This window comes from Carassius carassius, chromosome 9, assembly GCF_963082965.1.
Source record: "Carassius carassius chromosome 9, fCarCar2.1, whole genome shotgun sequence".
In the NCBI taxonomy this organism is placed as follows: domain Eukaryota; kingdom Metazoa; phylum Chordata; class Actinopteri; order Cypriniformes; family Cyprinidae; genus Carassius; species Carassius carassius.
This window is the reverse complement of record NC_081763.1, coordinates 26,919,709-26,990,071: the sequence shown is the minus strand read 5'-3', so window position 1 is coordinate 26,990,071 and position 70,363 is coordinate 26,919,709. Positions and strand designations below refer to the sequence as shown.

The 70,363-nt window shown below is 39.5% G+C and overlaps 6 protein-coding genes across 13 annotated transcripts in view; 2 read left to right on the top strand and 4 right to left on the bottom strand.

Moving 5' to 3' along the window:
* The window catches only part of LOC132149456 (calmodulin-regulated spectrin-associated protein 3-like), a 34,531-nt gene extending 30,025 nt beyond the window's left edge, over positions 1-4,506 (top strand). For 5 of the 6 annotated variants that reach the window (XM_059558710.1, XM_059558709.1, XM_059558707.1 and 2 more), the window contains 7 exons: positions 1-206; positions 287-411; positions 898-1,181; positions 1,271-1,364; positions 1,448-1,560; positions 1,986-2,104; positions 2,246-4,506. The exon at positions 1-206 is cut by the window's left edge. In XM_059558710.1, the coding sequence (XP_059414693.1) occupies positions 1-206; positions 287-411; positions 898-1,181; positions 1,271-1,364; positions 1,448-1,560; positions 1,986-2,104; positions 2,246-2,548 (1,244 nt within the window). In that variant the 3' untranslated portion in view covers positions 2,549-4,506. The remainder of the gene's footprint in view (positions 207-286; positions 412-897; positions 1,182-1,270; positions 1,365-1,447; positions 1,561-1,985; positions 2,105-2,245) is intronic. The other variant, XM_059558706.1, reaches the window with a different exon arrangement.
* A 541-nt stretch (positions 4,507-5,047) lies between these two features.
* LOC132149453 (nuclear receptor subfamily 5 group A member 2-like) lies at positions 5,048-10,568 on the bottom strand. The gene is made up of 7 exons (XM_059558701.1): positions 9,170-10,568; positions 8,432-8,547; positions 8,178-8,319; positions 6,800-7,551; positions 5,799-5,918; positions 5,380-5,527; positions 5,048-5,295 (listed from the first exon to the last, which is right to left on the bottom strand). Exons 1-7 carry the CDS (start codon positions 9,267-9,269, stop codon positions 5,048-5,050), a joined length of 1,626 nt encoding a protein of 541 aa, XP_059414684.1. The 5' UTR covers positions 9,270-10,568.
* Positions 10,569-10,732: 164 nt separating this feature from the next.
* On the bottom strand, positions 10,733-14,334 carry LOC132149455 (heme-binding protein 2-like). The gene is made up of 8 exons (XM_059558704.1): positions 14,269-14,334; positions 14,091-14,150; positions 13,777-13,858; positions 12,890-13,010; positions 11,557-11,696; positions 11,313-11,476; positions 11,097-11,196; positions 10,733-10,984 (listed from the first exon to the last, which is right to left on the bottom strand). Coding segments are annotated over exons 1-7 (648 nt in total). The 5' UTR covers positions 14,271-14,334; the 3' UTR covers positions 10,733-10,984; positions 11,097-11,117.
* Positions 14,335-15,811: 1,477 nt separating this feature from the next.
* On the bottom strand, positions 15,812-21,441 carry LOC132149454 (shiftless antiviral inhibitor of ribosomal frameshifting protein homolog). Of its 2 annotated transcripts, none has more exons than XM_059558702.1 (10): positions 21,303-21,441; positions 20,868-21,009; positions 20,658-20,707; positions 20,344-20,382; positions 20,155-20,212; positions 20,023-20,060; positions 19,750-19,905; positions 19,548-19,651; positions 19,252-19,409; positions 15,812-16,391 (listed from the first exon to the last, which is right to left on the bottom strand). In XM_059558702.1, exons 1-10 carry the CDS (start codon positions 21,327-21,329, stop codon positions 16,180-16,182), a joined length of 984 nt encoding a protein of 327 aa, XP_059414685.1. In that variant the 5' UTR covers positions 21,330-21,441; the 3' UTR covers positions 15,812-16,179. The 2 variants fall into 2 exon arrangements, with proteins under 2 accessions (XP_059414685.1, XP_059414686.1); XM_059558703.1 differs by having other exon boundaries at positions 20,023-20,064; positions 20,159-20,212; positions 21,303-21,434.
* Positions 21,442-22,051: 610 nt separating this feature from the next.
* Positions 22,052-28,316, top strand: LOC132149452 (retinol dehydrogenase 8-like). 2 transcript variants are annotated; one of them, XM_059558698.1, is made up of 7 exons: positions 22,052-22,140; positions 22,813-22,942; positions 24,262-24,423; positions 25,338-25,517; positions 25,630-25,723; positions 26,385-26,568; positions 26,655-28,316. In XM_059558698.1, the coding sequence occupies exons 2-7, from the start codon at positions 22,837-22,839 to the stop codon at positions 26,868-26,870; spliced, it is 942 nt and encodes a 313-aa protein (XP_059414681.1). In that variant the 5' UTR covers positions 22,052-22,140; positions 22,813-22,836; the 3' UTR covers positions 26,871-28,316. The 2 variants fall into 2 exon arrangements, with proteins under 2 accessions (XP_059414681.1, XP_059414682.1); XM_059558699.1 differs by having other exon boundaries at positions 24,258-24,423.
* Positions 28,317-31,225: 2,909 nt separating this feature from the next.
* LOC132149451 (neurogenic locus notch homolog protein 2-like) lies at positions 31,226-62,633 on the bottom strand. The gene is made up of 33 exons (XM_059558697.1): positions 62,281-62,633; positions 60,977-61,043; positions 47,500-47,642; positions 47,077-47,412; positions 46,348-46,470; positions 46,037-46,270; positions 45,802-45,957; positions 45,498-45,683; positions 43,071-43,184; positions 41,755-41,868; positions 40,237-40,470; positions 40,046-40,156; positions 39,741-39,933; positions 39,506-39,651; positions 39,036-39,269; positions 38,795-38,947; positions 38,455-38,683; positions 38,172-38,373; positions 37,852-38,008; positions 37,570-37,754; positions 37,319-37,451; positions 36,533-36,787; positions 36,328-36,440; positions 35,782-36,209; positions 35,371-35,697; positions 35,041-35,189; positions 34,729-34,951; positions 34,532-34,622; positions 34,279-34,447; positions 33,487-33,791; positions 33,247-33,394; positions 33,066-33,163; positions 31,226-32,983 (listed from the first exon to the last, which is right to left on the bottom strand). The coding sequence occupies exons 1-33, from the start codon at positions 62,339-62,341 to the stop codon at positions 31,493-31,495; spliced, it is 7,308 nt and encodes a 2,435-aa protein (XP_059414680.1). The 5' UTR covers positions 62,342-62,633; the 3' UTR covers positions 31,226-31,492.
* Between the last annotated feature and the right edge of the window lie 7,730 nt (positions 62,634-70,363).

The following is a 70,363-nucleotide window of genomic DNA, read 5'->3' as shown; positions in this document are numbered from 1 at the left end:
CAGGAGCTCCTTCCGAGTGGTCCTTTGAGAGTCACCTTCCTGCAGCAGGTTTCAATGGCAAGCACAAAAGCCTTATCGAGATCTCACTGTCCTCCCTCAAAGCATTGGAGGGTGAAGAAACCGATCAGAGCCAGGATAACTTCTCAGATTCAATGAGTGACCAAACAGAGCCAGAAATTAGTGGTGGAGTTGGATTCTTCTTCAAGGTTAGGGGAGAATCACGTTAAATTTGGAGACATTTAGCCTTAAAGTTGTTGCCTTTATTTAACTGTCTGAAACTCTTTAGCAGGATGAAGCTCGACCTGAGGATGAGATGGAGAGGAGAAGAGCAGCATTACTTGAGAAACAACAAAAGAGAGCAGAGGAGATCAAGAGACGAAGACAGGAGCAAGAAAGAGAGAGTGAGCCAAAGTAAGGCTTACCAACAAAGCTGTGGAAAGTGACAGCTATGTGTAGAAATAATGAGGCCTTAAATATTTAGGATTAGTGAGAAGATGTTTAATTTTACTTTCTTAGAAGATAGTCTTTCATTGAGGGACGGGCCTGAGCCATATGTTATCACAGTGTAATAAACTTGGTTATAATGCTATTAAGAGTATTACCACTAAGTGTTTTCTTATAAGGGTTTTGTTGAAACTAATGGCTGAATATCATTTAGACTTGGTTGTGGTGTCTTTTTAACTTTGTGCAGTTACTAGCTAGCAACCACCCGCCTCTTGCAACTGTATAGTAACACATGAAAAACCACTCAGAACACCTTGGCAACTGCATAGAAGTTTCCTAACTGTAGGTTTTGGCAAGTTTTTTTTATATGCCATCTAATGCACTCAAACTCAATGTGTTAATCCCGGTATGACCATTTGTGACCTTTATCAATGCTGTCTATAAATGTAACAGTAGGTCATCTTCAATGGATGAGTCTCGCAGAGGAGAGGAGAGACCCCGAACTCCTTCTACCCCTCCGCCTCCACGCACCCCTCCACCAGAGGGCACTCCTCAGCGGCGTGGAGACTTCACACGCCAGGAGTATGAACGGCGACATCAGCTAAAAATAATGGAGGATTTAGATAAAGTACTCCGCCAGAAACCCACTACAGTGAGAGGCGTCAAGAAGCAGAGGCCCAAAACTGTGTTCAGAGATGACTCTGACCTCTCCCGCAGCCCAGCCAAAGGGTTTATGGGTAAGTTATTGATCATCAGGAAGCTTGTTTCCTTTCCATTGGTAATCACAGTTGGAAAGACATATGTGATGTCAACTCTTCTTTCTCAGGTTCTAGACTTAATAAAGTTTACTCCCATTCAACAACGAATCTGTCCTCCATGGCCAATGACAATGGGACGCTAACTGTCAGAAAATCTCCAAGGTAAATCTAATCTTTATATGTTTGTCTGGTAAAACACCTGCTCCTTATTGTGACCATCTCTGAACATTTATTCCTTCCCACAGTCGTTCTCATTCACCATCCAGACTGCTGTCTCCAGGCCGTCTTGCTGCACAGAATGGGGACTGGGAAAATGAATCTACTATTTCATCCCCAGCCTCCATCCCAGAATATACTGGTAATCTATAAAATTACAAGATTTGTAGTTTGGTTAGTGGTGCTTAGTGTAAAGCGTTTTCTCATTTTTGGGGTTAGGCATTTCAACAACTTCGTGTTAAATTTGGTGAACTACTTATTGGACACAGTTTGGTGATAAGTGACACAGCAAATCCTGTGACTTTTTGAGGAGACTAAGTCTCATAGACTTTCATAAACTCGAGCCATATCTCAATACCACAATATATATACTTGGGCTCTTGTTATTAGGGACAGTAAACAACCTAGTAACCATCTAGCAATGTCTTGGCATAGTGGATTGCAAGTTTTGCATGAGCAAGTACCATTTGAGTTTTAAGATAATTTACATTAGTTCATGTGATCAAAAACTTACTTTGACCTGTTGTGTTTTAAACAATGGCATGCATTTTTGCACTTCTGTTTTAGGACCGAAACTCTACAAGGAGCCAAGCTTCAAGTCCAATAAGTTCATTATCCATAATGCCATCTCTCGCTGTTGTTTGGCAGGCAAGGTCAACGAACCACAGAAAAACAAAATTGTAGAGGTGAGTGACCTATCAGTCTTTAGTACACTCTGGGATCTCATGACTCACTGCAGACACCCAACACATATTTGCATGGGGCATTTGAATGCATGACGTAATGGTCTGCTCTGTTCATTTGTATTTCCTTCTTGACTGCAAAAGGAAATGGAGAAAAGCCCTGCCAACCATTTCCTCATTCTGTTTCGGGACGCCAGCTGTCAATTCCGGGCAGTTTACACCATGAACCCTGAGACAGAGGAGATGGTTCGACTCGTAGGTGTCGGGCCTCGTGTTATCAATCCCACTATGGTGGAATCGATTTACAAGTACAGCTCTGACCGCAAGCAGTTTACAGCTATCCCTTCCAAGACCATGTCCATGAGTGTGGATGCCTTTACCATTCCCGGCCACCTATGGGAGCGCAAGCGCCCGGGAACCCCAAAGAAGCTCGGGACCCCAAAATAAATCCTGCTGGAAATGCCAACTGCCTGAGCTAGCCACATCACCTTTGGTTTCTGTCCTCACTCCGGCAGAATAGCGGGACACCAGTGGAGTGCATGACAGGAGAAAGAGTGGGATAACAAAAAAGAATTCCTAAAAAATAAAAGTAAAGTCATCAGAAGTTCATAGGTGGTGACTGCAAAACTCCTTTGTGTAACTACTTGTCAAGTTACAAAGATCTATTCAGAAATCTCCATTGCCATCTTCTTAAAGGAAACTGAAGTGAACTCACGTCATATTTAGAAGAAAAGGGCCTGATTGGTTTTCTAAGATTGTACAAAATGTGTCCTTTAATGTTAAAACTTTAAATGCAACTTTCCAGTCTCATCTTTAAAGTAAAATGAATGTCCTCCAGAAAAAGATCCTCAGAAATGTTTCAGCTCCTTCCCTCCTTTACTCACTGAACTGGATCTGTTGGCATGTAAAGGATGCTCCAGATGAAATCGGATCTTTGGTCTTTGATGAATGTAGGGCACAAACCAGCACAGGCCTTCTTATCATCTGTTTATCGTCATCAGCTTCTCAGTCTTAAGGGACTGAATGTAGAGCTGTATTACAAGGGGCGCAGCCACTCTCCTTTAAGTCACGTCAAGTGAAAAAATCCCATGCTGCTGTCCATTTTGAATCTGTCTTGCTCCCTAATCAAACCACTCTGTCTTTTGGCCTTCCTAAAGTCAGTCTAGACATCTGGATGTTTGTTTTCTTAATGACCTAATCTAACTGGATGACTCAAGCTTTTGGACCTCAGGAGAGCATGTTAAAGACTCAAATATTTTTACTTCCCATTTGCTTTAGTTAAGAATGAATGAAAAAGTGAAAAGATGTCAGAACACGCTGTTGATTTCCATTAATGATACTCAAAAAATGAAGGAAAGTCTTTTTACTCTGTTTAGCCGTAACTGGAAAAATAATGTAAGAAAAAAAATCAAGGCTGATTTAATATACTGTATATCTGAATGATGTTCATTGCTGATTCTTACATTTTTGACAATGATTTGTATATTGTGGAGATTTGTAAGCAATGAATAAGCTACCCTGCTGCTTCGCTTTTAGAGCTGGATGTGCTGGTGTGAATGAGTGTGTGAGCAGGGGACCGGGGACCAGAATGAAGTGATGGTGAGAAACCGTGAACACAAATCTGATATTAACTCTATGTACCCAGAGCTGAGTGAACAAGTTGTCCTCTTTGGTGTCCCAACATGCAGCAGTACATAGTGATATTCCAATAGTGAACACCAACAGAAAGTGATATAAAAACAAACATTAAAAGAAAGTGATAAAAGGCAGATGAGCAGCCATGGTGTCTATTATGTTGTTTCAATTACTATGATCTATGAATAGTCTCAAAGCTGTCTAACTTGGCCTTATCTGATTCGTGGATGGCTTAAAGTTGTCTTTTTGTATAAAAGGGGCATTTAGTCTGTTTCTCTTCATGAAAGCACTAAAACAACTGATTCAATCAGGCCACCCTTTCCTGTCTTGGTAGAATCAGATTTGCCATAAAGATGTACATATTTTTGAAAAGAGCAAAAAAAAATTTTTTTGAAATAGTTGAATGCTATGTTTCTGTGTCAAATGAATGGGAGATGTGTTGGCTGCTTGTGTTTGTCTGTTGGGTAAAACATGATGGTTTAATGTATCTGGATTCTGTGCAATTCTGTAGAATGTTGGGTCACCTAAGGTGTATTTATTGGGTAAGGAGGAGCTAGAGTTTTCGGTTTTGTGTCAGATTTTATTATTTATGTTCTTGCAAATGTGGTGATTCACTCATTCATTTCAGAAAGCACATTAATGTTTAGTATTTTCCTTTTAATGTTTCCATGTCCATGTTGGTAGTTTTTGTTTTCTCCCAAATTCTTTGATTATGGATCAATCCCATGTAACAGGATTAGAAAAATAAAACCATTTTTAAATAATCCCAATTATTTCTCATCATCGCTGATTTTACTTAAGTTCTATGTGTTATATACATTGTATCCGCTTTTCTTGCCATTTCATTTTTATTTTTTTGAAATATGACTTGATAATGATCTTGATTGGCTTCATGATCTTCAACCTTCTATAGCTGCATAGACACGGGACACAGGATATCATCAGACCATAGCAATAAATGCAGACACTTTTATTGGAAGCTCAATCTTGTAAACAATTAGAAAGATTTATGACGAGCCTCTGTGTCTGTGATAGAGATTGCAGTCATATTTTTATACAAATGACAGTGTTTGAACACTTGCATTTTTGACTGGATGTGATCCATAACTGTAGTTGAGTAGTAAAAAGAATGTGTAGATGTGCTTTACATCTCATAACACCTGAAACTAGTTTTTGTTCCTATTGTTTGTTTGTTCTATTTTTAACTAGTACAACCAGCTAATGATGACATCTGGACTTGTTCAAAGCTCACAATTATTAGATACCAAATATATGAAAGCATTTCCAAAAACAAACTTTATTTTGATTGTCTCATGTGTGCTTAGCATGAAGCATTTCAGTCAGCAATGAGTTGCATGGCAAATCTCCCAGCAGGTGGCGCTGATACAGGTATTCCTCCACCTGTAGGCTGATGCTGCGCACCTCTGGTAGACGGAGCAACAGTTGTCCAAACTTGTCAGGGTGACCTGGGTGGGTTTGCATAGTGTGGTCCATCAAAGCCTTGTTTACACGCTCTTGAGTTTGTTCTACCTGCCTTTGATCCAGTACTGATTTAATGTCTGCATTAAAAACACATGACCCTTACAACTCTGGTCTAACAGGAATCATTTAGATTAAAAATTTAAGAAGGAAATAAAACCCACCTGGATTGAAGAGAACCAGATATTTGAGACACACAAACTCCTCTCTGTCTAGCTGTAGTGATCTAAGCTTGGAGACAAGGTCCTGGGTTCTGGACACCAAACTACTAAGAGTTGCTCCAGCCTGACCGAGGATGGTTGATACTTCAATCTGGTACAATAAAAATCAGTCAAAGAAAATGCAAAGACTAACAGTCACTAAACTGTAACTAAGGCAAAATGCAGGGTTTCCCAGTCCCGTTAATGGAGGCACACCAATAGTACAAATTTTCCAACTCTTCCAAATTCGTATCACCTGATTAAACTAATCAGCATATTAGTAGAGATGGGTCAGATATGGGAGATATCCAAAATGTGACCTTTTGGTGTGCCTCCAGGAAAGGAGTAGGGAAACAATGGCTTAGTGATTGTGGTGTTCTTACCTGTTGTCCAGTAATCAGACAGATGCTGCCACCTCTCCCATAAGCCACCTGCCTACATAAGTAATCCAGAACAAGAAGCTCACTCCAGCAGCTCTGCAGTAACACCATTTGATCCTCCACCTACAAGAGATCAAGTACTCTATTTATGCAGCAGTAGCCACTTGGAAAACTTATACCGGGGTTCTCAACTCTGGTATTTGAGGTCCACTTTTTTTTCTGTGGAGCTTACCTCCAACCTTAATCAAACTCAATTGTCAGTAACTTTCTAGTAATCCTCAAGACCTGAATGAGCTTGTTCATGTGTGTTTGATTAGGGTTGGAGTTAAACTGGACAGAGTTGAGAACCACTGACTTGGGCAATTGGTACTTGAAAATACCACAATTGGGTACCTCAAATGTCAACCCTATCTCTGCTGATAACATAAGCATGTATGTTGTTATACACCCTAGGCCCAAGCATGGGATGCTGGCGTCTAAAACAGTGCCTTCTAAAACAGTGAGATTTCTTGTTTCTAGTTTGCAACTTTCACCTACAAGTTTTGCTGGTGGACAGTATGACCATGGTGCTCCGCTCCACTACTTAAGACCTGGATCTGACCAGCACTTACTTAAACTAGGCAGGTACAATAACCAAGATTTTGCCAAATAGGACATGTCTCTGGATCAGATTCCTAACAATCAAATTTTAGGGATATGCAAAGGGGTAGAGTTAGAATTAGGGTTGGTTTTAGAGCCATTCTCCATTCTTATCAACCAACATTTTCCCTGTGATTTTACAGGGGTTATGGTATGGTTAGGGGCAGTGTTTGTTCCTTTGAAAGCAATGATGTTGTAAGACCAACAAAAAATGTTAATCCAGGAATTGCATGGATGGTTTATAGTGACTAGCTCAGAGCAGAAGACACATTGATACTGGTCTTTTCAGCAGTGACATTGAAGATGACACTAACACATAACACAATGCATCCAGTGTATGTACAATCATGTGCAAACTCTTCTACCTTGAGCTCCTTGAACAGTGTGCTGTTTCTTGCCCACTCCACCAGTCCAAACAAAGTCTGGTCAGCCATTTTGCACATGATGCTGAAGGTGTTGAGGCGGTCATGTTTTCCGCGGCAGGCCTGTTCTTTTTGGAGGCTTGCTAACACCCGCATGCAGAGCTGCTTCTCATCTGGCTCAGCCTGTAGGAGCTCTTTTAGGAAGCATGAACTAGGGGTTGGCGTTGAACTGGGTATCAGGTTCTGTGCTGGAGTTGGAGTGGAGCTTGGAGTTGAGGTTGGCGTGAGTGTAGCAGTGGGTGTAGGTGCAGGTGTGGAGAGAACAGTAGGAGAGATTGGAGCAGGGGGTGTCACAGAAGCAGAGCTATAGCTAAAGGGGAGCTCTCTTTTCTCAGGAGGATATCCTTGGAAGCCTGGATAGCACAGTGTATGGAAAGGTAGGGATGGATCAGACAGTGTCCGGTCTCTGGGCATGGTACAGTCCAACAGCATGGGAAACTCGGACTGGCTCATGCTGGGATAAAAGGGCTGAGGTGGGTGGTAATGGTCAGAGCCAAGAGACGGAGGGGAGGGGTTGAGGACATGAAAATCATGAGGCGTGGCAGGTACCAGTGCTTGTGGTCCCTCAAATTTGACCCTGTAGGGGGCAGTGTTCGTCTGGTAGTAGGTCCCCCTTTGCTGTTTCAGATGCCTGTCCCGTCGGTATAGAGGTCCAAACTTGTTTCGGCCACCTCTCATTCTGTCCGCACGTACAGCTGTGACAAGTAATTTTACAATTAACTAAACCCATATTGTGATGTTCAAAAGAGCATGGTCAATTCTCACAGTCCTAAATTATTGTTTCTCAACCCAGTTCCTGGAGGCACACCAACATTAAACATTTTTTAACTTTTCCCAATCAAACACCTTCAGCTCTTTAGAGACTCCAAGACCAGAAGTGGATGGGTAAAATAAGGGAGACATCCAAAATGTGCAGTGGTAGGCACTCTCCAAGATAGGTTTGAGAATCATTACTCTAAATAATCAAACTAGCACTGTAGAAATAATAATAATAATAAAAAAACTGTAAGAAAATATTAACATTATTGTTAAAATTGAAATATTAACTATTAAAGTTACGTAATTAAATAGTTTTTGCTTGTGTGCACATTACATTTTTTGCCTTACTGGGTCATCAAAGATTGCTATTGCAATGGTTTATGGTTTCAAAGATAAGTGGAAACTGGATCAAAGATATCATGGATTGCTAACTGTGAATATCTTTCCATATCTCAGAGACAATAACCTCATTTTCCCTTGCACATATCTTTTTTTAAAGAACTGAAGGAATATCTAACAAACTTAATGATCATGGATTTATTGTTTGAGTTTGCAGGCTTACCTTCTTTCTTCATGCCAACAGCTAGACATTTCTGAAAGCGGCAGTAAGGGCATCGTTTCCTCTGGGCTGGGTCCATGGGGCAGCACTGTGCATCTGCACATGAATAGCGCTTGTTGTTCTGTACAGAACGCTTAAAAAAGCCCTGGTGAGAATATTTGTCTTAAGTGCTTAAGAATGATCAGGATGTAGATTTTATTTTTTAAATGAAAGCTACTAATGTGTTCTTGTTACTGTCTGCCTGGTTGTACACGTACCTTACAGCTCTCACAGGTGAGAAGACCGTAGTGATATCCCGACACCCTGTCACCACACACGGGACAGCCCTCTTCTTGAATTGCCTTACCGTCTGGGTCTGGCTTTAACTCCTGAGCTGTGAGATATTAAATTCATTCAGTTGTGAAGTGTTAATGTTCCCTTTGTCAACTTTCTTTCTTAAAATAACTCTTTCTTGTCACCTTTAGGAAACCCAAAATAAAAATCAAGGAGCCTACCGTAAGATAATTGTCTAGGAGAGGGGTGTATGGTTGAACCATTTTGTGGCAAGTCTTTCTGATAAATCATCACGGCAGTCTATGATATCTCAAATAGGCTTAGTCTCTTATCACCCGATTGATTAAACACCGAGATATAAGACTTGCATAATCCTTACAGTTTGATGTTTTCAGCAGTCAAAAGACAAGATAAATAAACTGACTTCTGAAAAGTACTCTTTTTTTTTTTTATATAGATTTGCTGAAGCAATTATCTATTGAATGAAATCATAACATATCTTTTCTCAGTATGCGTACTAAACATGAACGAACTGTTCAGCACAATCATATCATTTAACAAGATTATTAGTATACCTCAACATTCTAAATAAAATCTTTATTAGTCAGAGACTAAAAGTTTACTATTGCCAAATTTATTGCATTAGCAATTAGTGCTATTGCTAAAGCACTGTTTACACAAGCTGTTTACACACTGTTTCTCAGAGCTGAAGCTCTACTTACATGTCGATGGTCCCTCTTGTGACACAAGGTCCTGTATGTACTCGGCAGAGTGGTGGGCTGTGGGCTGGGAGTGATCCAGGGGGTAGTCTGAGATGTTCATTGTCCATAGGAGAGGGGTGTCCTGGGTCTTTGTAAGCTCTCATTCATAACTGTACAGGCCTCCAGGACTCAGAGCAGGACAGGGAGGAAAACAGACGCAGGCTGTCCCACAGATGGTGCCATGTAAAGGCCCTTAGTCGGACTTTGCTCGATGCTGAGGGTAATAAATCTGAGTCTGTCACACCTTCCCAACAAGCAAGACCTCATTCATCCAAGGTGCATGATCATTGCAGGAGCAGAATATATGCAGGGTGGCACTCACCATAAGAAAAATAAACACAATAAGATCTGATGCAATCCATTCATGAATCTTCCAAATGAGACTTTTATAATTCGTGTTGATTAGACCAATCCAACTACAGAACCTGTGTGATTCCCAGTGTTGAGTAAACTCCAAGAAGCAGAACATAAATTTTCATTACAGTCCTCCCTCTTTCTATTCTTCCATATTTCTGTACATTTAAATCTGATTACTCTATTGCTCAAATGTGTGCATCAACACACATAATATATACTGTGTATACTTGCTAACTAATGTAGCTTTTTATCAATAAGTGAGGTTCCAGCACCTTTGGAATCAATTGCAAAACAGTGAGTCTAGTTATGATGAAGGCAGCAGGTAAGTAGAGTGAAGTGGGGTCTGACGTCAAAGGCCATAAAACAGTTCAAGGGTGATAGATTAACCTGAGTAATGAAAAAGACACATTGTGTCAAGTTAAATGAGGTATTGTTTGGACTCTTAATGAAACCAAAATGTGTGCAACGGCTAAGGCTGTTCTTTTAAATACAAATAGTTGGTTGATGACGAATTTTAGCTATCTAAATAATCTATTATATGTGAAATGTAGAATCATTGTTCTTGCATTGTTGAGCAAAAATGACATTTCAAAACTGAAAATATGGAAAAACTTTGTTCACTAAGAATCCAAAAAAGCTGCTTGGGCATCATTTTTTATTTTATTTTTTTCTCAGTCTGTAAAATTGTGAAGTGTAGTGAATGCCAAGCCTGGAAGGAAGATCCCAAATCCCATCCACAACTCATGTTTTGTTGATATGGCACTATAGGTGGCACTATAATGCACAGTTTTACTCTGTTGATAGTATTTAAAAGCTATATATATATATATATATAATTGTGCACGTTTTATATCATATTTGATACATCATTTTGGCCAAATGGTATGACACAGTGAGAAAATGGAGCTCACATGAGAAAAAACAACAACAAAACAACTCATAGATTTATATTCAGAGGCCCAAACTGATCAAAAAATATGCAGTTTGGTGCAGATGTTTTTATGTATATGGCCAGAAAGTAAGAGGAAATAGCCTGCAATGCAAACTAACTGATATCAATTTCAGTTGTCACTCTATATGTACTAATAATGTCTAAGTAATAAAAATATATTTCAACATTTATATAGTTTTTACACACACACAATAATTTTACAATGTTGGTTTTATTTTCATCACAGCTGCTTAACAAATTCTTATACACCAAATACCATACATTGAAGACTTTTTTGTGTGACATTCCCTTTTTTTTACGTTGTCTACTTAACAAAACCAAAACATTTTACAGTAAATGTGCTTATGGTATAATATCCTACAGTAAAATGTATATATCCTATACTCATTAGAAAAAAATATGTTAAGGCAATTAAACCTGCTATTACTATAGCACAGGGATAATGCAGTTTTGTTCTCTGTGGATCTGAAAAATTACAAATAAATTTCTAGTTAGACACATTGGACATAGTTATACTATTACTTTATAATTACTAATTAATAAGAATTATTTTTCTTATTTAAATGAATCATTTACCTTTTAAAAGACACCTCAGCTAAATTATTCAGTCTTAGGACACACAGGCTCACCCTTGACAATATACCATGCCTCATTGTGCCTGTTCATAATCTTCATTGGGCTGAAACACACACACACACACACACACACACAAACACACAATAAAAAACATAAGAATTACAGAAATTAAAGAATGTTATAGGCAGAAAGGAGGTATCATCTACAAGCTAAGCGCACCTGTTATAGCCGACATTATAGTAGTACCCTGTCTCATATGTAGCCTGTACATTGTCCAGCGATGTCTTCAGACTCTGAGCCTGCGATCTGGCCACAACTGACATCATCCAGCCCCCGTAGCTTTTGACATATACTTTCATATCTGGAGTGTCTGTAAAATATACCTGCAAACAAATTTAATTAACAAAGGTAAAGAAAAAAACTCAGGCCAATAGAAAGCACAGAGAATATCAATGAGACTCACAGATGGTTCGGTAGGTTTGGGTGGATTGGCCTGGTAGTTGGAGGGCAGGAGGAAGCTGAGAACATAGACTGATGACTGCCACATGCTCGCGCTATCATTGACTTTAACAATCACTGGAGCAGTCATGTCAATCTTGGCACCTAGAAAATAAGGACAATAATTTGATTGAAATTCTCACAAACTTGATATTTGTATGGTACTAGTACAATTTGTTGTACTTTAAATTATATGTATTAATAATTTTTTTGTTTTAAACTAAACATTTGTTTGTCACACGTTGTTCTGGTTCCCATCTGCTGTGCTGCTGAGTGCTTTGCAATTGTAGCTCTGTGTAACTTTGTTTTTCTTTTTGAATCTCTATCGTTCTATCACTCTCTGATGTTTAAACTGCTAAAATATTACTTAATTCTCACCTCTAGTGCAGTGCATTAGCATTATGTTAGCCTGTTAGCTCATCATTCACACCTACGGTTACTTTTCTCTCTCTCGCTGTGTGTTAAGTCGGAATCATTCAGCAATCACAGGGAGTCATGGCTTCTTCTCCTCTTATTGTCACCTGTACTGCTTGCCACATTTTTAGTGTTGCAATCTCTGTCAGCGGCATTTGTGGAATTGTATTGGCTTGGTTAAAATCATACTTATCTGACCGCCATAAATTTCTAGCAGTGAATGAACCGGAATCATATCGATCACAAATGCAGTACAGAGTACCACAAGGCTCAATACTAGGGCCATGAATTTTCATGCTTAACATGTTACCTTTGAGAGATATCATCAGGAAACATAGTGTTTACTTCCACTGTTATGCTGATGAAGGATTTTTCCCTCCAGTTTAATCAATACTAACTACAGATATTGTCATATTATTTATAATAACACTATGTAGGTATGATGACTTAGCAACCACTTGCAGCGAACATTCTGCCTCACAATGTGTTCCAAACTGCGTGGTACTGTCAATAACCAGTTATCAACTCAGCACAAGTACACAGATTGCATGTATATTTGACATACTGATCAATGTATGAATTAAAAAAAAGAAGTTTGGGTGGTCACTCATTGTCCAACATAACTTAAATGGCACAAAAAAAAAAACCTGAATGTCTGTTTGTGATAACAATGAATATTTGTTGTGTACTTGTATGAATATGAATTAACAATTAATAGTGATGTGTATTGTTGAGTCAGAATGGGAGCGTGTTTTTAAGTTTAGCCTATAAATACGACATAATAGTGCATGCGCTTATTGGGATGTTAGGGTTATGGAGACCCGCCTCAAAGCCAGAGGCCCCTCACAATGTACTGTATAGGCAAAACCCACAAACAAACCCACCAGCCTCATTTTCTCCAGTGATGTATTTATAAAGTTTCCTGAATGCTCTTGCAGTTGCCATTTCCATGAAATAGGATTCAGCTTCTGTGGTCACCCACTTGGCAGCACCATAGTGCCGTACCTGTAGGAAAAGAGCACTTATAATTACAATGAAATTTCTTTTCAATACTTTCAATACTTGCAAAAGTGCTCAAATATGTTCTTAAAAGTATCTTTTTTTTCTTAAGAAGAAAGTGACTGTCTTTATCTGACTGAATACATGGCTGAGCTTCCTGCAGATTACCCTAATAATCAGAATAAGCGCGCACAATATTATGTCGTATTTATAGGCTAAACTTAAAAATGAGCTCCCCGTCTGACTCGTTTTTCTAGAGTTGTAATTGAATTTTGAAGCAAAAAGTCGCGTTATCTGTAATCATGACTTGTCATTATTTACATCATCATCGCTCTCACTTCAGAAAACTCGTGCACTTCCCTATAAATAGTATTACTGTGTAGGCTATTATATGTAGCTAGAGTTGTTGTTATGTTTAAATATAAGATTTGATTTAAAATAACCCAATAAGTTCAATAAATCATTAATTAGGCATATATACTAGGGCTATTCAAACTTTATGAACTCATTTAAGATGATTTTTAAGAAGATTCGTTTCAAAAAGTTTTGTCTTAAGGACAATCTTAAGAAAAAAGTTAAGAAAATTCTTAAGAAGGCTTTTTGGGAATTCAAAATATTATAATTTTTTTCTTCAGTTAATAAGAAGAGGATTGCAGTTAAGAAGACTTTTTATTTTCTTTTCTTTAGAATGTTTCGTGAGTCTGGCTCCAGGTTGATGTGCTTGAGCTTGTCTTTTAATGTATTCAGTTTCTTTATGTACATCTCGCCTCACCTCATAATCTTTTCCTGCACAAACCAAGTCGAACAGAAAACATTCCTTTGTCTCTGTGCAGTAACTTGATTCACTGGAGACCCTGAGAGATGCAAACACAAGACATGAAACAAGAATGGACATATATATATATATATATATATATATATATATATATATATATATATATATATATATATAGACACACACACATATATATATATATATATATATATATATATATATATATATATATATATATATATATATATATATATATAGTCTTTGTTGTGCGGCTATTTTACTGCTGCAAGGGAAGCAAAAATGATTCTCACCCAACTCTTCCATCTACAGTCACTGCAAAGAGCAGCACAATCACTCCTGTCAGGCAAATCCTTTAAAACATTTAAAACAGTTTGAAAGAATGAGTTTACCTTAAGGGAACCCCAGCAGCAACTTCAAGTAATTTTTACAGCATTGTAGAAAAAAAAGGTAAAAAGTTTCAGAACTTACATGTTGTAGAATGTTTTCTAGCTTGATGCTGTGCAGAGAGGAAGAATGCAGGTGTGCCTGCAAGCTGCTGTTATTTATACACGCAATGTTATGATCTCTGTTCCCTCCTACAAGACACGCCCCAACCCTATAGTCATGTAAGCACATTAAGTAAGAGAAGTTATCTCATTCACTAGGGACACTATTTGATTTTTTTTTTCTTTTTTGGTCAGACTGTCAATTACATTAAATTTATGTAAAATAAGCAAACATAACCTTTGATCACAGACTGACCACACCTTGACGGTCAGTTTAAGTAGGCTAAATGTCAAAATTGCTTAGAGGAATGTTTTTTTTTTAGGTGACCACATGCAACTTTGGTAAATAGACTGAAGTTGTCGGCCCATATAAAGAGTTCAATAAATGCAAATGTATCCATTTTGCTTTTCTCTTCATATACATCCAATTTATCATGATAGAATTTTTTTTTAAATAAATAATTATTTATTTTAACGCATGGTTTGCAAGTGATTACAGTGTACCCAAAAATGTAGTCTTGAACTTTAGTTCTGTGTTGGAGTGTCCAATTTCAGCCATATCAGTTTAATTTGACAAATTATAACTATACTGTGTTCTCTGGCTTAAGCAAAAACCTAGAATTGTGTGATTTCCTTTATTGCTCATGTGTAGATCTCCTAGTTGTTCGTGTTTCATTCAGGCTATATACAAAGGTTTAGTTGTTAAAGGGATTATTCTTTGTCTTCTTTTCAGTATTGGTGCTATCTGGTATCTTTTGTTTAGGGTTTTGTAATGGTTTTACAAGTGTTGGGTGTAGCAGGGTGTCTTGTTTCATGCATTGTTCAGTTCATCATACATCGTAAAGTTCTCTCGACATCTGATATGATTATTATTTGCAGGTGTAATTATGCAAAGACAGTATTAAGTAAAATTCTGATTTAATTGCAAAGACAAATTAATCTGCGCTCAAATCCATGTTTATTCCAGATCATTTTTATTTTGACACATTATTAGAAGGTTTAACACATTGTTTGTCTTTGGGCATAATTTCCTCTGCACATGTCCCTGAAGTTTTCATTTGGGAAATATTAGAGTTCGCCATATGTGTATGGACGGCTTGTTTTGTAACGCTGACATAACAGCAAGTCTGTTTTTTTATTTGAAGACTAGGAACCACTTTACAATAAGGTCTTCTTTGTTAACATTAGTTAACTAACATTCACTAACAATGAAACTGTATATTTTTACATCATTTACAATCCTTTGCTAATGTTAAAATGTTAATTTTAATATTTGAGATCACAGTGCATTAAGAAATGTTAACAGATAGAACTTCTGAATTTAAACCAGTATAAATAGTGAGATTAATCTTAACTAAGATCAATAACTATAGGCATCAAATGAACTGTTATTGTACAGTGTTACAGATGATTATTTGTGTGTGGCTTATGAATCCATTGATAAGACCATAACATGACACACAAATAATCATTATGTGATCATGTGAGGGGGAAATATAATTTATATATGCAAAAAATGTACTGGATTTGTCTGTCTACATCAGCTTTGTAATAAACCTCGTATCACAGTGCTGCTGAATTCCTGATTGACAGTCATTCCAACTATTAAGCTTTTCCAGGTTTGTTGACAGCATTATAGTTTCGTACCACCTCAAATGCTCACTCTCTCATACACACACCTCAGGGTGTGCACTAATTGATGCTTAATTGTATCTGTATTCTGTGTTTGGTGGGTGTTGCACTGTGTTCATACAGCTTGCAGTGCATTGCATATTTCATTAGGGCTGCTTAGGCCTCAATACATTTGTTACTTTGAGTGAATTATTTGAAATTACATCAAAAATTATATAATGTTTCATTCAAAGCAACAGCTGAAGCTATGTTTGCTGCTGCCTCAGGTGCTGCTGTCAGAATCTTCATCAGACTCTTCTTCAATGTCATCTAGAATGAGCTCGTTGATGCTCTCTATCAGACTGCCCTGACTCAGACAGGTGTTGACAGTGGATCCGCTGCTGATGTGAGCGGGGCTGGGGTAAACCACACGTGGCTTCCTGTTCTTCTGTCTGCTATGTGGGTGAACGCATTCGGTACCAGGAACATGGGGCTCTAGGTGAGACAAACATGCAGATGTTTATGCAGTTCTGCTTTAAAAATGTTAAACCGACATGAAATAGAATTCACAGGCCATTTTTGCTTCTGCACTGAGACACACAGAGGGCTCCAGAAATCTGAGAACATCGGTGTTTGCATATTCAAGAGTCAAGATTTGGATTACTTGTGGATTATTGTAATGTGTTTATCAGATGTTTGGACTCTAAACTCTGAAGGCATCCATTCACTGCAGAGGATCCATTAGAGAGCAAGTGATGTAATGGTAAATTTCTCCAAATATGGTCCGATGCATAAACAAACTCATATACATCCTGGATGGCCTGAGGGTGAGTAAGTTTTTTGGGTAAACTATTCCTCTAATATAATTTGTAATGAAATTGTTGTTTTAAATGAGAAAATTTCAAAACCGAAGCATTTACACTAGTGGCTTTTACACCCCAATGTATTTTTCAATGATGCTGAATGTTTACTGGGAAAAAAAGATAACGGGACTTGATTATATTCATCATAATGGTGATTCATGCCAGAATGGGACCTGAATAGGTGACACAGACAGTTGCCTAGGGCGCAAAATGACTGGGGGGCGCCGCAGGGAAGTTTTTTTTATTTGTTATATTCTTTGGAATTTTTTTTGGCCCTCTTGTGACCATCGTGAGCTCCTACACCTATTTATTAGGCAAAATAATTTCTGACAGTTCACATAATTTTAGTACTGATCGATCATCAAACTGATTAAAATAATGTTAGAATAAAATGACATCAACGAAAAATCATAAGTTTTGACAGCATGTCATGTTGGACTAATTTAAACACTTTCTGCGTCATGACGTAATTATAATACATCATCATAATGCATTAATTATGCATGGCGCACGTAGTTAAAATAGTTTTGCCATTTATGTGCTCTTAAAGTATCATTTCTAAAAAATGAGTAAAAAAAAAAAAAAAGAAAATTATCAGGGGCACAATGCAAAAGCGAAGCTAAGAAGAGCGAAAAATATAAATATAGAGAAAAAAATCACAAGTTAACGACTATGTATCAGCCTGTGATGTTTATGTAGTATTTTGAAATAGACTTTTAAAAACATCTTAACTGACAACACTGACACCGTGGAATGTTTTTCCTTGAGTTAACTGTTTATTTAATTTTACTTTAAAATAAATGTAAGCTTCCGTAATGTTGTTTTAATATCAGCCTACATACTGCTTGCTTTTAATTCACCAAAAAGAGGCTAAATGTCTTCTGAAAAAGACCATGACTAGGACTATAATCTAGCATTCATAAAATGAAATAATTAATTTTAAGTATGTCATTTTCCACTGTATGTATGCATGGCCGTAGCCAGCTATGAGTTCCAACGAGGTCCGGACCTCGGTAAATTTTTCATGTTCGAAAATAAAATTTGTTCTCTGATTGACTAATTGCTGCTAAACTCCTCATATGAATGTCTGCATGTATAATTCAGAATGTTTAGCTTCCGTGGTATGAAAATGATCGCTGCGAGACGCTTCCGAAGTCTTCAGAGTTGTGTGCAAGATCCAGCTATTGTAAGTTGCGGTTTAGGGTCAACGATAACTTTATCTTATATAATTTCCAAAATATTTTAAATAATTTCTGTTTATTTTATTTATTTATAGGTTTTTGTTTATATTTATAGCAACATCTGGAAACATTGCATCGCCGGCGTTAGTCTGGCAGTTATCCAAATAGGCAGCGTGCAAATAGCAGAATTTGTTAGTGATTTGCTATTTACACTAAGTGCAAATATCTATAGATTATTTATACTATGTTAAAATAGCAGGATTTTCTGCTATTTATACTACTTACTGCAAATAGTGGCAATTATCTGCATCTCTGTATTGTAGTACATTATAAAACAGTATGCAACAATAATTGTATTTATAGGGGTTATTATAGCACAATTCTATTATAAGGGGGTTATTATAGAAACCCCCTGGACCTCACTAATTTTTAAGGCCTGGCTACCCATGTATGTATGCACAAAATTTAAATGAAAGGTATGGGTATGCTAATTAGACTAACTAGCTATCTAGCTGGCTAACGTGTACAAATAAATTACACAATGTGGCCTTTATTTTGTTGCCTTTGTTGTCTGTAAGACTATTTTAGGCATTTCATATTGCTCATATTTCTCTTTGTTGTAATAAGTACTTGTCACTGTAGGCATAGTTGTGGGAGTAGCTCATGTCTGGGTTCTTAAAAGGCTATTTTAACAGATTCAATCATAAGTTGCTTCAACATCTCCATTAACTTATCACAATTTATACTGCTTATGTAAATACTTATCAGTATTTATTTTATATCATAGTAAAGTTTAGAAAAATCTGCATTTTAGAATTTTTTTAAGTGGGGGGTGGGGGGATGAAATCTAAAATCTTGCCTAGGGCACTAAAAGAGCCTGGGATGGCCCTGCATAGGAAAATGTTAACTACCATTACGTTACTGTGCTGACACAGTGCCTAAATGATTACTTGCCTATTATTTACCATAACTTGCACAGCTTAGTTGACATCAGCTGAAAATAAAGTCAAATGCCTTTTAAGAAGCGCAGCATATTTGAAGCAGAGCAAATTTAGATTTCATGTTGTTGGCTTTCAAAGAAAATTGTGTTAACAAACACATTAGAGGATCTAGACATCACATCTCGATCTTACGGCTCAATACAAAGAATACAGTGGTTTGCAGTGTTGCAGACTAAGTTAATATATTTTAACATTACCTTTATTGATCGATTTTGGTGGTCGGAAGCGTGTATATAATTAAAGCCTACTGTGACACGTTGAGATTGAGCAAGACCTCTAGTGGTCATTGTGTCAAAAAGCATCAAATTACCCATTCGATTATAACAGTCTTCAGCAAGACAGCTGTGCTGATTTCTTCTTCTAGGCCCAGGCACCATGCTTCTCTTCTTGGGTGGTATAATCTTTGTGGGGTAAATGGCTGAGCGACAGCCGTAACATGGGGAACGTCCATCCATTCGACCAAAGCCACTAACAGAAACATAAAACGTTAATACAATACTCCTCGTCATGCAGAAAAAAAATGAAGAAAAACAATGCCATGACTGTCATTTAAAACTGAAGAACAGCAATATACAGTACAGCATACAAAAAAAGTGAATGTCTTACCTGAAGTTCCGTAAGCAGTTTGGGCAGGTAAACTCTGCCCACCCCCACATTTTGTTGGCTGGCACAGGGTCATACTTCTTTTTGCATCGATGACAACGTGACACCTGTAACAAGCCAAGTGCTCACACAGATGAATGCTCAACATAGGGAAAGCACAGAGTGAAAGTGATTTGAGCTTGTAAGGTGTGGTCAGACGTCATACCCTTTTCCTCTGAGGCACACGTCGCCACCAGTCCCTGTCACATGACTCGCAGGCAAACTGATGAATGACAGAAGGGATTTGGTTTGCCTGAGCCTGGTCAAACATTCGTTTGTTCTCCTCTGTTAACGGCAGAACTCGTAGACGCGTCCTGAGCTCCTGCAAGCAGGTCTGTGCATGTTACTGTAGTTCACACTGCTTACAGTACACATACAGTTCTTCTGTATTAACCTTGTTACAATTGATTGCTCAAGTAAACATTGTAAAGCAACTAACCGCTATATCAGTGTCATCATTGGGCTTTTTCTTGGCCGGTGCCTGAAGTGAGACAGGAGTGATTCAATAAAACTACAGTGTAACATGATGTTTTATTTATTCTGTAAACTCACACCCATATAGAGAAACTCCTTACGTGTGCTGGTTGACTGGCACCACTGGATCCAGGTGGCTGGGCAGGTTTTTCTTCCTATAAATTTTTGATGACTATCACCATTATACAACTAAAAACTGTGAAATAAACAGCAGTATCTGGTACTTTCAGAAATCATGTAACATAAATCATGTTTACAGGTTGTTAGCGGATGGTTGGGATGTTACCTGTTGTTTTTCATCAGCTTTGAGTTTCATAACCACATTCTATATGAGTGCAGAAAATGTACAGTTATACAGTGACTCCAGTAATGGGCACTGAAGTATATGCACACTTCATATTATTGCATTTGATAACAAATGCCTTTCTTCAAATGCTAAATCCCTGTTATTTTTTTTAATCAAGTGCAATGTCATCCATATATATATATATATATATAGTAAATGTGCCATATGTGTACAAATGATTTTTTGCTACAAATTAAACCTACAAGCTCTTTCCATAAATGCAAACAAACTGACTGAAGTCACCTACACCATACCTTAGCTACAGGGTCATTATTCAAAGCTGACATGTCTTCCTCGTCCAGCTCTAGATATGAAAAAACACATGAATAAGATGTGCAGTCGATACAAACACACAAAAAGCACATATAAAAAAATTAATAAAGAGAAATTGCATGAATAGTAGAGTGAGTAACGGCAAATAATACACTCATGAGAAATCATAGGAGAAAAGGTTTGCACTTTACCCCTCTCATTGTCTTCCATCAGGGCGATACACATTGCAACCATACGATGATTGTTTCCATAGCGTCTCATGAGCACTACAGCCTTGTCAATTTCAACAAGTCCATGAAACCTCTCTCTCAGTCGCCTGACACTTTTTTCCAACTAAGTCAACAGAGAGCACAAGACGTATTTACTGTTATTTATCTTTATTTGAAAGAACAATCACGTAGTATAAAACTGTGTAAGACTCGTGTGTGGCCCTTAAAATTAGTACGAAGTTGATTCCTTTAATGCAGGAAAATATAAATCCGTTTTTAACTACGAACAAAATACACTGTGACTGTTGAGGAAGTTGCTATAGTATACTTCCTTTAATAGCGTGCCTGCCATAATGTCTCCAATAAAATATCATGTGCCATTTAACTGTATGTTTATTCGAATAACAAATACTATACCTCTACTTCTTCCTGCATTCGGCTCATCTCTCTGTCGTTCGGTGTTGTTTTAGTATCTGTAACGACAATGCTAAACCTCGTATACTGTCGCACCGTTTCCTTTAGCGCTTTCAGTATATCAGTGTGATATTACTTTCAGTTTGATCACAAATAACATAGCATGACCACTAGAGGTCGCCACAATATCGTTCATGCAAATTTGTATTGAGGATTTGGATTCATTGAGTTATTCGAATCTCCTGAATCGGTTCACTAAAAAGAATCAATCAGATTTGTTCAGTAATTCTTTAATCAATTGCGTGTTTCAGTATAACGTCATTGCGTCATTTTGATTCTGTATGGGCATCAGGTGCATAAACTACTTAGACTAGTCTTAAAAGTTAGTCATCCAATTTTTTTCTTCAAAGATGGTCATACATTTTTTTTTTAATTCAGTTACATACAATGGTATATATTGGTCTAATTTGAATCTGAAAAGTAAGACTGATTACCACTTGGTTAACTGCTTGTTGGTCAAACTAGTTATTAAGACACAGTCTAAAAGTTTATAAAAAAAATATTAAACCTATTTATAAATAATCAATGTAGGACATAAATTTTTTAATATATATTATTATATATTTGTGTAATTATATAGGTCTAATAATAATAACAATTGTTATTATTATTATTATTATTATTATTATTATTATACAGTCAATGACTTCAAATCCCAGGGTTCTCTGAACGCAAACGCAACATGATTTGTTTTCACAGTGTCGCTCTCGTGCAGAACTCACGCTCTCCGGCTGAAAGGAGTTTATGGATGATAAGATCGAGGTCTGTCAACAGAACACAGGTCTGTACACGCTGCAGAACGGACAGTTTAGTTGATTTTAGTAAGAGCATGTCCCAGAACGCTTGAAAGAGGTTTAGTCTTATGCTAAAAATTATATGCTTTTGTATCTCATGATTTGTTTTTCACGCAGTAAGTTAACTGTCGTTCCTGTCAATTTGAATGCTTAATATTAAAACGTGAAGACCTTTATGTAACATAACACTTGTCGTCGGGTTTTAGATGTGAAATTTAACACAGATTTAGCGCATTGCAACTGACCAGTTAAGAGTGCACGAGGCGCGCTCCCGTGCTGAGAAAATCTGATTAAGATTTAATCCGTAGTCCAGAAACCTTTCAGCGTTCTCTCTACATTTATTTGTCCCGTTAAATGTTCACCTTAAATGTTCACCTGTTAAACTTTGAATTAAACGATCTTCTTACGGTGTAGTTACTGACTTTTGCATGTTAAAGAGCTTGCAAAATGTAGCCTACTTGGCATTGTTGCTATTATTAATCATATTTACATAGGCTATGTGTTTTAATATATTTCTATAAGTGTAAAACTGAGGTTGGCATATAAAATGTTAACAAAAGAAGATGGTCATAACATGGTTGAGATTCTGAACAGAAAACTGGCCATAAACTTTGGTAAATAGGCTATAGTGTCACTAAGGTTTAATGATTTTATTGTAGTTTCAGATGAAAAATTATCATTGAATGAAAGTTATGGGGACGCGAAAAGTTTTGGTGACAGGATGCTCCTCTGGAATTGGTTTGGCGGTGGCTGTCCGTCTCGCAAAAGATGAATTAAAGCGCTTCAAGGGTAAGAAGATACGGCCTCTTAAAATCTTATATATACACACACACACATATATATATATATATATATATATATATATATATATATATATATATATATATATATATATATATATATATATATATATATAAGGTTCCTTCAAAAATGAATAACTAACACAGTAACTAATGCATAATGAAAAGGACTAGTAATGCAATATTAACATTGCAGTAACTATTATTAATTAACATGAGACTGGGATTCATGCATTAGTAATATGTGGTAGTTTTCCATTAGCAAACCAGTAACCAATTTTTTTTTCATGCCTCCCAGAGGCTACATACAGTTCCATAATTAATGTGAAACTAATCAGTAATTAGAACACATGACAGATTATTTTGATTTTAATTTAGATTTTGTCATCTACTTTAACATTTAACCACTTACAGAATCTATAGATAATAATAGGTTAATAATTAGTAAATTTTATCAGTATTCTTACAGAACTGACTACGGACAGTTTTAAAGAAATGTATATTTAATTGCAGTTTTTTTGCACCTTACAATTTTCTGGAATCCTTCTGAAATTAAGACTATATCATGGAGACTACTGGAACATTTTATCAGCCATACACCAAATACTTTAGAAAAATTATTTATTTAATATACCTCACTGAAAGTTATGGTTTCTATGTATATCTTTTTTGCTTTAGATATCTCTCCTAATTTTTTAATTACCATGTGTATTAAATGTGCTATATAAATTAACTTGCCTTGCCTTGCCTAATCTTAATGAATGGTTAGAAGAAATGAGATTGGCTTTTCATTAATACCTATTGTAAGAATGATGGTAACCCACTAGTAATGATTCAGGTGTTAACAAATCCGAAGGATAAACTAGCCAAAATCTTACAAAAAAACCTCAAAAGCTTACAGTGATTTCAGTCATCACAAGGGAGTCATATTTTCACTAGTGTAATTAATGTGATTTTTTCAAATTATGCATTCTACATTATTTTAATTAATTATAAAACTGTATGTAATTTCTTAGTAGGTCTTTGGGATGTATGAAAAAAATTGTAGTTACAGATTAATTAACAGTGAACTAATGCATTCAACTGAGTGCTGTTAATTATTCTTAAATCAACATTTTGTTGTTATAGTTAATAGTAGCTTCTAGAATGTTAATGCTGTATTACATATTTGTTTCTGTGTAGTTATCCATTAGAGATGCTACAATATTCTAAGGTCTTACAGAATGTACATTAGCTTATAATCAGGTAAGTGTAGTATAATGTTTTTAGTGTTATTTTAAGTCTAACTGTTGATTGTGCTTGAGTTAGTTGTGGCCACAATGAGGGACCTGGATAGGAGAGAAGCTCTGGAGAGAGCAGCTGGAGAAAGCCTCAACAGATCCCTGGAGATCCGACAGCTGGATGCCACCTGTGAGGACTCCATCAGAGAGTGTGTCAACAGCTTGTCAGATCGACGAGTGGATGTGTTAGGTGACACCGAGAGTTTCCTTTCCAACACATATTTCCTTCATTCGCTCATCTTAGTTGCTGAGCATTGCAGCTTCATAGCGACACGACCAAAAGTTGTGTCTTTTGACTTGACTAAAAGCTTTTCAACACAAACAGTTATCTGCTTATTTTTTACGTTCTTTTTTCCACATTTGTGTTACCACACAGAGTTCATCAAATAAACTTGATGCTCAAATTTGCATCACTTGTATCAGCAATACGTTAATTAACTGTTTTTTGGTAGTAGATTTGCCACTGACTTTAATGTTTCTAAAATAAAAATAAAATTACAATATCGGTCTATTTTCACATGTGTAACCTTCTCACTGCTAATGGTGGCAGGATACTCAACCTATGTTTTAAAGGGATAGTTCATCCAAAATGGAAAATTCTGATATTGTTTACTCTTCCTCATGTTGTTACAAATCTGTATGATTTCCTTTTCATTTGCAAAACTCAAAATATATTTTGAAGAATGTTGGTAACTATACAGTTTTGATTTCCATTAACATCCACCGAATAGACAAAAAAACATAAATTTTTCAAAATATCTCTTATTTTCCACAGAAAAAAAGAAAATCATATAGGTTGATGACAGAATTTAGTTTTTAAACTGAACTGTCCCTTTATACTATACTCTCCAAAATGCTATAGAATGTTCTCCCACATCCTGTTTGATTTAGACCAGGGGTGCCCTGGAGGGCCGCTGTCCTGCAGAGTTGAACTCTAACCCCTATTAAACACACCTGAACCATCTAATCAAGCTCTTACTTCGCATAACTAGTAACTTTCTGGCAGGTGTGCTGAGGCAAGTTGGTGCTAAACTCTGCAGGACAGCAGCCCTCCAGGACCAATTTTGGGACTCCTGATTTAGACTCTCCCACACTGTTTTGTAGTGAATAATGCCGGTGTGGGTATGATTGGTCCTTTGGAGTGTCAGAGTGTAAGTGATATGCAGGAACTCTTCAACACTAACTTCTTTGGCCTGGTGAGACTGGTGAAGGAACTGCTGCCTGACATGAAGCAGCGTCAGAGTGGACACATCGTAGTGATGAGCAGCGTCATGGGCATCCAGGGTGGTACCACAATGCTCATTTATTATAAGCTGTACACATTCAACTTAAAGAATCATAAAACTACTGTTCAAAAAATATATTTTTAGAGTACTCTCTTGTTTTTCTTTCTCAGGACTACTTTTTAATGATGTATATGCTGCCTCTAAGTTTGCTGTAGAGGGGTTTTGTGAGAGTCTTGCTGTGCAAGCTATGAAGTTTAATGTCAAGTGAGTACACAATAAAACTAATTCTCTAGTAAACTGATAAAAAGGGCTAGGTTAACTAAATATGCTCAGAGGTCAAATTCACTTTTAATCAGCTGGTCCTAAAGTGATTTCTAGTGGATGTTCCATTCTAGTCTAAAATCTGAAGTGTATTTTTTTAACTGTACTTGCAGGTAAAATAATATGTATAAAATAAAAGGCCACTTAAGTGTACTTAAGAATACACTTTCATGACTATGTTTCTTCACACACTTTAGTACACTTACAATTTGCACTTTGTTATAATGTCAAACTAAAAGTATTACTTTGCACATGTAAAGTACTGATTAGACATTTAACTAGAGTATTATTTGAGATTACATGTAAAGTTTATATTTTTAATTGTATAAAAATTGCAATATCATGCATTTAAGTGTCCTCAGATTACTGAATTACATTCAGTTCACATTTATGTATATTCTTTAAAAGAATATAAGACTGTTTTTAAAAGTATGCTATAGTGTATTTCTTTTTCACAAGGGTAAATATGCGGCAACTATTAACCTGCAACAACCACAAAGTGTCTTATACCTTTGTCTTTTTTTAACTATTAACTATGTGCAGTATGTTAATGATGCATAAACATTCATGCATTGTAAGTATTGATTTTATATAAATCCCACAGGATGACGTTAGTGGAGCCAGGCCCAGTTGTAACTGAGTTTGAGAAGAAAGTGTATGAAGAGGCAGAGAAGATGGATCTGTCAGAGACTGATGAGGAAACGGCTCGCATCTTCCGTCAGATCTACCTGCCATATTCACGTAAAATTTTTAACTCCATCGGGCAGACACCTGAGGACGTGGCAGAGGTGAGTGTGTGGATGGGCTGTTCTTTCGTTTCATTAAGGCTCCCTGTTCAACTCCGTAACAGAAAAATGTCTCTTATTTCTTAAAGCAAACTCTCCAGCTGATTGGGTCCAAGAACCCTCCATTTCGTCATCAGACCAATCGTTTGTACATGCCACTGACTGCCATGAAGCATGCTGACCCTACAGGGCAACTACCCATAGATGCATTCTATAAAATGATCTTCCAGCATGACCGTATGTTCAATGCTACTCTGAGTATTCTACGCATACTTCACAAGAGAATGGGTCAAGGTGCTGCCTAAAAAGCTCTCAGAGGATTTTGATGGAGAAAACCAATTCAGAAACATCCCAGAGATCATTTCATGGCCAAAAAATGGGTCCCTGCTCAATGCAAATAATAAAATGCAACAAACCACAGTTAGTATAGCAACAGTTTTGCTACTGTGGTCGGTACTTGATGTCGAATATAAAGTCCGGATTCTGACTTTAACCTTATGACAGTAATCATGATCAAATACATAATGTTTAGTTGCAAATTGCAGTGTGTAAAAGCTCTAGTGCCCTTTTCATGGTGACATGGGTTTTTAACAGTCAAGGGGCTGTATGTACAGTAGAAATTCTGAAAAACTTCCACTGGTGGCCGTTAAGTGAACTGCAACCAGCAACTTAGTTAAATTCAGTGCCCCGATATACTCGTGGCAAAGTTCTTTTTGTTTTTATCTAGTACAAAGGTAGTCTCCCGTAACCAGACCTTCAGACTGACGGTTGAAGGTCTGGAATCCATGGTTTAACCGACATGTCAAACAAACAATCACATTTCGTTTTGATCAGCGTCACGTTCCGGGGCGTGGAAATGTCGCCACAATAACAGACCGGTATGTAAAACACTCGGATGTATTTGAAAGATTCTATGCCGTGAACTTTAAATATTTAGCAGTCTTTTGAAACTTTAGTGTTTAGATGATCCTAATAAGCGCTCGTCGTCACAGTTGTAAACACTACGGCTTTCTTCATCCGTGAGGGGGTTTGGCGCCATGGAATCTTTGTTTCCAGACAGACCGTTAAAGAACGCGTCACACACGTCTCCCAGAAATCCTGTATAATTCAACCAGTCTGATGATGACTTTAATACTCCTGAAGTATTTTCACTTTTGTGTCCCATATCCATCAGACGTTTAGCCAACAGTCCATGGGCATGAAGTCTGAGGCTGAGACTAGTACAAAGGCAGCTGCCAGCACAAACATGCCACCGGAAGTGCCGCTGCCGCGATTAGCGCTTGCACATTCCTTGCAAAAATAAACACACAACAAATATGACAGCAGTGAGAAAGCAGCAGTTAAGAAAGCATCTGATCATAGCGATGTGGATATGTTTGCAGCAGTTCTGCATTAACGACAGGAGAAGTAATTAAAATTACACTGTTATGTTGTTTGATACAGATGTATGTTTAGATCTGGATATGGGAGACTATTTTGAATTATTTTGAATTCTCCTTTTTTCCGCGACACATTCATGTTACAGACAGTACAGTATTAAACAATATGTAAGCATATGTTTCTTGTGTTATAGAACGGAAGAGAGGCTCTCGGGATTGCGTGAAAAGTCCAAAAACGTCCTTCACATAAAAATCAGTCTATAGGCTTTCAAAAGCCTGATTCAGCCAGTCATGTGACAGGCCAGGTGAGCAACTCATTCCTGGGTTCATAGGGTCACTAAACTCTCCACTGTGAATAAATCGCCATCCGAATCCATGTTTTATCACTAAAGTGCCATCCTAGAAAGTCAGGGAAGTCTAGTTTTTTATGTTTTGCCACATGTTGTTCACACATTGGCAAAAAAATGCGATTAACACATGAAAATTCTTAGCCCTTTAATATAAAAAATATAAACGTTTATTTTTATTTTTTTGGGTCTGTAAGGCTTCTTACGTGTGGGAAAATTATGTTTGGTTTTAAAAAGCAACATTCCAATGATTCAGTGAATCAATACTTTTGGAGCTCTATTGGTAAATTGGTACTTAAGTTGCTTAGCAATGTACAAATAAATTGCAAAAAACAAACAAACCTAAAAAAAAAACTGGCAGGCGTTTTTTTTTTTGTATGTTTTGGCTTTAATTAATTTCAGTTATTGAGTGGGTTAGTTACATTATGTGGTTGCCTTGCAATGACATAAGCTTGAAATTTCCCACATGTGCAAAAACAAACAACTCTTGTATTCATGACTTTAGATGGAGAAGCTGCAATATCACTGAATTCATATAGATAGATAGATAGATGTCAGATTTTGTGTTTTCAAATTCATCACATGAAAGCCTTTCCACCACGAATGGCTGTTGGCATTTAATCATTAACATTGAGTACCCAAGTGAGTTTATTTTCATTATGAGCATCATTAAATAGATGCTTTGGATTGATATTTTTGTCAAAAAGTGATTAGTGATTACTAGAGTTTCCTAGTTTGTGTGACCTAAAACAAAATACTCGATTCAGAATGCACGGAAATATAAAAGGTGAGACAAAGAATAAGACATTAGTGAAATGTAGTTTCTACTGCTTTATTAGAAGTAACATATTTTACAACTTTGTCTGTAGAAAGAAACTGTGAAAAACTGTTTATATACAATGATTTAAACTACTTTTAAACAAGTATAGGAAATTAATAATGACAATAGAAAATATCTATGGCTGTTCTAGTAATGCAAGACCAATACACAGTCACATCCTCACCTTAATGCTAATAAAAAGTACATTTACTTTTTGTTCTTTTTAGTACATATTCATTTCAGGAACATAAGACTTCTCATAAACAAGTAGACTTAAACAAGGTGAAACATATTTACAGAAAGGTACTGAAATTTCAAAAATACCTGGAGAACTGTATCATGAGAAGTGAAAAGTTGTGAATTAAAGGAAGACTTATGCTGGGTTAGCAAGGAATAGTAGTACTTATGTAGGATAACAAAGAGGTCCAGAATGTGCTCCAAAACCACCACAAGCCTTGAAATGTGTTACATGAAGATTTAACAGTTACACTCAGTACAGATTAAGCACAAATACTATTTAAAAAAAATAATATATGGCTGAAAGCAATGTTTATGTGCCATAGTTTGGTGAAATGGGCATGTTACTCTTGGCGATAGCAGGGAAACACCTGTCCGTATCATCAAATGCAGGTCTTACAGTTGGGAATATCAAAGAGGGATAAACATAAGGACATGTTACAGAAAGCCAGGGGCATCACTACATGGTAGCGTTTCCCATCTCACGCCTTCTGACCAGACACGACAGATGTCATCGTCTAGGCTGATGGGGTGGGAACTGCTAAAGATGCAGACAACACTGCATGCTATATAACACCTCCCTGAGGAGTAACAGAGCAATAGCAGACCATTAGAACCCCATTAGCCATGTACCCAACACACAACATATATGCCTGCTATCCAAACCAAAAGGAGCTGGAATATGATTAGACCACATGGAAATGCTCGACCTGAGGGATCAAATTACATTAAAATCAATCAACCACACTGCCTTGGCTTCATAAAGCCCCAGAGGAAGACTTTCTAGTGGTCAAGTGTCAGCTGCAGCTGTTCAGTATTGAAATGAAGTGCTTGTGAGGACTCAGGAACACTGTGAGATCAGTTCCATAATGGTCATGGCTCCATGAGTGCTGGTTGGTGGGTTCTGAGAAGGAATGTTTGCGGAAAGGAAGTTGGGTGTCACCGAAAAAGTGACACAGAGCAGCACCCTAATAACACAGCTTAATACATCAATGTGCCACAGGTAAGTGTGGTTCCAAACGTGTTTATTAAAGTAAAAATAGAAAACTAATTTACACAAGGCAAGACTATAAGGCAGTGACTGGCTGGAATGTTGAGAGGGAACAGGTAGAGCATTCGCCTGCGCAGGCCTATGTAAGACGGTGAGGTCACTGAATAAAACTATGTTCAGTAAAATAATTTCCACTGATACAACACAACACTGAAAACTGGCCTGTTTTAGAGGATTTCAGGGTTTTCTTACCATCTTTCTCTCTCAAGCTTTTCCCCCTTGAAGTGCTTTACAGATGCCCCTCTACATTCACACAAATACTTTTACAAAACGTATAAAATCATTTTAAATCAGAATATTTTCACTTGTATTGGTCTCTATATACCTGTTTTCACGTGCCAATCTGTTTCTGAATACTAGACTAAATAAATATCACTAAAATTTGTAAAAATTCTAATCTCATTATGTGTGTGTGTGTGTGTGTGTGTGTGTGCATGTCCTCAAAAGCCTGATTTATAAATTCTGACTGTATCAGTTGCTGCTGATGGAACTGGGGTGGAACAGGCAAACTAAGCAATCATGAGTTGTTCCTCTTGTAACAGTAGTAACATGGAACCTGAGGAGATCTCACAAGTCCCACATAATATATTGGGAGAAGTAAGGCAGTTGTTATGGGGGTTACTAAAAGCAACAGAAACAGAAACAGAAACAGAAAGAGGGTGAAAACACCCACAAGGCAGTTTGGAAAACATAAGACAATAAATAAAAAGAAAGAATTTTCCTTCAACATTTCACTTTTCTCTCAATCAATTTTTTTTTATAAAAAGTTTGTTAGTTTCAGGAATGTTCCCAAGTCTTTGAAATGAAAGACATGGTATTCTTCATATACTTTTTTTTTTATAATTAAAGTCCATCTGTGACAGAACGTCTTACTTCATTAAATTGTCTTTTCTTTTTAAGACAACAGAAATTTCCCTTTAACTTTCTTTCTGCAAACATCAGCAGACAGTCTTTTTGATGCAAAACAGTCAATCCTAATCCAAATAAAATCTTGGAAATGGGCTGACGGGTAAGTAAAAAAAATAAGTCCTAGTTTGATGCTTGACAACTCTACTCTCTTAAAGTCACAAACATTATAGGTAGTTTGAGTTGCTCAAGCAAACACCTGCATCTTCCCATTGGACTCCTGGACATGTGAAATCTGGGTCTGGGTAGGAACTGTGACGGCTGGGCTGGGGGTGGAGTCAGACCAATCTGACACACAGTGAGGAGAGGGACTGGACCAGGGCTCTGGAGACTCTGGAGAAGGGGTCAGGTAAGGATGTTCACTGGGCACATGCAGGTAATGCTTGGGTGTCGCATCCATGGCAGAGCTGCAGCTGTGCTGGGAGGGCGGTGTGGGGTAATCCTCCGGCCCTGTGGTGCTAACGCTCACCTGTGCCGGGTGTGCCTGAGATGGCATAGCCTGTGCTTGTGAAGCCTGAGGAGCTGCTGAGGCTTGCGGTGGCTGAGTCTGTGGCTGCTGTGGCTGGTAGAAAGCTGGAGGAGGCTGTGTCTGTTGTGGGGTCGGGGGAGTGGAGGAGCCCATGCGGGTAAGGCTGGGGTTGGTGAGGGCGTGGGTGTGAATTTGCTGCTGCTGCTGCTCTGCAATGGGTGGCAGTTTGGCTGGGCTAATAGAGGGTGTGTTGGAGACGGGTGTTGGCTGCAGGATGGACTGCTGGGCATTACGGAACATCTGTTGCTGGTGCATGAGCATGCTGCTTTGCTGCAGGGTCGGTGTCTGAGGGAGCATGCCAGCTTGGCTACTTACTGGATGCATAATGTTGACCATGGTCTGACTGCATTGAGAAGAGGGGGGCATGCGGTTGTGCCAGTCAAATGGCACGCTTACTGGACTTACTATACCCATGTTGAGGCTCATCTGGCCGGCATTCAGCACGCAGTTGTGGGGGCCTTGGTTGACGCCGCCCCCTTGCATGGCCACACGACCGTGCATTGAGAGCCCACCATCACTCAGGTCGCTCAGCTGAGCTAGGGAGACTGCAAAAGGGCTGGTGCCATTCAAAATACTGCTGTGCACCATTGGAGTGGTAGGGACAGACATGGAGGAGTGGAAAAGGCCAGGAGAGGGCATGGCAGCCGGTGAGGTTGGATTGGTGATGTAGCCGGCATTGCTGGCACCTCCGCGTGGCGAATCCAGCGAGTCGACAGGGGAGAGCGTGACGGAACTCTCCAACAAAGCACTCTGCATGTCTAGCGTCAGCCGTTTGTTACGTGCTTTGGCTGATTCTTTCAGGTTGGTAGTGTGTTGTCCACCTATGCCTTTAGCCCCTGGGCGACGGTTCTTCTTACACTGCGGGGTGCTTTTCAGCCCTTGGAGGAAGTTGCTGGGAGGACACATGAGTGGTGAGAGGGTGTGGCTACCGGATAGGTGGTGACCTGCCCCTACATGTCCCTGCGGACTTCTTACAGTGTTATATTCATCCAATAGCTGTACAATATCATGGTGCATGCGCTCCTGGGCGATATCTCGAGGAAGCCTGTCCATGTGATCTGTTATCTCCCTGTTAGCAAAGTGAGCCAACAACACCTTTACAGCCTCACAGCTACCTTCCCTGGCAGCCAAGAATAGTGGAGTTTCCTCCTTAAAGATAGTAGATAGATGTAAAAGTTAACAACATGACTGAGATAGTTATATATGAATATTAAAGGAAAAAATTGCATACCTTAAGGTCCTGCATATCTTTATTGGCACCGTTCTTCAACAAGGCAATTGTAGCTTCAACATTGTTGACTGCTGCTGCCCAGTGCAAAGCTGACTTTCCTGTTGGAGAGCGAATGGAACCATCAGAAACAAAGCAACCTCATATCAGGAGCAGCAACTTTTTTCTTTTCTTTTGCATTTACCGATTTCATCAACAGCATTGACATCAGCATGACAGGTGATCAACTCTTCCACCATGCCTTCTACTGCCAGACGGGCTGCAAGGATCAGAGCAGTGGAGCCATCATACATGCGTGCATCCAGGTCTGTGGCACGGTTCCTGATCAGAATCTGCAGAAGCAAGAACATGGGATACATCAACACTGACATTGTTTCAATAGTCCATATCTACTTATACTTTATACAGCATTTGGTGACTTTACCTGGAATACCCCCTGGGCATCAGCTGCTACAGCTGCATGCAAAGGTGTACGGCCTGTGTTATCCTGTGCGTTTGCATCAGCCCCAGCATCCAGGAGCCGTTTAGCTGCGTCAGCTCGGGCATAACGTGCTGCCAGATGCAGAGCGGTCTCTCCAGTGCGGTCGGTCTGAGCTGCAAGCGATGCTCCCTGGTAAATAAGGTCAGATATGATGTTGGCGGAGGATTCTTCTGAATCATCATCTTCGGTCACCTCTGGCTCCAGCCCACCTCCACAGAAGGATGCCAGCATCAGGGGTGTGAAGCCATCTAAGTAAAATAAAAGTTTGTAAATGTTTTGAATACATATGCTATTATTGTATCTAAACTTTATCTTTGCAGGGCAACTGATAAGGCGGGACAACGGGGCCTAACCAAGGAGTACGGGTGTGTTCACACTTGTCATGTTTTGCAATGAACTCTGGTGTGATTGATCTGTTAATACAGTTCATTTAGGTAAGTGTGAACACTTCCCTCCGAACCCTGGTGCATAACAAACAAGTGGACGAGACACTTCCAAACGAACTCTGGTGTGGTTCAAATGAAATAACCAATCAGGGCCAATCAGGTTGTGAACATATCACTATGCCTTTAGGTTCAGTATCTTTAGGTTCACTGTCAAAAATGCCAATGGGAATGCTAAGTGGACCAGGACCAAATGTATAGTTTTCTTTTTTTGGTCTGGACTAAACAAATCAAGAGAACCGAACTACAAGTGTGAATGTACCCTAAGAGTAAAAAGCCAAAAATATCATACCAGGGCCTCGGACATTGACATCCATGCAATCACTGTCAAACTCTCCTTGTGGAGGAGTGAGAGCCATGGAAGGAGGCATACGGATATCTGCCGCTGCCAAGTGGTGCTGTGTCCATTGTCTGCTGTCAACTGCGTCCTCACCATCAGACAGAATACTGGGCTCTTCCACCTGTACAAAAACAGCCAACATTAGTAAGATATACAACTGTCATTGACAAATACATCGTAAGATAAATGATAAATGGTCACTCACCTTAAGCCGTTTTGCCTCTGGGCAGTCTGTGTCTATCCACTGGTCACTGTGATCTGCCAGTAGAGACTCTTTCGCTGTCTTTGGCATGTGTCTGCAAAGAGTCATGAATGCTAATTAGTCCCTTTGAAAGGGATATTTTGATGAACTATACTGATAGTAGTTATATAAAAAGAACTTATAATGCATGAAACACTTACTTCATGCCCAGGGAATCTTGTCCCACAGGTTCTCTGCGGTTCTTGTTACTGCTTGTTTCCTTCTTCAGGAAGAAGCCCTCAGGGAACCAGAGTGTGCTGTGTTCACGTTTGCGGCGGGCAATCAACATGCCCACCATCAAGATTACCAACAAGAAGAGAGAAGCTACTCCTACTAATAGTAGCCTAGCCCAGCCAGGAATCTCAGGATCTTCAATTATTTCACCTGAAAGAACTTGATTAGTATGATTATAAAATCCAACTGTACCAATGGGACCTTTGTAAGAAAGCAATTAAGTCTGTGTGGATACTTACTGCGCACTTCCTTCAGGGGGTATGGGAAATTTAACATCTCCTGAGCAGACAAAGCACCCAGGTATTCAGCAGCGCTGTTAGCACTGCGGAAGCAGTCATCTGAACCCTGTGAGCAGAGCCTGTTGTCTATTTCCAAGTATACAACGGACCTGCAGAGGAGCCAAAGCGTTTTCAATAAGGCACATTCACAATTGTAAAATTTTGGTTATATTTTGCTGGCAAATGTTTGGTATTGTCAATTTTGTAGCAATGCATGAAGCAAAATTTTGCAATACAAAGGTAAAAATGTAAATAAAATTTGCCCTGATTACTTCAGTAAACCCAACTTACCCAATGACCTCCTGCTGAGGTTGAAGCTCCCGTTTAATGCGTGGCTCACGGCCTGTATAGGGTTTGATCATGTATTCCCCATTCTGATCTAAACGGAAACGCAGTGAGGTGTGCAGGATTGCACTTAGTTTCTGCAGGAAAGCAGTTTGTGTCCTTAGCAGCTCCTCAGGAGGCAGCAGAACTACAATAACCAGCACGTCTTCTGCAAGGTCTTCTGGAATCTTCTCTGCACAATCCAGTCCATCCCAGCCACACTCTTCATTATTGCAGCCTTGATCGCAGTGCCCATCTGCGTAATGGTTGGTACAGTATGCCTCATAGATAGGGCTGAGCAAAAAAAGAGAATGTGTTAGAGAAAGGCCATCATACACAGTCCTATGAAGCATGATTAAAGCTTAGTATAAGACTTACTTGCAGACTTTCTCTTTGTTCTTACAGTCAAAGTTATCATAAAGGCACTCTGCATTGTTGCAGAACTCATCACACTGACTGTTGTTGAAGAGCTGCCAGCAGCGAGGGTCTGTGCAGTATGCCCAGGGGTTTGTAGCCAGAGAGCAGTCACCTCCATCCCAGCGGCAGGCAAACGAATTACATTCTTTATCACACACACCGTCATTGGCCTTGCCATGACATTCAGCAATAGGGCAATGGGGCAAAGCCCTTGTTTCCTGTTCACATCGGTTGCCCTTCCAGCCACTGATGCACTGGCAGTGGAAAAAAGGGAAGCTGGTCTCCTCTGTACACAAGCCTCCATTGCGGCAAGGTTTGGAGGAGCAGCCATTGTAACAAGGCAGCCCTTTGCAGTTCACGCTCCTCTCACAGTTAGCACCTGCGTACCCCTGAGAAAGAGACAAGGAGGAGTTAAGTAGTTGCTTTTGAAGTTTAACAGTACAGTAAAGATAGAAACAAGAAGATCATAATGCTATAGTTTATATCATATTAGGCCTGTATACTCACAAGCTGACAGGTGCAAGTGTATCCCAGTGGTGAGCTGCTGGACAAGGAGCATACTCCTTCGTTCTTACAGGGCTGAGATTCGCACACACTAAATCTATTCTGACACCCTCGTCCTGAAGACACAATGAAGTGAGTATTTAGAGACACATTACAGTGTTGTTTATGTAAATCAAAGACACATTTTCAGTTTTCAGACATCCCTCACCTGTGAATCCGGGTTTGCACATGCACTGGTAATCATTTGGCAACTGTATGCAATCCAAGCTGTTGGAGGTTTTGCAGGGGTTAGAAAGACACTCGTTGATGTCTCCCTCACAGCGTTCTCCAGTGAAGCCGGGAGGGCAGTTACACCTGTACCCTCCAACCCTGTCCACACAAGTGCCATTGTTTTGACACTTGGGCATGCCCCGAGGCCATGAGGGAGTTGCACAGTCATCCTCATTTATCTCACAGAGGACCCCTAAAGAGGTCATAATAAAAACATTACAGTGACCTTATTCCAACCTATGGTTAGGAGTCAGTAAGATTTTTTTCTTGAAACAAATGAATACTTTCAGCAGGGATGCATTAAATTGACCAAAATGACAGTAATGTATGTTACAAAAAATTATATTTTAAATGATGCTCTTTTTGTTCTATTCTTCATAGAATCCTAAAAAATGAATGCAGCACAACTGCTTTCAAGATTGATAATAATAAGAAATGTTAACTGAGCATCAAATCAGCATATAAGAATGATTTCTGAAAGATCATGTGGCACTCCCAGGAATAAATGACATTTTAAAATGTGCTAAAACAGAAAAGGCTTATTTTAAATTGTAACAACATTACTGGTTTCTTTACTATGTTTTTTTTTTTTTTCACTTTACTGACCCCAAAGTTTTGAACAGTTTTGTATATATTTGGATTTTTGCACTTGAGACTTTAATTCTTTGCATTTTACTCCAGCTCAGGTATATTATTTAAATGTAATTTTTGAAATCTATCTTACCTAGTGTGCCTGGAGGGCAAGAGCATATGTAATGTCCCACCAGGTCAATGCAGGTTCCTCCATTCTGACACGGATGAGACTGACACTCATTGACCTCTCTCTCGCAGTTGTTCCCCTCATAACCAGGCATGCACTAGAGGAAAAGCATGTCAGTTCAGAAACAGTTCTTCAGTTCTTCATATTCTATAGGTAATTAGGCATTATACTAATACAAAAGATATACTATTTGCAGCTGTGGTAAGATGACTCACATCGCAGGTGAATCCTCCCATGTAGCTCCTACAGGTGGCACCATTGAGGCAAGGTTTGTCCTCACAGTGGTCAAATTGGGACTCACAGTAACTGCCTGTGTAATCTGCGTGACATTTGCAGTAGTGTGTGTTGCCAGTATTGACACAGTGTCCAGCATGGTGGCAAAGCTCATCTGTTTGGAGTCCTGAGTGAGAGAGGGAGAAAGAGTGTGGACAGGTAACAGTGAGAAGATCACATTTAAACTGTACTGGAAAAATAAAGTTATATGCAATATTATATACCTCTCTGTCTGGCTGCAACTTCACAAGACACTCCTGGGATGTCACAATAACGACCTGACCAGCCTCCCAAACAGTCACATGTGAAGGAGGGATCTTTCTGTCTGCAGCGACCACCATTCTTGCATGGGTTAGAAGGCCTGCACCAATCAACTGGATACTAAAAGATCGATAAACATTTTATTCTATCATTTATTTGAATGATTCTATTGTATCACTGATTTAAGTTATTTTATTCTTCTATTCCAATACATTTTTCATTGTATGTAACTTTAGAATAGTTGCAAGCATGTTAAGGTTATGGCATAATCTGGAATTAATACCTGGCAACGAGGGCCAGTGTAGCCTTTTGGACACGAGCAGTGATATGACTTGAGGGCATCTTGACAAACTCCTCCGTTAAGGCATGGCTGAGAGTCACACTCGTTCAACTCGTACTGGCAGTAGTCTCCAGTGAATCCTGACCGGCAGGTACATTTGAACCCGTTGATCCCATCAGTGCAGGTGCCTCCATTAAAACAGGAGCTAAAATAAATAGGGGATGTTATTTGTTTTTGCGCTACTATTGGCTACAGTATTTCTTTTATAAGGTACTGACGGTCTCACCTTTCAGTGCAGTCTGGTATGTTGGTCTCACAGAGAAGGCCTGTGAAGCCTGGTTTGCAAGTGCAAGTGTAGCTGTTGACGTAGTCGGTGCAAGCGCCTCCGTTCTTGCAGGGGGCGCTCTGACACTCATTTACCTCGGTAGCACAGCACGCCCCTGTGAAGCCTGGCAGACAGCTGCAGCGGAATGAGTTAATTCCATCTGTACAGGATCCTCCATTCAGACAGGGGTCTGACAAACCAAAAACACTATGAGACCGTGGCAACTGTGCTAAAGAAAATTTGGACCATTTCATTTGTGAGACCAGAAATAAAAAACTGGTTTCTATTGAGTTCGACTCACTTGGTGAGCATTCATTAATATCTGTTTCACAGTTTGGTCCAGTGTAACCAGCACGGCAGGAGCACACATAGCCACCCGAAGTATTGGTACAGGTCCCGCGGCTCTTACAGGGGTTAGAGGTGCATTCATTTATGTCAATGTTACACAACTGACCTGTGGTGGGAAGGACACTTAAGAGTTAGACATACTTTAGCAAACTCAATTCTTATAGACTTGAATCAGAATGCGTTTAGTGACTCACCCTGCCATCCGGGTTGGCAGTTACACTGATAGCCGTGGTAGTCAGGTGTATGCACACAGGAAGCATGGTTGGCACAGGGGTTTGGAGTACAAGGTGTGAGCAGTTCTGCACAGGTGGGTCCGCTATAAGGTGGCTCACAGAGACAAGTGAAACTGGCTACTCCATCAACACAGGTGCCCTGATTTAGACATGGGCTGGAGGCACACTCATTGATGTTCACCTGACATAAGTTACCTGAGGATAGGAGAAAGCTTTCTGAATGCAGCTATTGGCAGTGCAATTTTTAAAAACTTGCAGTAGGGGGAGTTATGTCTGAGATTTAGGGAAACATTAGACCCTTTTCAGCAGTAGAGGTTGAATAAAATATGAGAGGACAGTTTGTTATTTTCGGTAGAAGAATGTGTAATAAAATCTCTTTTTGTTGTTGTTATTGTAGTATGCATACTGTGCAAATGTAACGTATATCTCACCTCTAAAACCTTGCCGACACTTGCAGGTGAAACCATTGAGTTGGTCGAAACAGGTGCCTGCATTCTGGCAGGGGCTTGGCAAACAATTGTTTCGGTCTAGGTCACAGTTCTTACCCACCCATCCAGGCTCACAGTCACATCGATAGCTGCAGGAGCAATTCAAACAAGTCACACTCAAAGCAAGTCCATGTTTATTTACTTCCTGCTAGTTTTGAAGCTTGTTATGGAACTGTACCCATTAGGATTGTCTCTGCAGGTCCCATGCAAACATGGGCTGCTGGCACACTCGTCCACTTGTGAATAACAGAACGGGTCATGAAAGCCTTCAGGGCACTGGCAGTGGAAGCCGTTCTCATCATCTACACAGGTTCCTCCATTGCGACAGGGATTAGACTGGCACTCGTCAATCTCATCTTTACACTGAGGCCCTGAAAGGGAGAGAAATTTATAATGAGCTTTCTTTTCTGCATATCCCTGAATCTGCTAACTTTCCCTTAATTTGTATAAGAAAAGAGAGGGGAAGATCTCTCCCTGTCTCACCGGTAAAGCCAGGTTGGCAGACACATTCATAGCGGTTTATGCCATCTTTGCAGATTCCATAGTCACAAGGGTTGCTAGCACAGTCGTCAAAGTTGATTTCACAGTTGGTTCCTGTGTGAGAAGCAAAAACCTTTTTAATATGAAACCTAATGTAACAAATGCAGTTGAATTATTGATACATCATCCCTCACCTGAGGTGCCATGTTGACACTGGCAGATATACTTGTTGACAAGGTCCACACATTTGCCACTATTCTGGCAGGGGTTGCTGTGGCACTCGTTGAGCTGGTTCTCGCAGCGGTAGCCAGTGTAGCCAGGCTCACAGTTACAAGTGTAACTGGCAATGCCATCTACGCAAGTGCCGTGGTGGCACGGGTCAGGCTTACAGTTATTGATGTTGCTCTCGCACAGCCTTCCCTCATAACCTGAAGACAAAGAGGAGAAGTGTAGGAGTGAATGAGAAGAGAATAGTACTTTTCTGTTTACCCGACATCTCAAGGACTGAGTGAGGTAGTGAGTATATTAAGAGAGGTATCAGATTTGCATAAAGTCTCCAAGTGCTCCACAGGTTCCTGTGTTTCTGTTTCTTGCCTATCAAGAACAATTCCCCTCTGTGGCCCATTACTGCACAAGCTAGGTCAGACGAAAGTGCATTGTACTCGTTCCTACTATTTCTATATTCTTTCTGTCTGCTCATGACCACTTTAGCTCACAAAGTCTGCATGAGTGATTCAGTGCCCTTTATTTGTGTTTTTGTCTGGGGTGTAAATACTTCCTCGGTTTCTATTGTACCCTTTATCCTTCTTAACCAACCCTTTGACAGCCCCCCCACCCCACTTTTTTGGTCTGAAAATTTCTCTCTTCTTTTCCTAGTCTCAATCCGTTTTTTTTTCTCTTTTCTGTCTGCTCCCTCTGTTTCCTTCTTTCTCTCTCTTGTGAAAGGTACAGTTTGGAGTCTCTGTTCCCGTGGTTTCCATGCTGACAGTCTGTCAAGGCAGCGGCCTTGTGAGGAGCAGGACAGGGCTGGGCTGTGGTGATGAGAGAGAAAGAGAGAGAGAGCCCTTCACAGGCCTCACAGACCTGCTTTTGTCCCCTCGAGCAGCAGGACAATACCCTACGTCCCAGCTAACGGGACAGCTCAGCAGAGGGGGACTGGAGCATGGAGAATATCAAACAGCAGGCTGCTTCAGACAATACACAAACTCCATGTCTGTGCTTTCTAAAAGCCTAGTGACACATGCAGTATGTACTGTATCTTGAGCCCAAAACATTCACATACAAGTTCATGCTAATTTACTGGATAAATTAAAACCATAAAATAGACATTCCTGCAGGCACAGCTATGTGAAAGTGAATGCTGGGAGCTTTGGTTGTGCCATACGGTGCTGTGTGGGTATGCATTGTGGGTTACAGATGAACAGATGTCAGGGTGATGACCGAGCATAACCCCCCTCGTCAGCAGCTGCTGGCCTTGGTGACCCTGTGACATTGGGGTCTGCAGGGCAAAGGAGGGGGATTTTAGGCTTCTCGTCAGCCTGCTCAGCAGTACGATTATAGAAACAAGAAGCATCTGACCCTGAGATCACTACGTTCAGGTGTTTGGATCTAGTCAGTGATGGTGAATTTGACTTTGAACCCTAAAGTGCTCCACAAAACTCTTGCACAGCAGGCACACACAATGAGACACACATCTTCATTTAGCAGCTTACCTTCAGCGCAGCGGCATTCATACCCATTGGGACGGTCAATGCACTTCGCTCCATTCTGGCAAGGAGTGCTGGCGCACTCATCTACGTCAATCTGACACATGGTGCCAGTAAACCCTGGGACAGGCAAACACAGGGGTTAGAGGTCAGTCTGAGGCAGTAGAGGTGAGCTCCACACACTGGTCAGGTCATTAGGTTCACCTTTGGGGGCAGTAGAGCTCAGTCTAGTTGGAGATATGTGCTCCTTGGCTTATTTGAAGCTAAAGTGGAATTGAGTTTTCAAAGAAGGTTCACTGAATCTCCATTTGAATTTATGATCTTAGTGGTGTATATCATTATTAACATACAATGTGTTTTGATTCTCTTTCAAACTGTTAATAAACATCTGATTTGAAGTGAATACTGGAGTTTTAGAATATGCCCAGGTTTTTCATTCTCTGAATCCATCCAACAATCGCAATCTGGACTAGATTTGAAAATGTTTTTATCAGTCATATTCTAGATCTGATCTGTGCATTATCCTGTGTATGTGGATAATTTTTTAGATCTATGTCTAAATATTAACTGACCTATTATATGTATATTGGCAGACATTAATCAAGTATGTCATATTTTTGTGGTGATTAAAATGACATTATCTGGAAAATGAGCAGTTGTGTAGGCACTGAGGGGGCAGTGGGCCTTAAACACTGACTGATATCCCTTGTCTGGGAAAACGTACTAGTAAGTTCATAAAAAAGGCTGGGGCCCCACAGAAATGTTCATTTCTGCATCTTTAGAGGGTGTTGTGTTGATTAACAGTGTTATGATGGGATCTATGTTGATGCCCAGGGCAGAAGGTTAGAGGGGGAGATGCTAGAATTGTTTTCTTCAAGGCCAGCAGCCCTCCCTCTTTCCTTGCACAAATGCTAAAGGCTCAATAACTAAATGGGGGGGTGCAGGGTTGTCTGCCCCAGATGTAAATTGCGGACATGGAAAAGAATCTCATTAGCAGGGCTGCTGTTCCCCCTCCCATCACCTCTATGCAGAGGGAGACGGGTGAGACTGCTATCCCTTCTCTGTGGACAAGTTGGGAAGAGGAGGGGTGCTTGTGTAGAGTGGCCACAATAGTGTCTTTGTTTGGGCACGCAGTTGCATAGTGCTTAAGACCTCACTCTAATGAGTAATTACTCAAAAACTCTTATCAGGCTAGGGGGCAGAGTTGGATTTAGCCTGCTATTACATAAATCAAGATTGTATATTAACCACACAAATGAATGTTTTGCATTCTTTTGACACATACTGTTGATCTGGTGATACTGGGAAAATGAGTTTCTTACCTGGCTGACAGGTGCAGGTGAAGCCATTGACCATGTCTCGGCAGATGCCATCATTTACACAGGGGTTGCTCTCACAGTCATCGACATCCACCTCACAGTACTTCCCCTGATAGCCTGTTAGAGAGACAACCAGAGTGAAACACAGTTCTAACCCTCGATGCATTGAAGACAGATCTCGGACTGCAGTTTCTCACAACACAGCGGCCCACAGACGCACACTGAGATGTTCTGCAACACTGCACCCTACAGTTCAATTCAGCAAGTTCATGTTTCAGAGGAAATGGAGAATTGCTCCAATCTATGCAAACTGGGGCCCCTGCTTTGACTAGAAGCACCACACCCTACTGTCCACAGGATGCCCTGTGGTCATCTCTCCATTGAGAACACACATGTTCTATAATCAGCAGAGTGCTGTTCTTGTGTGTCCCCCCATTCAGGTGAAACAGAGTGTGGGCCGGGGTCAGTGCACCGACGACAGCATGGAATCAGAAAGAACTGGCCCCTCCATGTGAACTTGGGCCAAGTCGGCGATGATGAGGATGGTGGGGAAGAAGAGGTGTCTGTGGAATTGAAAGGGGTATGAGCAGAAGTGGGGGGAGGGGATGAGAGTGCTGGGAAAAAGTTTGCTCTCCCTCTATGTGCGAAGGGCGAGGAACGGTGCACAGAGGGGCCCCATTGTTCCACTCCATTCCCACCACTCAAGATCTCATTATAATTCACTGCACACTCCTCCCCCTTTCTCCCAGATTGCCCAATACACCCGCTCCCAGCGCAGATTTGTATAGTTCTCCAAAAAAAAACAAAGATGCATGTTGTGCAGGGTACAAGTTTTTACTGAACATGTGCTGAAGTGACAAAGCCAGTATTGGTTTGTGGTTTCTGTAACTTACCCATGTGGACTTAACTTTTCTATTTCAATTGATTACCCTTCTCAAAAATGACCACTATGTGGTCAATTATTACATAACAAATCCTCCTCTGGACTAGCATGTTTTTAACCCTCTGGGCTTCTTCGCCCGAAAACGGGCGAAAACTTGAACGTTTTGAAATGTTTAATTTTTTTGCTTCATCGGATGGGTATGAAACTTGGTGACTTTTGTTGTATTACCTATATGAACACACAAAAAAATCAAGGAGATGATTCTGATATGTTAAAGGGTCGTAAAAAAAAAAGTCACACTTAGCTTCCTCCCGCCCGAAAACGGGCGACATAGGAAATGAATGGGAAATACGAAAAAATAGGAAAACTCAGAGAAACTTTTGGTGGTACAAGCTACAGATCAGCAACTGTGCTGAAAAAAAGTGTACAGCAATGAAGGGGTGACACTCTAGAACATCAAGAGTGCAAATAAGATCCCCCCCCACACACACACACACACACCCACGCACACAAACACACACACACACATACACAGATAAACTGGCGACTGCAACAGCAAATTTGTAGAATATTCCACATAAAATCAATAAATGAAAAAAAAAACTTGCTCAAATGCACACACACAAACACACACACACACAGAGAGAGAGAGAGAGAGAGAGAGAGAGAGAGAGAAAGAGAGAGACTGCAACAGCAAATTTTGAGAATATGCAAAAATAAATAAATAAAAAATACAAAAAGAGACTCTCGCTCAAATGCAACACAAACACACACACACACACACACACACACACACACACATTCACTCACACATACACACACACACACACACACACACATTGTGTTCCCTTTCTAACCAAATGCTATAGTTTGATTGTAATCATAATGCAAAACCTGATACTTATCTAAACATTTTTGTTAAGAAAATAAAGTAATCATCTTTTAGAATATCTAAATGTATATCTAAATAAAAAAAACGAATAAGATATAGAAATCATGTCTAAAACAACAAAAGGAATCAAAAAGCCTTTCTATATAGGATATATAGGAAGCTATAGACAGCCTACAGGCTGGTACAGGACATTACACAAAAGTGGCTATTTTTTAAAGCCACTAGATGAAGTTCTTCTCCTGGAACATTTTTTTTTTAGGCTGGCACTCTATTTTGATGTGAAATGCTGCATTTATTGAATTTTTAAAAAAAAATAAATATAAAATAAAAAATGATATATTAATTCTAATGGAAAAAATAGCTCATAAAAATTATATAATTAATGCAAAGTATCATAAAAAAATCTAAAAATTCTAAATAATAATCAGAAAACATTATAGAACAAAAATATATTTGATTGGTTATCCTGGGAAAAAGTAAAGTACAATTTTAAGGCTTCGCCCGTTTTCGGGCGGGAGGAAGCTAAGTGTGACCCATTTACGAAGAAGCCCAGAGGGTTAAGTAAGTCTACATAGTCAAACAGTCTGGAAGTCTACAATGATTAGAAGCAGATTTAGTGTTTCTGTGTAAGTTAGGGTCAAGTTCACTGACATACCAGGCATACAGATGCATGTGAACTCGCCGATACGGTCCAGGCAGGTGGCGTCGTTCTGGCAGGGCATGGACAGGCACTCGTTGATATCAATCTCACAGCGAGGGCCAGTATAACCCCGTCCACACTGGCACTGAAATGAGCCCTCTGTGTTTACACACTTCCCAAAATGCTCACAGGGGTTGGCACCTGGCACAAGAGAGAGAAAGAAGAGTCAGTTAATACTTGCTCTCTACTGACAGAAAATAAGGAGGAAGAGACAAAAAGAATTAACAAGAGGGAGGCATTCACAATGCAGTAAATTTACCAATGGAACATTCATCCATGTCTTGGTTGCAGGCTCCACCAACAAAGCCAGCAGGGCAGGTGCAAATGGCCCGGCCGTTCAGAGGGTTAGTGTCACACACTGCCCCCTCATTACAGGGGTTACTGACACAGGCATCATCCAGATGACAGAGCAGACCTGGAAGAACAGCAGAATGTGACTAATTGGACTATGGATAAAACCTACAAATAAGGAGTGATCATGAAGATAGCCGTACCAGTTTTGCCCACCGGGCACTCGCAGAAAAAGGAGGCCACACGGTCATGACATGTGGCCCCATTGAAGCAGACAGCCGTAGCACAGTCGTCAATGTTCTCACTGCAGTCGTCCCCAGTCCAGCCATTGACACATACACAGGTGTGTCCTCCAATGGTGTTAAAGCATGTACCGCCATTGTGACAAGCATTGGGCTGCATGAGACACTCGTTGACATCTTCAGCACAATACTGGCCTAAAAAAAGAAAAACAAATGTTGAGTTATTGTAATTGGAAAAATCAAAAGTACACATAGAAAAAAAGTGTGTTTACCTGTCCACTCAGGCAGACACTGACAATTGTACGTGTTGACGCCATCTACACAGATCCCACCATTCATGCATTTGTTTCCAGGGCAGTCATCCACGTTCTCCTCACAATTGTGTCCCTTGAAGCCTAGGCAGAGAAATTAAATGGTATGACACAGGAAACAGGGAGGTAACTGTGGCGGTAATAATGTCTGATCTATTCCTCAATTCCCCAACACAACCTAATAACTTTCACTTAATCCTGCTCCACAGCTATTAAAAAAATGATTTACAGAGTAAAGTGAGCAGTAAAAAGGTTCAGTGGGTGTTGAGTGTTTACATATTCTCACGGCAGTTCCCACAGCGACAAAGCCAGGACCTGACAGAGCTCTGCTCCAGAGGGCCATACTCCCTGCTATGTTTGCTTGTTTTATAATCTCTCATGGTTTCAATGACTTCCTCTTTGGCGAGAGACATTTCCTGCTTGCTCCCCAGAGGGGATCAGAAAGGCCATAAAGTAAATTCCTGCCACAGCAGCCCACTCGCTTTCTCTCTTCCACGCTTTGACTGACTATCTCACTCACTCTCCTGTGTATCCTTCTCTCACTCTGAGCTATTAATAGCAAAGCATGAGGTATCACTGCCTGGTAAGTCCAGACGATTTGGAAAACCCAGAATCCGAGGAATGAGTATGGGAATATGAGAATGGGTGTGTGTCTACATGAATGCGTGCATGGTTTTTGTCTGTTTGTACCTGGCAAGCAAGCACACTCGTAGGTTTGTTCACCGGTCTGATGGCAGGTGCCCCCATTGACACATTGTGAAGGGGCGCAGGGCTGGGTGGGCATCTCGCATGTGCGCCCGCTGTACCCAGCATGGCAATCACAGCGGAATGAGCCATGTGTGTTTATGCAAATGCCACCGTTAAGGCACTTTCCAGGTTTGCGGCATTCATCAATATCATTGCGACAGTTCTTGCCCTGATACCCAGGTGGGCACGAGCAGTTGTAGTGATTATTCCAGTTGGTGCAACGTGCACCATTGGCGCAGGGATTTGTGGCACATGCATCAATCAGGGAACAATCCTGACCTGCCAATTCAAGAAGCATCATTCACAAACAGACCTATATTTTCCACAAACTGTATCATGACAACATGAAGACAACCTAAGCCTTACCTCTAAACCCCCGCTGGCACACACAGGTGTACTGTGGGATTCTGTTGGCTACCTGGGTCTTGCAAGCTGCTCCATTTAGACAAGGCGAGTGATGACAGGGGTCTAGATGCTGACAGAGCAAACCAATATAACCAGGCCGGCATCTGTCGAGGGGCACAAATTTAAAACATTAACACCGGAATATAGAAGCATTTTAGTGAGACATCAGAAAATTTTATCAACAGCCCAGGACAAGTATCTCACCCATCTCATGCGCAGAAGATTTTACCATTAAATATAAAATATCTTATTATAATACAAAGTTAGTGAGCAGGTAATAACACACACACAAACACACACACACAGATGCAAACATGGACTATTACTCAATTTTGTGCGATACACCAGATGTTGCATACATGTCTACTTCAACTAAAACAGCAGAGCACACATTCCTTTCCACATTCTGTGGTGTTTCAATCCGGAAAGCATGCTTCTCTCCATGCCAGTTTGCATTCCAGGATTATTACTGATTTTCCAGTCTCTCCACGGCATTCAATAGTAAAACACGGTTGTGAATTGCCTGTGTTCACCCATGAGACCTTGCAAACTGTATACAATGTTCAATGTGTTAACTTCACAATGGAGACCACTCAAAAGACAGAAGACAACAAACCATAGGTATGAGATGGTGGTCTAGCCACTTTGTGGTGGTTGAATAACAGTTCTTTTTTCTCCAATTATATTCTTTTCAGTACAGGACGGTTATCTTGATGGACAATTGAGTGGGACCTGGAACTGAACAGGTACGATAAAATAAACAACTTTTTCGTAATAAAGGCAGTCTCTCTCATGGGTTCTGGGGCCTTTGGTAAGCTAGGCTTGAGAAGCCAGTGTGTGTTCGGTAACCCTACACCCACACAGGGAGCCCCGCCACAGGATGGAGTCCCACATCAAAAACACCGTTTGAAGCTGATTACAAACACTGGGATGGTCTGTTCTCTCTGTGTCCCCCCTTAGGTCCTATCTCCCTTTTCACTGTAAAACAACCCCTGGGCAGAGACAACAATGGCTTTTCCTCCTCTTTCTGTTACAGGATGACCACTTTTTTACACTGAGCTATTTGTCCCTTTGTTGTTTTCCCTCTTTTGTGGCTGGCGTCTCCTCCCCAACACTTATTTGAAGCCGTTTCTCTCTGACCTCAGAGAAGGCTTCAAATAAGGACTTGGCCTATAGGGGGAGCAATTTTAGACCTCTGCTTCACCACAATGAGAGCCTGCTAGCCTTTTAGGATCTATAAGATCCATTCAACTGTTTCATTAAAACAAGAGATACTTTAAACTGTCTTGACAACTGTTTTAATACCCAGCAAGACAATAGAGGAGGATAATGCCACAGTTATCTGTTTGGAGGACACACCTACAGAAATGCTTCATATGGGAGTGTTATACTATTCTGGAACTGTAGCCAAAAACATATATAAGTGAGCCAAGCTTAAGTTTACGATCTTAAGTTGCTGGCTTTGAGAATCCCAAGTCTTATGATTAAAGAGATTAATGTCAGATACTGAAAATAAACGGTTATGTTAATTATAAAATTCTTATTTGTATTTTCCGGACATCATTGGTGTTTTTTTTTTTTTTTTTTTATCAAAGTGTGAGAATCTGAAGCCAAAGAGGCCTACTGGACCAAACTGAAGGCTAATATCAAAATCATAATTAATCATGTCTGTTATTACTCTTTTTTAATAAAGCCAGCTACATGAGATTTCATAACTTAAGTTTTTCTCAACTTTTTCCTTGAAACCAAGGAAGAAACATAGCAGTGATTAGAAAAAATTCTTCATGAATAACCATCTCCTGAAGCCACCAACGTGGCACACTGCTTTCCCCTATGAACCCTTTACATGCTGGGAGGTCAAATGTCAGAGGTTAGCAGTCTGATTGTGATGATAATGTCAGGCAGTGTAGTTGGGGGCAGGTCGGCGGCGTCTGTTAGGGAGAGAATGTCTTTTGGAGGGTGGGATGGGGGAAGAGTCCGGTACGAAGAGTCATGACATGTCATATTTCCTGTAATCCCTCGTCTCCTGCTCTGAAAACACTCACACCCTTTATGAATCGCAGATCCCTGTTGCTGTGGCAACCTCACAGACGACCGAGCAAGCCTGACACCCCACCAATCACCCCCTACCCTTCATCCCCTTGGCTATTTGTCATGGCTTGGCTGGGTTTATTTAGAGGCAAATTAACTATGTCTGGAATCTCGGGGGTCATGAAAAAAAATGAAACTAGTAGTTGCAGCACAAAGAGTTTTGAGGAGACGGGGAGGAGACCCGCATCAAGGTTCAACTAGCATGCAGTCTGATACTCAATCCCTTAAAAAATTACCATTCCGGGCAATGGGCCTTTAAATGCTGAAAAATACCTAGACAGAGCCTATTTTACAACCTGTTGTTCTCCTGTTTTGGCTCAAAGAAGCAGGTGATGTACATGAGTAGCATGAATGAGTGCATGTGTACATGAGCAGTTAGGAATGTGCGATTAAGGCCAAACAGATCAGATTCTGGGGTACATCTTTTAACTGGGCTATTTTTACATGTATTCTTTGTTACAAAATGTAAAAAAAAAAAAAGAAAAGAAAAAGTGTGGTCAGCAAGTGGTTAAACAAAAGAGAAACTTTTGGACGCCCACAATAGGCACAATCACTGAGCAACTGCTCGTGGGATTTCAAAGAGTTACTGGACTATGAGGACGTGTAGATGTGTTGACAAGTGCTATTTCCACACACAAAGAAAGGGAGTCTCTGGCCTTGCAAAACATTATAACATGCATTTGTGAGTTTTGGAACTCATTCCCTGTGTGTGTGTGTATCTGTGCTGGAGTTCCATATTTGTTGCACCGTGAAAACCTTGGTGAAAGTTTTGTGAGAATGTGTAGATATTGGTCAAGTAGCAGCGGGGGAGGTTAGGATATTTGTCCTCACACGGTGTTCTGCAGCCAAAACACACATTCTTTTGTCTGGGCCTTGGCTGTCCATATCAGTCGTCTAAAAACATACAGCCAAGAATCCTATCAGAGCTTTCAGAGTGAAAAACAACTCATTGTAAAGGGCCTTCAATCTGGCAGGAACTCCACTGTGAGTGAGGATGTTTTACAAAGAAGAATTTGGACAATTTAGAGTGTCATATGGATGGAAATTTGCAGTTTCGCTTTAAGCCAGGTGTGGGATGTTACTCAGCATTACTACTGAGTCAAATATTCCAAGACTTGACCCCTGGCCCCTAAGTTATATCAGAGTAGACAAGGCTGAGGTAGGGAGAGGGCAAAAACAGTAATCCACCAATGTCACAACACCAATGATGGTTCACGCCAGTTGCAAATAATACTAAACAACTGTTCAGATCTGTCAGGACTGCTTTGGCTATCTGCCTTCTCGCCGCTTCTTTAAAGGATTACGCTCAAAACAATGGCACTGTTCTTTCTGTAAATCTCCAAACAGATGTGCATGCAGGCTGTTAGATCACATGCAGAAGTATAGCAGCACAGTCACAGCACACTTTTCCTGATACTGTTGAAAGTAGGTTAATAAACAGTCAGACAGGCTGACAATTAAGCAATGATTCTTAACTGATTAGCCAAACAAATAATTCAGGGAACTGATGCAGTCAAACACCTCAACAAATACCTTACATGCACACTCAAACACGCTGTGTAACTTACAAACACTTTCCTCTCCTAGGACGCTGAGAAACCACAAGATATGTCATGATATGAGTATAAGTGAAAAAACAATGGACAGGGCCTCATTCAAAAATGTTGTATAGGTGTATCTCCATAGCATATCAAAAGAATTTCATGGGACCTGAAAGCCTTTAGGACTCTCAAGGACTTTTGTAACTTATATACTGTGTACATGCACACAGGGGCTTTTTTGGATGCTGCAGCTGGAATGATTAATGTATGTGAGGTTCGGCATCTCTGCTTGCTTTTGAAACCTAATGCTGTTTTTCCTGATTTCAGGGTAATTGTGGCAATGTCACCTGATACTATTCTCTTTAGCACAATGCCATACAATCATCTAGCAGTCTAAGGTCACAACACCTGTGGATGAGAAGCAAAAACACACTGCTTCTCCCTGAAAGAGCTTCATCTGGACAGTCATGGTCCAGGAGGCACCAAGCATGAGAGTTCCCAACTGGATTCCAATCTCCTTGAAGCCATCCTTCCCACACTGATGTGAAAGACAATAACCATGTATTTCACAAAGCCAACTCTTTCCTTAGTAGGAAGTACGTTGAGTGTAGGTCACCTGCTATTAATGTCACTGAAACTAGACCCTGTTTTGTTTGCTTTGAAAACAATACAAATCTGAGGTTTAAAGCACCTTTCAGGGTATCAAAATGCAGAAAGTCCCCTAAGAAAAAAGTCTATGGCAGTGTCTGGCATTTAGCCGCTCCATTCCTTTGTGAAGAGCCCATACTGACACCAAACTGCCAACTAGAGCCTGTTCCCCCTCCCCCAACTGCCCCCTCCCAGCTCCCCATCTTCTTAAAGAGGAACCAAAGTGGGGGTAGGGGAGCACTTTGTGGGCCAAATAAAAGAGCTAAAGTAGTCAGAACCCCATTGTTTAAAGACGAGGGAGCAGTGGCGCAAACAGCCGGGCTTTCAGGCCTGTGCTCAAACGAACCAACAGGACTCTGCTGTAGCCTGGCAACAGTAACCCATGGCTGAGGAGAGAACTGAGAAGGTGGGGGTTTGTGAGGAAAGGACTTTCACAGGAACTGAACCTTCCAGACTTCCAGAAAAACGTTCTACTAATCGCTGGAAGTAAAGAAAATTTTGAAAATCCTAATCAAAATTAGGCCTATGGCACATGGAAGGGGTTTTGGTTTTTAGCCAGTGTTTCGTGTAGTTTGCATAATTTTTTAACTTTAAACAGATCAATTTAACTTTTCGAAAAGAAGCACCTGTCAAACTATGGAAATATGCAGATGGGTAGATATCCATGAAATATCCATATTTGTTTTCCTTTGCCAACCCATTGTCCTGCTGTGTTGCATTGGCCATATAATTATCTATCTGTTTAGATTATTATAATGAACAGACTGTAAGTAAGCGGACTAAATGGACATGAATATGGTCCTTAAAGACTTCAGACAAAAGCTTCAAACATAGATCTTATCATACTAAAAGTTAACAAAAACACTTGCTTGTGTTTATCAGATCAGATTTAATGCTTTTGAAACAAATTAGTGTAAAGAATGTAACTATGCTCAATGCTCACAAAAAAACCTCTGGAATTTCTGGTATTGCTGACAAGCCAACCGTAACCACATTGCATGCACCCCAGACTCGAGGTCTTCCAAAGCATTCTTCACTGTACTTCACCACAAAACCACACCCCAGCACCTAAACCGATCCAGATCGCTTGGAACTCAAAGAGAAGTAGTCTTTTCTTATTGATTCTGCAGATCTGAAGACGATAAGTAGTGTGTTTCTACACTAACATGCCTCGAAAATCTAAGAAAACTAGACATGAGAGATCTGTTTTGCACAACCTCAAACTAACTCCACATAACTTCAAAATAACTTCCAGCTATAACCTGGAGTGTCCTGCATTATGCATTAAGCAATCTTACTGGAAATTTTACAGTCCTTCATTTTGTAGCATGAAGAACATCCTGTAAAATGCTGCCAACCAATCTATCTCATAAATCACAAAACATTAAGATATGTGGGATGAAACTCAGAAAACTCCCAGTTAGTCGCAGCATCATATTTGACAACACTTTGGAAAGCTTTAATGTTGCTGTGATCAGAAAACACAAAGCTCCAGAGAGTCTGATAAGAGTGGAAGAGAACACTCAGGTAGAGGCCAAAGAATGCTTCTTATCTCAAGCACTGCCACCCATAAACTACTCCAGTGTTTGCTCTTATCTTCACCATTATCGATAAACATCCAAACAAACAGCAGCTTTTCTCCTTACCTGATTGCAGCACTACAACGTGTGAGTTTATGATCATACTGGAATGAATTCAATGAAAGTGATTAGAAAATATTGGAATCAAGAACTTAAGGCGAGACACTGCAGGTGAATAGAGTAAGAAAATAACTAATAGTTATCTCTTTACTTACCCAGTGGATTGATTACATCGAATATTGCAAACATTTTTTTGTATTACAAGATTTCAAAAAGGTTATGTTTAAATATGCAAATGAGGCAGTATATAATGAAATATGCACTAATTTGCATAAATGTCTAGTACAAAAATCTGAACATTAGATGAAGTCAGTTTCAAAAAGTTTTTTTTTGACATATAAGAGTCAAATGTTTTTACAGAGGTAATTCTGGGTATCTTTTTTTGTCACTCCATAATTCAGAAAATAAGAAAATAACAAACAGATAAGGTGCTATAAAAAAAACACTTAACAGTGTCTTTTGGATGTTTTCCTTCCACTAGTTTGAAAAAGCACTTTATGAAAAACTAAAAAGCCCAAAATCTCAGAATTGACAGGTGCTTGAAAAACAGTGAGTCTCACCTTAAAGGGTTAGTTCACCCAAAAATGAAAATTAGCCCATAAATAACTCATCCTCAAATCATCCTAGGTGTATATGACTTTCTGCTTTCAGACGAATTTAGTCTGAGTTATATTAAAAATCGTCTTTGATCTTTCAAGCTGTTTAATGGCACACAGTGGGTGTTGCAGAGCATAAGTCCAAAAGAAAAAAACTAACAAAAAGCACCCATCCATAAAAAAAGTGTCTCACATGGCTCTGGGGGGTGAACAAAGGCCTTGTGTAGTGAATTGATGCGTTTTTGTAAGAAAAATATCCATATTCAAAACATAATAATCACTTTAACGTAGCTCGCGCCAACAGTTGTACACGGAAGCAGCTCTGGGCTGATGACGTATGAGGTCGGCGTTGCGCATCGATTCACTACAGGAGTACTTTGTTCATGCCTTGGAGCTGTGTGAGACACTTTTTATTAAGGATGGGTGCATTTTATTTAACTTATTTTGGACTGATGCACTGCAACTCCTGCTGAGTTCCATTAAACAGCTTGAAAGATAATTTTTTATATAATTCCGACTGGATTCGTCTGAAAGAAGAAAGTCGTATACAACTAGGATGACTTGAGGGTGAGTAATTTATGGGCTATTTTCATTTTTGGGTGAACTAAAACTTTAAGGGTGATTAAAGTAGATCTCTCTGGAGCCAGTAAGCCAACAACACTCACACAAAATAGATGTGAGGTGTGGTGGTGGAATATCTGAAGGGACAAAAAAGGAGTTAGAAATGAGAGATGGCAAGAACCCATCATAAGCCCTTCTCAGCTGTATTGATAGACAGGATGTGAGTAGAGTAGAAGGGTCAGGAGTCAGCATTTCCTGTGACAGGGCCTGGGAACCAGGACTCCGTTTGCGGCATCAGCATACAGGAGCACATTAAACCCAAAATGCTCTCCAACACTATCAAATAAGTAGGGCTCTCTCCTCAATCTGCCTACTTTCAGGTGGAGTGTCTCAATTCACCTACCAACCAGACATTACCTGACACATCTTTTTGATATTAAATTGATATTATGTTTTCATTTTAAAACGCTCTCCGTCCACACTAGCGTTTTCAAGCATTTTCAAAAAGTGTTTCATCCACACAGAAACATCAGAAAACATTAAATTTGCTTTCTGCACCACGCATAAAGCCTCACAAACGCTCACTGCAGATGATACACACAGAACAGACATGAGACGTTTTCATGCAGTTTTACTGACAGTAAATGTTATTTATTTTATTATGAAAAGAACTCACCATTCACTGACGCGTCCAGGTCACACACACTCACGATTTGATGTCTGATCTAAAACGCAACTGCCCTCATGTTTTGCCGCATAGCGATCGTGAGTAAATTTGCTTTCATCTTTGCAGGACTGAGATATGAAGAGTGTACAAAGTAACACATCTATAGCAATAGTGTGAAAGTGCATAGCACATCACGTGCACAATACCAGTAATTATTCTAAAAGTAATACTGCATCACATGACTAAACTTGGGTCATTGTTCTCAAAAGCCTTCGTTTTCACAGTCTACACTACAACGTGGAAATGGCATTTTCAAATTTATCCAGTTTGTAGAGTGTTTTCAAAAAGCTCAGTTTTCCTTGATAAAAATGCTGTCTCAGTGTGGACGGAAGGCCAAAACGGAGAGAAAAAGATGTGTTTTCAAACTAAAACCTTTAATTCTTTAAGTAAATCAACAGAGGCATTTGATATCAATTATTTGTGCTATTTTTTTTCCTTTTGAAAGGGCAACTTTAATTACTTTATGAAAATAAAATACAGTTGTTAGTTCACAGAAAGCCAGTGACTGCGGAGCCTGCTTCATGTCTAACTAACTGTCTTCATAAATCATTTCTTAAGAGGCAGAGAGCTTTCATGGGTCTACTTCCATGGGTCAAAACACAGCGCTCACAATTTATAGACTCACTCTGCTACTGAGGTCAAGGTGAGACCATCAATAATGGAGAGAGCCCCACTGTATCCACTTCCTTTCTAAGCAAATGGGTGGGAAAGTGCAAACATAGATTTCTCTTAATTTTCTCATCTCTACTCGGTGGCTCACTTTCATCTTCACTGTTCTCAGAGAGTGACAGTGGCCTGGGCTTGCAGAGCTCATGCAGACAATGGAGAATCTCCACATCAGTTCGCTGCGTGTGTGTGTGAGCATGTGTTAGGAGGCCCGTGGGCCGCTGGCTCCGCTCCTCCGTAGGCCCGTCTGTCTCAGCATGGGGCAGCAAGCCATTCAATGGGAGCACCTGGCCCTCCGCTCCCCCTTTGTAAGGGTCTGACTTCACTGGATTACCATCACAACATCCACCAGCTGTCCCTCTACACCCCAGTACAACCCCCTTTCTCCAACACACATCCCCACCCCCACCTTATTCTTCCAGCTGGACTATCTCTGAATGACACTCTCACAATCTGCCTAATTATCTCTTTGCTTCAGTCGAGACTTTATCCCACACCGTGGCTGCACTTGCTTGCACACTCTCCTCACTGGGGGGATAAGATTAGAGACACTTTAACAGAGCTTCCTGACTCTTCACCTAGAGTGACATTCCTGGAGTCTTCACAACAAGTGTGCTGTGATTCAATGCCTCACATCTCCTATTGATGAGCAGCACACCATAGCAGGTCCAGAATTTAAAAAAACTGGATCCACAGAGCATTCTGCTGTATACATCAAGATACCCTGACTTTATCCCTTGATGTCACCACCATGGGGTCAGTTTTGCAAATATATAAATAGTTGTCACAGGGATTATATGATGAGATTTAGACAAGTGTGCCACAAAAAAGGTACAAATCAGGTCCCCTGAAAATTGTTAACCCTATGTCAGGTCATCAAAGTAACCCAAGAAGCATTGGACAGTGGCCCATTGTGAAGAAACACTCAGTGGAGAGAGTTAGAGAGGGATTACTTCTGTAACCTGTCATGGACTGCACCAGCCACTGAAGCTCTCAGCGCAGGGGACCATGAAATGAGATAGGAGCCAAACAAGATCTAGGGCTCAATATATGTCTCAACCAGACCCTGGTAGAACAACAGTCAACATAACAGAGCCGGTAACAATTACAGTCCTATGGGGCATATTCGCATAACATTACAGTCACTAGAGATAGTACAAACAAGGATACTACACTAAATAGCATAATCAACTTCCTCCAGGCACATTAGCTCTCGTCGTAAGGAAGAAAAACACGTCATGGAGAGGAACAGGTGTAAGATTTTTTGCCAAGGTTTTTCTCAGAGACCGGATTTCAACACAGCTTGAAAATCTCAGTGGCATTCTTGTGAAATTCCGAGGTTCATCCAGTACTCCTTACTATGTCTAGTTCAACCTTTGCCTCTGTTTGCTAAAAGTGCCATTATTCACTCTTTTCTCTGTTCCCTGACTTTCATATGCCCTTTCTTCTCTAGTCCTCCTCCTACTTTCTCTGGTCTTTCTAGCGGTGCTGGGTTACAGGTTGGTATCTGGAGGAATAAAGGTTCCTTCCTGTTGTTTTGGATCTCTGGTTTCATCAGGATCTCTAAGGAGGGGGCTGGAGTGGGACTACTGTCCCCATAGCTCAAGGACTAGTTTGACCACTCTCTTGTGGCTGGCCGTTCCACATGGTTGTATTTACCATGCTGTGTGGCATGACATTTACTGTTCTCCTTATTTAAGAATAAATCCTTTTCCTTTTAACAGGACACCAACACAACAGAACTGCGTGCGTGAACTGCCTTTCAAACTCATACAGTAACATTTTAAACATAACAATAACATTAACTCTTTAAAATTTCACAACGTGTGTCAATATAATATCCATTCCAATCTAGAAAAATCTCTGTAATGAGTAGAGCAGGAATGAGCAGGGAAGAACAAAGCACTAATCAACACCATTACACATTTACTAATACACTGTGTACATAACTTGGCTTGAAGTGTTATGGGTAATGATTAAAGGGGTGGTTCGGGATTTTTGACATCGGACCTCATTTTTAGGTCAGCCTGGTTGTTATTCATCAGTGGAGACATTTAAAAAAAAAATTATCCAGTCCTTATATTTGGATAGTTGGCCGATGCTAGGCTAGCGCGAGTCAATGGGTATATGTTAGCCAGCCATTAAAAACCATTTTACCCACTCCACAGTGCACCAAACGCAAATCAATTATAACACTAGACTATCGATGCAAATGTCCGTTGAGAGAATAATGTTAAAAATCAAACTTATCTTTCATCTCAATGATCCTAAAGGAACTAGTTTCTCAGCCGCTGCGGAATTTTACTTTGCTCCGGCTTTACTTTGCTCTGCTTATGTGATGTTAGTGATAATCAGTGTGCCAGCGGCAGTTAAATACACTTGCGTCATGTGTGGACCGGCTCACTCGGTTGCCTAGGTAATCAATATCACTCCGCTGCTGCTGTCGACAAGGCTTATGATTACAGGGAACAAATTACAACTAATGCAATGTGATGAAAGGTAAGTTTGATTTCTAACATTATTCTATCAACGGACATTTGCATCGATAGTCTAGTGTTATAATTGATTTGCGTTTGGTGCACTGTGGAGCGGGTAAAACGGTTTTTAATGGCTGGCTAACATATACCCATTGACTCGCGCTAGCCTAGCATCGGCTATCTATCCAAATATAAAGACTGGATAATTTAAAAAAAAAAATGTCTCCACTGATGAATAACAACCAGGCTGACTTAAAAATGAGGTCCGATGTCAAAAATCCCGAACCACCCCTTTAAAGGTTTGCTCCACCCAAAAATGAAAATTTTGTCATTAATCACTTACCCCCATGTCGTTCCAAACCTGTTAAAGCTCTGTTCGTCTTCGAAACACAATTTAAGATATTTTGGATGAAAACCGGTAGTCTTGAGACTGTCCAATAGACCCCCAAAAAAATAACAGTGTCAAGGTCCATAAAAGTATGAAAAGCATCGTCAGAATAGTCCATCTGCCATCAGTGATTTAACCGTGACACTATGAAGCAACAAGAGTACTTTTTGTACATGAAGTAAACAAAAATAACGACTTTATTCAACAATTCCTCTTCTTTGCATCTCTCCAAATCAGCATAGCATCATTTTGGCAAATCTGAGCTGTATGCAGATGGTGTAAGCTCCGCGCTGCGCTGATGCATTGTTTGCCTTTAAACCAAAGCGTAAATAGATGTAAAAATATCCTTTCACCGCAGCTGATACAGAAGAGCATACCCCATCTGCGTACAGATGAAATGAAATGAAAAATTAAGCTACGCTGATTTGGAGACATACCGATAAGAGGAATTGTTGAATAAAGTTGTTATTTTAGTTTTCTTAGTGTACAAAAAGTATTGTCACCGTTTTATAACGTTACAGTTAAATCACTGATGGCAGATGGACTATTCTGACGATGCTTGTCATACTTTCCTGGACCTGGACAGTGTTATTTATTTGGCAGTCTATGGGACAGTCTCAAGTCTCCCTGTTTTCATCCAAAATATCTTAATTTGTGTTCCGAAGAAGAACTGAGCTTTTACGGGTTTGGAATGACATGGGGGTAAGTGAATAATGACAAAATTTTCATTTTTGGGTGGTGTGACCCTATAAAGACTGTTACACTGACACACAAGGCATGTTAGTGCCACCTTGCCATATTAATCTAACTCCAGAGCTTGATGAGAATTATATACGCACAAAGTTTCAAAAAACGAATCAATGACTTTTAGCATTGCCCTGCCACTAAAACGCTTCAGTTTACCTCAACAATTCTAAATCAGTTAGGACTTAACTCACATTTTCCACAAACAACCACCTCTGGTATGCGTTTGCAGTAAAAATGCAGGTTTAAAGTACAATGAGGCTTCATCCAGGATACCTGGCCAGTGAGCAGGCATTAACAACTTGCCTGAGGGTATGAGATTCTTTGGTTAATGGTGGGGTGATTTAATGGCTTAAAGGCACAAAAAGGGAGCATCTAACAGATTTTAAATAACCAAAGTATCCTTATAAATAAACAAGCTATATAAATGGTATAAAACAGTTTTTTTAGAGGGAACACTAGTGTCGTGGGGGAGCGGGGGGTTACTTGGTTGTGACATTTTTGTTTTAAGTGAAGGAGTGGTCACATATCATTAAGTAATAAACATGACTGCAGAAGAGAATGCAGAGTTTTATTTTCAAATAAAGAATACAAATACCTGCTTCTTACAACCACTGATCTGTAAAGATAGATGTACAAAATATAAAACGTATTGCTTTTAGTTTAACACCCTATTGATTTAGCCATTACATTCAACCACTGAGAGTGGTTCCCACGAACTAGTGCCTCCTGAAAAAAAAACCAGTGGAAGCTAGAGTTCAAAGACACAGTTTTCCAAATCAGGCGTGAAACATAAAACAACAGCCCCAGGCTCTCATGTGATAACAATCAATTTGCATTAGCATAAACAATGAAGACAAAACTGTGTGAAGGAACGCTATGCAATTGGAACAAAAAAAAAAGCTTACATTGCCTCACAATCATAAGTATTTTATGTGACTGATGTATTGTGGACAGGTGTAGTGTGGCTGAGACCATTTATTGTTAGCAAAAATTATATGGTCCAACTTGAGTTAATTATGAGGCATAGAATCAGGTGAATGATTCAGATTCTTATACTAAAACTCAAAGGACACTTAAAAACAAAAACAACAGTGTAAATCACCTATACAGACATTAAAACATTGCTCTGTGTTCTTGCTACACTCCACACTGTGCAATAGTGACTGTGAAGCTGATAATCAAGGCTTAATAACAGCAATAGCAACAGTTATCCAGTTAACCTGTTTAGACCACACCACTGTGAATACTTTTCATTAAAAAAAGACCAGGCGACTTTAGCAAACAATTTTGAATTAAATAAAGTGTAGTCTATAGAATAAAATTGTATTTGCAATAAAATGACAACTGTGGGCTTACACGCATTTTGAATCGATACATATTCCTCCATTTTCGCAAGGCCTGTGTGTATCCACGCAGCGCAGTCCTGTGGAAAGAGAGGGCACAATGAGGCAAAGACCACTTTTAGCGAAACAATAAAAGCAAAGATCATTTTATATTAAACAACCCTGCAATTGGACATAGACTATTACATTTGTTTATATTTACAGAATGCATATCCCGCTTATTTCAGATACTTTATTTTGTTGCCATAATTATTTTTAAATACACATTGCGTCTTATCTTTGAGTGTGCCTCGAGACAACATTCAGATTATTTCGCTCACACTCGCGCCTTGTTTGAATGACAATAGAATTCAACACGTTAAATACGAAGCAATAGAAGACGCATGTTTTCGATAATATTCGAATTCTTCATTAAGGCAGTAGTACTTTATCGATTTTAACTGTAACTGTTGGCTATGAAGAAGAAGAAGAAGAAGAAGAAGAAGAAGAAGAAGAAGAAGAAGAAGAAGAAGAAAAACAGTTCAGTTGTTGATTGTTCTTTGTAAAAGACACCGGCACAATAAAAGACCAAGCCGCTTCATATGCAAGAAGTCCCACAAAACTCATCATTTATGTTTCCATTAACGATATTTGAGGATAGAAAAATACCATATCAAAAATCTTATATAATCTAATGCAGTGATTTCACAGCAGAGCTCTGATGACAATCTACTATGCACGTTGATAGGTCGTTTATACCAGTGCAGCGAAGCGGACATTTACTTTACTTTCTCACGGTTCATGCAAGGACAAAACACACACAGACCCAATACAATGCCCTCTAAACCTATTAATGTTATGTAGACGCATTAAACTCGTGAAAGTTACACCACAATTAATATTTAGCAAATGCAACATTCCTCACCAACAAAGAGAATGTGTCCTTATGTGGTTTGAATGCTTTAAATGCCATAATCACTGAAAAATCGGTGCATAACGTTTTGCAATGATCTTCACAACATTGTTAGCGTGTACTATTACAGCGGTTTATTCCGTGGTATTCCGACCTAGTGATGGACTGAAACTAACACGTTTATGAGAACAGACTATCAATTAATTAATGGCACATATCCTGCACCAAACTTAACAAAGCTATGTGCAAAGCCGCAAAATGTCAAAATTCTGAACCTCATCAAAGCACATCAATAAATCAAAGACAGTTCGTGATGTTTTATGTTCTTTCGTTGGTTCTAATGTAACAGGTTATATACGTCCACACATGTCCCAAAATCAGTTAGATCCAGACAACAAAAAAAAGAGAAGAATCAGTCATCTTACCTTCGCTGTTTTGCACAAGATGTAAAATTGACAGAAATATCCAAAGACTGTAATTCCCCATTTCTGTGAAAACGCGTTACTACTCCTTTTTTTTTATGTTAGCAATAATACATCCTTTAAAAAATGACACGGTGATTAAAGTTCCAAGGAATCACATTAAGATGACGTAGCGTCATAAAGTTAACTTGAGTGAATTTCATAGAAATTGAGCGTTTTCGAAATAGTCCAATGCCGTAGTTCCTCTGCAGCTCGGACTCTTCTTTCTCTTCTTCCTTGGGGTTTAATGGCAGTGGGACAGCTCGGACTTGGCTGCCGTGTGTCTCGAAACACCTCCAGGAACTTTTGAAAAAGTTTCACCACTTCACTTCGGATCCGAGTCCACCGCCGGGCTTCGTATCACTCCGCCCCCTTCCCAAGCCTTGTCTCACTCAAGTTGTGGTTTGTCCTTCCGCTGAACTGAATAGTGCAGACTCGTCAAAGGTTTGGAAATGAATCCGAATTTCGACCGTCTTCCCTCGGGAAAATACGTTTTGTAGAAGCTTAAAACTTAAACAAGAGTAACATTTATTCTTGGTATACCACACAAATCCACAGATAAACTATTGAAATTACTAAAGGTAAGAAAGCAATGAAGACAATTGTGTTGTTCTTAAATGTAAGAAGAAGGGGCAAAATATTGATTCATATATTAAGTTTAGAAATATAGTCGTTTGAAATAATGTATTTATTTACTAGAAGAAAATGGAAATATAAGGTAAATAATGTTTTCAGACTGTATGCGCAGACAGCAAATCTGCCTAGTGTCTGTAGGCTAACATGAAATCTTGAATTATCAAGAATCATCCTTAACCGACAATTATAATGTTTTATACCGAGGCACTTTAAGAAACAAAATAATACCTAGTTCAAGGAAATAAACTGTATCGTTAAGATATGTTAAAACTGAAAATCATGCAAGTAAGAGACATTGCTAAAGCTCACTGTATGCATAGCATCTTCAAAATACTCTAAAGTTTTAAAAAAAGATCTGTAGATTTGTTAATCTGTCCCTGAGCACTGTTTGATGTAACCATATAATTGGCCTAGCGATCCCCACATCATGTACTGTACTGTATGTGTATGGCCACTTGTTTATTTATTTTACACTTGATATTATGCTGAAGAATATGAGTTGTGTTTGCTAAATGGAAATGGGAGCAGACATTGCCCTCCCTCATTTCTCGCAAAGCAGCATGGATGTTCATCAAAGCTTTTTCACTACACCCTGCCCTGGTGTACTCATTTTCTGCAACATATAGAGCCTCAGTTGTTCTGTGGCACATAGCAGAGCTGGTTGCTTACAGAGACAATGGCAGTGATTTGAATGAGAAAAGGGCTACTGCATTATGACACAGTTTCTCTCTGCAGGGGGTGCAGGAGGGGGGACGGGCAAAACACTAACATTTAGGGATGTGGTTTGTCCAACCCATCTATAGTTGAATAAATTAGTTCAAGCAATTTATATGGAGTCTAGCAAGCTCAAAGCAATTAAGTTTGTTAGAGAACATCATTTTTTGGATAAGTACAAAGTGTGCATTGGCCTATCTAGCACCAACAAGTATTACTTACTGCAAAAGTCAACTCAGAGATTCATAGAATTATTGTTTTCTGAATTGTGTAGCAAACACATTGAGCCTAAAACCATAACATGTATTTTATTTCAGTGATGTGGGTATTTATTATGTTATCTCTGAAAACTAGTAGTTCAGTACCATATCAGTTATTTGCTTATATTAATAGATATTTATTTTACTTTTCTTCTATCAGTGTTGGGTAATATTATGTAACCTGTGCATGCTTATTTTACCTAATTTTCAATTTTAATTGCAGTTGCAGTCATCTAAGCCTTACTTTTATAATCACACCTATGTTTTATCAATTTCAATTTTTTGAATATCCATTTTTTAGTGGGTATAGAAAGTAAAATAATCACATTTTGTTGCTTTGGAGCTTGAAATGAAGACAGACACAGTTTTTGTTTTATCCAGTATTATGTTAAACAATCTTGTGCAGCCTTTAGTCTGTCAGGATATGTCTCTACTACATATATGCACATCTAGACGTTGCAATATTTGCCCACTCTTCTTTGCAGAACTGCTCAAGTTCAGTTCAATTTGATGGGGAGCGTTTGTGGACTGCAGTCTTCAAGTCATTCCACAGATTTTCAATGAGGTTTAAGTCTGGGCTCTGACTAGGCGACACAAGGACATTCACCGTTTTCTCCTTCAGTCACTGTGTGCTCAGTTTTGCTGTGTGTTTTGGGTCATTGTCATCTTGGTATTTAAACCATCTTCCCATTGACAACTTTCTGGCACAGGGCAGCAGATTTTCCTCAAGAATTTGCCTATTTTGCCCCATCCATTTTCCCTTCTATCCTTACAAGTGCTCAAGTCTCTGTTTCAGAGAAACACCCCCGTCACAGGATGTAACCACCTGCATGCTTTACTGGAGGGATGCTGTTATTAACATGGTGTGCTGAATTTCTGTCAGACATATCGTTTAGTGTCGAAGCCAAATAATAACATTTTAGTATCATCTGCCTCAATCTTCAAGGTGCATTTTGGCAAAGCTCAGTCGTGAATGTATGTGGCCTTTCTTGAGGAGTGGATTTTTTTCTTGCAACCCTCCCATACAAGCCACATTTGTGGAGAATTTGTGATATTGTTGTCACATGCATACAATGACCGCTCTTTGTCATAAATTCAACGTCCTGATACAGAGAGGGTCTGTGTCAGGGCCGTGCACAGACATTTTGAGGGGCAGTGGCCCAAACCAAAAAAAAGGGGCACAAGGAGGGGTGGGTGCTTGTTAATACAAATCATCCAATTGTTACAAATATACAATTAAAAGAGAAGGTAGCACACTCTGTAATAATTCACTTTATTGCAGATGTTTTGATAAGATTGGGCTCTCGTTCACTATCTGAGCCTGCTTCTGTCTCATCTTCAATGGAAGTAGGGGAGAGTGGGGTAAGTTGAGCCAGTGGGTAAGTTGACCCACCCCCTCCGTCTTGTCAAGATGGCAACTATACATGTTTACTGTCGTGTGACCATGTATTTTGGAAGCACCCATAATTTCTGCCAGACTGTGAAAAGAAAACTATTTGAAAGAAACCGATATGTAGATGTTTGTGAAATATGTTTTCTCTGTTTTGGAGGAATGAGCATTGTTAAATTATATAATATCGCACCATTATTTTAGGTTAGGGCTATATCATTTTGTCAGTGGTTTATTATTCATTCAGCAATACATAGGCCTATCACTGTTATAGTTTTCATTAATAACCATTGCTATATAGATTATAAATTTTTCTAGTGCCCTTATGAATTTTGTTGGCACGACTTTGTGAAAATGTAACTACAATATGAAATAACATAGACGTAACATACTTCTACTGATCTCTGCACTAGTTTTATATGCTACCGTTTTGATAGCATTGATAACATTTCTGATAGATAATATCATGTTATTATTATTTTTTTTTTTGTGTGTGTGTTTGCCTTACCATATGTGGTATCCTGTCAGCAATAACAGGTCTTTGTGCTCTCTTGATTACTACCAGTTTAAGTTCTGGCAGTGCTGCCAGATATTGCTATGATTGCAAATAAAAATAATTATTTCCACATGTAGTCACTAATGTCCGACAAACTCTCTGTTTAGTCTGTTTCTAGGAAGGGTACAACTTTGGTGTTCAACATATTGTTTCAGAAATATGTTTCAGTTTTATGTTGTTAAAGTTTACTTTAAGAAAAGAAATATGACTGTCTGTAAAAGGAAATTATTAAATGAGATTTTAAAGTATTATTTATTTCACATGGGTTTGAATCAGATTCAGTCAGATGGTCATTTTACACACAGATGGTGCATCTCACCCACTGACTTGACTCGGGTCAACTTACCCCATACCCGGGGCAAACTGAGCCAAATCATGACAAGTTTTGATTAATGGTTATCAGCATCAGTAAAAAAAAAGAAAAAAGAAAAGAAAAAAAGCTGTTTCGAGGTAACCCATTTAATGGCAAAATGCATACCATGAAATTTCTAAACAATGTACTAGCTTATCAAATGATATTCTTTAGTCTCATGATATGTTTCATATGTGCATCACATATGCGATTAATATGATATAAAGATGACGTTAAGCAATTTTTATATATTATATAATATAGACATGGGTATTAATGAGCATTTTATTTTTAATGTATTGGCCATTTAACATTAAAGGATACACTATATTATTTGTTGATTTATGTCAGCAGCATGTGAAACTGCAGAGGTGTGTGTGTTTTCAAAAAGGAAAATGAAGGGAAAGAAAGGTGATGAGATTCTCGCAGAGCTCTGAGGGGTTCCAGCATCAGACAAACAAGAAGGTGATGGACATTGTGATTTACTGCCCTAGTTACTGCTGGCGAAGGCAAAACATGGTCTCACGCTTGCCTTCAGCACCTGGGTGCACAGTTAAATGTAGAGGTAATTTGCCTAGTTTCTGATTAGTTAAACAACCCATTGATGTGGTATTTCCAAACAAGTCATTTCATGTTAATGGCTGTCATTTGCTCAGCTGTAGAGACTCTTACTTACTGGTACATCAAACATCACCACATATTTGAGTACTATTGTGACTTAGTTGTGCTTTGTAATCCAGTCTGCTTTTTATTTATTTTTTTGGTTGTAGTACTTTTTTCTATTCTTTGTGCAGATTGAATGGTACTGTATGTTTGCCTTGTTGTAAATGAAAATGGGATGGTGAATCTACTTTGTGTAGGTGGACCACCCTGTGGGAAGCAAAGCCAAATGTCCCTCACCCACTTAACCCCCCACCTCAAACATCCCAGATTGCTGATGATACTGATACATACAAGAAATTCTAAAAAATTATTGGGGTAATAAGCAGTGGAAAATGGGAATAAAAGCCACAAAACTTCACTTGGATTTAGGAAGGAGAAGACGGTTAATAGTAAAGCAGAATTGCTTACGGCATTAATATCAAAACTCACCGATCCTGTTCAATGATTTTCTGGTTTTGAATTGACTATTGAAAATCTTATTAGGAAATTTTAGGAAGGTTTAGATGTTTTTTGCATAATTTCTGCATCGCACAGTGTTTTCCGCTACATCGGTCTCCCATTGTTTGCTCAAACATGTAAAAACTACTGCTGGTGTTGCTATGTCACACTGAGATCGATACAGACAGAGATAAAAAAAAAAAATGTGTCATTAATTACTCACCCACAGGTTGTTCCAAACCTTATGGGTTTCTTTCTTATGCTGAACACAAAACAAGATTTTTTCGAAGAATATGGGTTTAAACAGTTGCTGGTCCCCCAATGAGGAAAAAAATACTATGGAAGTCAGTGGGGACCAGAAACTGTTTGGTGTAAAAACTGTGTTTGGTGTAAATGTTGTTTCTGTAGTAGAATTTTTATTTTTTTTATAATAATTTTTTAAATAATTTTTACTAGTATGCAATGTGGTTTAAGTGTTACTCATATGCTTGTCTAAATGTATGAAATAAGTGCTAGTACATTTGCATTCCAATACTGTTTGTAGCATCAGGCATTTTAGTAACTACTACACAGCATACTTTGCCTAAAAAGTGATAAAAGATTGCGTGATCTCTGACTTGTTTGAATGCTGCCTACCCTTTTAGCAGGAAGAGGATGTGTGTGAACTATTTGTGCTAGCATACTATTTGGCCTTTAAGTGCAAGCAAGCTATGAGGCCTGAATAGACAATAATGATTTTACCACCCGAGTGCAGCGTGATTTATGTGGGAAAACTCCACTGAGCGCCTGCAGAGTGTGTGGAGAGGATTAGAGCCCCCACCACAAAACTCGTCGTGGCCAATCAGCAACGCAGACCCCCTACTAAGAAACGTCATGGCCAATCAGAGAGTTGCTTTTGTGTTCACTGTCTTTATTACCTTAGCTTGTGCTGTGTCCATGATCAAGGTTCAGCGATTGTACAACTGCACATGGTTTTAGTGTTTTTTTGTTTTAGACATCTCTGTTTGTATTTTTATTTTCTTAGCCTACGAGGAGAAGCTGTAGTAAAGATTTGGATTATTTATGGTTGTACCAGTGATGTCACCATTTTCTGCATGTAATAATTTCCTAGTCTTTCCTCCATGATCCGATGTTCTCACACCTACCTTCTGCACTCTCTCTGTTCCTTGCATTAGAAGAAATGTAGTCGTTTTGGTATGGTTGGAAAACGAGGGATATATCCTAGTTACACCTCTGCATTTCCCAAACAGATAAATATAAAGTCTAAAACTTTTTTTTTTTTAAACCTCTGATTCTGAGAAAGCCCACAGACCACAGACTCCATAGCATTGTTATATATGTCCTCATGTTGACGCCAAAATATTGTAGGTTTGAACTGTCTTTTTGTGTTGTTCTCACAAAATAAATATACAGCTCAAGTAAAAAAAAAAAAAAAAACATCCATTACACATAGTACAGCAATTCACTGTGGTATTTCAAGCTCAGACTTTGGGAAATAAATCTGTTTTTATTATGACCTGAAACACACCAAGTTACTTGGTGAGATATTTGTCCTCTCCTAGCACATCCCCCTACTTTTCCTCTCTCTAATTTCTACCTCTCTCTCAAATTCACACAAACAAACATGCATTACACAAAGAGGTTGTTATCCTGGGCAAATAAGTGAGCAATTGATCACTGCCTGCATTGTGAGACAAGGTGTTTAATTTTCACACCAGCTCGCTAAATTATTATTAAATTGTGTGAAACTGTGCTGCTGTTACAGTGTCTGTATATGTGTGGGAGCAAAGGAATGTTTATGTTTAGGGATCAAGGCTTCATTTATTCTTTGGCACATTTCCCACTCAATCTCATGTTCTGTTTTGTTTTTCTCCTTCTTGATTGTGCTGGATCAAGGCAGAAGTGATTTGTGTCCAGTTGGTGGGTTTAATTGCTGGTCTCAGGGGTCCAAACCCAGAATTTCTCAGTCATGAGAAAGTGCAACGCTGTTCCATCTCCACTGCAAACTGCCTGGTCCCTTTTAACAAGTCCCATCAGAATCCGTTCAGTGTCTTTTACTGACGTCCGTGTGTGTGTGCAGTAACTAGTTGAATGTGCAGAAGCTGGCTGCTCAGTGTCAGGAACTATATTTCAGATGAGGGCTAGACGAGAGCCAGCTGCTGGAATTCTGAATGCCATTGCTTTGTTTTTGTGTGAAATAACTGCTTAAAGGGTTACTCCACCCCAAAATAAAATTTTTCCATTAAAGGGTTAGTTCACTGAAAAATGAAAATTATGTCATTAATGACTCACCCTCATATCATTCCAAACCCGTAAAACCACCATTCATCTTCGGAACACAGTTTAAGATATTTTAGATTTAGTCCGAGAGCTTTCTGTCCCTCCATTGAAAATGTATGTACGGTATACTGTGCATGTCCAGAAAGGTAATAAAAACATATTCAAAGTAGTCCATGTGACATCAGAGGGTCAGTTAGAAATTTTTGAAGCATCAAAAATAAATTTTGGTCCAAAAATAACAACGACTTTATTCAGCATTGTCTTCTCTTCTGGGTCTGTTGTGACAGCGTTCACAACACTGCAGTTTGTGATATCCAATTCGTGAACGAATCATTAGATTTAACCGGATCTTCTTGAACCAGTTCACCAAATCGAACTGAATCGTTTGAAATGGTTCGCGTCTCCAAAAAGCATTAATCCACAAATGACTTAAGCTGTTAACTTTTTTTAACGTGGCTGACACTCCCTCTGAGTTAAAATAAACCAATATCCCGGAGTAATTCATTTACTCAAAACAGTACACTGACTGAACTGCTGTAAAGAGAGAACTGAAGATGAACACCAAGCCGAGCCAGATAACGAACAAAAGATTGACTCGTTCTCGAGTCAAGAACCGGTTGCATCGGTCTTCGGATCACCAGTAGTGATGGGAAGTTTGATTCTTTTCTGCAAACCGGTTCTTTTGGACAGTTTGATTCAATAAACCGGTTGAAAAAAACTCTCTTCTTTGCACTCGACGTAATGACGTCACTGGCGAT

Excerpts from the sequence above, each read along its gene's own strand:
- LOC132149453 (XM_059558701.1), bottom strand. The coding sequence starts at position 9,269 with ATGAACATCTCAGACTACCCCCTGGATCACTCCCAGCCCACAGCCCAC. Across the intron at positions 8,320-8,431 it reads TCACCTGTGAGAGCTGTAAG|GGCTTTTTTAAGCGTTCTGT; the intron begins GTACGTGTACAA and ends TATTCTCACCAG. Across the intron at positions 5,528-5,798 it reads GTCTGATTACTGGACAACAG|ATTGAAGTATCAACCATCCT; the intron begins GTAAGAACACCA and ends TTATTGTACCAG.
- LOC132149455 (XM_059558704.1), bottom strand. Across the intron at positions 11,697-12,889 it reads CACTGGAGAAAATGAGGCTG|GTGCCAAGATTGACATGACT; the intron begins GTGGGTTTGTTT and ends CTTATTTTCTAG. Across the intron at positions 11,477-11,556 it reads CCAAACCTACCGAACCATCT|GTATATTTTACAGACACTCC; the intron begins GTGAGTCTCATT and ends ATTTGTTTGCAG.
- LOC132149454 (XM_059558702.1), bottom strand. The coding sequence starts at position 21,329 with ATGAGCCGAATGCAGGAAGAAGTAGAG. Across the intron at positions 20,383-20,657 it reads ATAATGACCCTGTAGCTAAG|AATGTGGTTATGAAACTCAA; the intron begins GTATGGTGTAGG and ends GCACTCATATAG. Across the intron at positions 16,392-19,251 it reads AGACTGTTATAATCGAATGG|AGCCCCATGTTCCTGGTACC; the intron begins GTAATTTGATGC and ends TGTCTCACCTAG.
- LOC132149452 (XM_059558698.1), top strand. The coding sequence starts at position 22,837 with ATGAAAGTTATGGGGACGCGAAAAGTTTTGGTGACAGGATGCTCCTCT. Across the intron at positions 25,518-25,629 it reads CAGCGTCATGGGCATCCAGG|GACTACTTTTTAATGATGTA; the intron begins GTGGTACCACAA and ends TTTCTTTCTCAG. Across the intron at positions 25,724-26,384 it reads GCTATGAAGTTTAATGTCAA|GATGACGTTAGTGGAGCCAG; the intron begins GTGAGTACACAA and ends TAAATCCCACAG.
- LOC132149451 (XM_059558697.1), bottom strand. The coding sequence starts at position 62,341 with ATGGGGAATTACAGTCTTTGGATATTTCTGTCAATTTTACATCTTGTG. Across the intron at positions 45,958-46,036 it reads GTGCCCGGTGGGCAAAACTG|GTCTGCTCTGTCATCTGGAT; the intron begins GTACGGCTATCT and ends CTGTTCTTCCAG. Across the intron at positions 45,684-45,801 it reads CATGGATGAATGTTCCATTG|GTGCCAACCCCTGTGAGCAT; the intron begins GTAAATTTACTG and ends CTCTTGTGCCAG.